This window comes from Lithobates pipiens, unplaced genomic scaffold (genome assembly GCF_037356315.1).
Source record: "Lithobates pipiens isolate NorthernLeopardFrog02 unplaced genomic scaffold, aLitPip1_a1.2 Scaffold_16, whole genome shotgun sequence".
Classification (NCBI taxonomy): Eukaryota; Metazoa; Chordata; class Amphibia; order Anura; family Ranidae; genus Lithobates; species Lithobates pipiens.
In genome coordinates, this window is record NW_027507748.1 from 161,523,854 (window position 1) to 161,595,942 (window position 72,089).

Here is a 72,089-nt window from a genome sequence, read left to right on the forward strand (position 1 = left end):
AAAGGGCCCACCTCTCTCTCCCACCGGGGCCTGAGAGTATGTGCCAGTTTGGTGGAAGCAGGGGTAGTGAGCATGTCATAGAAGGACGAAGTTAATTTGCGGGGGTCAGTACTCTTGATTATGGCCATTAGTGCATTGGTGGCTGACTGCGGGATGGATTCTGAAAACTGAGCCCGGGCCGCATGTCTCACCTGTAAAAATCGGAAGAGCATGTAGCTGGGGAGTGAGAATTCTTCTCTGAGCGTGGCAAAGGTTTTAAGGGTTCCGTCAACAAACAATTGATGCATATAGAGAATACCATGAGTAGACCAAAGGTCTGCATCGGGAAGTTGTAAGAATTCTGACAGAGTTTTATTATGCCATAATGGAGTGTAATCATTATAGAGTGGTATCCCCAGCTTGACAGAAGCCAAGTCCCATATGCGTCTGTAATGGTATAACAAAGTCTGTCTGTTGTCCCCCAGGCCCGCCTCACCAAGGCCCATCGCCAGCGGGTAAATTTAATCTTCGGTGCGTCGAGCCCACCCCGGGCATAGCAGTTGGAGAAACCGCCCTCTGTCCGTTTTGTCTATATGGTACAGTTGGGATAATTGTGCCGCAATGTAATAAAGATTAAAATCGGGAAGGGCCATGCCCCCCAGGTCCGTGGGGTTTTTAAGCACCTGCCAAGCTAATTTATGTCTGTTGTTACCCCATACAAAGGGTTTAAGAAGGGCCTCAAGGGATTTAAAATGCTTCAAGGGTAAGTAAGTCGGGGAGTGCCAGAGAACATAGAGGATCTTGGGTAGCAGAACCATTTTTATGAGGTTTACCCGGCCCCAAACCCCCAGTGGTAGACGGGCCCAGGCCCGTAGTTTGGATTTAACGTGGGAAATTAGAGGGCTTAAATTTAAATGTATATAATCCGTTGGTGATCTGGATACGTATATCCCTAGGTACTTGATAATGCTGACTCGTTGTAATGGCAAACTGCCCTGAAATTCGGTCGGTGGGAAGCTGTCAAGTGGAAGAATTTGGGATTTCCCCCAGTTGATCTTTAGCCCGGAGAAAGTCCCGAACCGTTCAATTGTTTGGAGAGCCGCATGTAGAGAGGTGTGTCATCAGCATACATGCTGATCTTTTCAGTTAGGGCGCCATGGCTCAATTCCCTGATCTCTGGGTCAGCTCGGATGGACAGCACTTGCTATTCTATTTAAAGATCGACACCCCCATTAGGGGTGTCTGGTTCCCCCATGGGTCCTTTTTGTCCTTTTTCTGCTCCAGCAGTGGGCAGGTCCTAGAATGGTGCCACGTAAAATGAGCCCACAACAGCGTGGTGATATACTGTCAGATGATGGGTACTTGATGCACTGGACTTACATGGAGTAGGTTCAATAACAATGGACATCATTCAGCCCAGAAAAGCTCTGACCTGGGACACTATAGAGGATGACACATAGGACAGCGCTGTAAAATGGAGAGGGTGGGCAGAGCCTTTCAAACTTTTTTCTATCAATTTCAGGAGTGGAGGGGCAGAAAAAAGGTCAGAATTTGGAGATGGGCTTTAAAACCTCTCTTATTGATTTGAATTATTAATGTCACCAGCAACACATTTCAACCTGCAACCTGTGTAATCTCTTCTACCATGTGACTGCTCTGATCCCCAGGACTAGGAGTTATAGGCATCATGGTATTCCACCCAACGCTGTATCCTGGCCTAGGCTGAAAGAACCCAGGCCTAGGGCAGCACGGAAAGAGTCCCAGCTGGCTTGCGCTACACTGTTAGTGTAGCTCCAGTCTTATGGGGCATAATGGGCTGAGAGGCAAATTAGTCTAGCTCCCCCATAAAGCGGCCACATTACTTCTGGTATGTGGGCAGCCGGCATTTCGCAACTGTGGGGGGGGGTCCGCTTCTAATTTTGACTGTCCTATCATCCTGGACCACAAACCTTCCTCACTGTGCTATGTTTTCTGCTGCACTATTGGCATGGTTATATCTTCTAGTCCTCTCCATAAAATTATTAGAAATGTATGCTTAAAGTAGAACTATAGGCAAGACTTTTTTTTCATTTTGGATAGAGTAATGGAGGGTTATAACCCTTGTCAGTTTATTTTTTTACCATCCCTGTCCCATTGCAGAGATTTCCCTTCACTTCCTGCCCCATAGCCAAACAGGAAGTGAGAGGAAATAAATGCAAATTAAGGGAATCCATTGCCCCCCCCCAGGCCCTCAGAACTAGTGTTCCCACCTGAAAATTTCAGGGCAGGTCTTAAACAGCAAGGAATGTGATCTTGACAGGAAGGGGTGGGTCATATTTAAATTAGGGGTACACAAGTTTAATCAGGCCTAGGGCAGCACAAAACCTAAATACACTACTGAATTTCCACCCACTGACAGCTACACAGCCAGGCCCTTCCCAGTTTGCTAATCAACTATTTATTTAGCTGTGTTCAGGCCATCCGCCATTGCCTTAAGATATAGGTTAACATCCTATCCCAACACTCCAGTTTATTTTAGTCTCTGCTGTCCTGCATTCCTACTTCTCTGGTTGCCGAACTTCGGCTTTTATTCAGCTTTTATTCAAATACTACATTTGTTTGCTGCCCATTCTGACTGAATAAGTCATTCAACTTTGTACCACGTTCTGGTTTCGTTCTCCTTTCCAGTTGCCATATGCACGGGGGGCCTGAGGTCTGCAACCTGGTGCACTCTCCAGTAAATGTATCACCCTTAGCAATTTGTTCTGGTGAAGATCTGGTGGTGTGTACTGCAACTCTGTGCTTTGGCCTTTCTAAGGGCTCACAAAGAGGGTTCATCCTTTATTGCCCATGCAGAGTATGTCTGAAGACGACATTAACCCTTTCATGACTAAGCCTATTTTTGGCATTTGGTGTTTACAAGTTAAAATCCATATTTTTTGCTAGAAAATTACTTAGAACCCTAAACATTATATATATATATATATATATATATATATATATATATATTTTAGCAGAGACTCTAGAGAATAAAATGGCGATTTTTGCAATATTTTATGTCACATGGTATTTGCGCAGCGATGTTTTAAACGCAACTTTTTGGGGAAAGGGACACTTTCATGAATTTAAAAAAAAGAAACAGTAAAATTAGCCCAATTTTTTTGCATAATGTGAAAGATAATGTTACGCCGAGTATGTAGATACCAAACATGTCACACTTTATAATCGCACGCACTCATGGAATGATGACAAAGTATGGTACCTAAAAATCTCAATAGGCGACAATTTAATTTTTTTTTTACAGTTACCAGGTTAGCGATACAGAGGAGGTCTAGTGCTAGAATTATTGCTCTTGCTCTGACGATGGCGGTGATACCTCACATGTGTGATTTGAACATATGCGGACGCGACTTCCATATGCGGTTTCTTTGCTTTGCGAGCTCGCGGGGACGGCGGGTGCTTTAAACATTTTTTTATTTTATTTATTTTAAAATGTATAAATTGTTTTAAAAAAATAAATAAAATTTGATCACTTTTATTGCTGTCACAAGAAATGTACACATCCCTTGTGAGAGTAATAGGTGGTGACAGGTACTCTTTATGGAGGGATGGGGGGTCTAAAAGACCCCCCATCCCTCCTTTACACTTCAATGTATTCAGATCGCCAAAAACGGCGATTCTGAATATTGTATTTTTTTTAAAACCGGTGCCATTGGCAGCCGAGTAAATGGGAAGTGACGTCATGACGTCGCTTCCGTGTTTACTATTAGGAGACTGGAATGATGCCAATTACGGCATCATTCCAGTTCCTTCCCAGCAGCCGGAGGCATCCGATCGTGATTTGGTGCTCCCAATCAAGCGGGAGCACCGGTAACAGCGGCGGGAGGGGGGAACATCCCCTCCCGCTCCTCCGACATAACAGCTGAGCGGCTTTTAGCCGCTTCGGTTGTTATGCCTGGATAGCCAATCGTCCGCTGTAAAAAACGGTACCGGGATGATTCCTGCAGGTGCGGGCATCATCCCGGTATAACCCCCGGAAGCCGAGTATGCTCGGCGGGAAGGGGTTAAATAGCCTAACATGAGAGAGAACAATGCAATAATATAGCTCAAAGACTGGAGCTCCCTCCAAACTCTGAAAGTCTAGAGCTCCATCTAATGGTACACAATACTCAGTCTTACTGACAATTAGCAGCAGGGGGCAGGACTAACGATGACATGTAAGCTCTAACGAGCAAGGCCCTCTGATTCCTCCTATATTGGATTGTATTGTAACTGTACTGTCTGCCCAAATGTTGTAAAGTTCTGCTCAAACAGTTGGAGCTATATAAATCCTTTATAATAATATACAGGGAATTGTCTATAACTGCTTATATCTCTGGATTTACTGATTGTGTTGGCATGTAGGTTTCCCTGACAATAGCTCATGTTTCTGCATTTTTTTCTTCAACTATTCAGCATGGAATGCCACTGTGTGTAAAAGGTTAAAGCTGAAATTAGAAGCGGATTGGCTTCTATGCACAGCTGCACCAGATTTTGCACTTTCCAGTTTTAGTAAATCAGCCTCAAAGTCTTGAAATGGCTAAAAGTATTCATAAAATAATTTTGTCTATATTCATGAATACATGGCATAATCTGGTTCTTTATTGCATACAATATAATTACCTGAATTCGAATTGGTCTCAGCCTCTTGCAATAGCTGTACAGCAGAGCTCACAATGGGAGAGGGAGAAGCAGCACAGGGAGTCAGTTGGGCTTCAGTGCTCATGTTCTAACAAGGTAAATGCTGATAGGAAGAGAGAGCAGAGTGACATAGAACTAAGCCCATCGATAATCTGCTTCTCCTTGCAATGTACAGTCACAGGCACGAGAAGGGACAAGGCCTGTAAATGTTTCTTAGCTGCATCAGAAAAAAAACAGTAATATGATCAAATGATTACATCTTACTTGTATGGCTAGCATAAAAGTACTATGCTCCAAAAAATCCAATTTAAATTTAAGGAGTGAATTGAAATCAAAAGCAAACCAAAAATACCTGAGTAGACTAGTCCTAAACTTACAGTGGTTAAGTGTTATCAGGGCCGAGACAAGGATGGGCAGAAGGGTCACTTGCCCTGGGGGCCGAGGCGCTATGTAGATAAGAGGCACTAAGAGCAGTGAACACTCAGCTTTCCCTGAATGATAGGAGTGACGCTGCCATCACTCACAGTACAGTGCAGGCTGCAATAGCTACTGGAGGGAGGATTTTGCTCCCTCCTCCCTCTAGCAGCAGGACTGGAACCTCCCCCCCCACACTCCTCCAGCAGCTTTGTCTGTCTGGTGTAGGACAACCCTGATGCAGTTTGTTGTGTGGGCAGGATAGGGATAGCCAGATTCAGAGATCCAGCCCTCCCAACTGACTGCCTGGAAGAGGGAGATGTGAGCTGAGCAGGAGCGAGTATGCTGGTGGTATTTAAAGCCATTGCTCCTGCTCTCTGAACAAGGCCAGAGCACAGAAAGTAGGACAATGGGACTGGAGCAGTCTAGAATCGAGGAGTTAATATTGCCATGACCACCAATGCAGGTGGGGAATGGGGATTTAACTTTCTCTGCCACTGACTACACCCCTTTCATTGGTGGTCAGTGGCAGTGAATGTTAACCCTCCATTCCCCCCACCTTGCATTGGTCTTCATGGCAGTGACATTTTAACCCACCACTCCCTTGTATTTGTGGTAATGTCAGTGAAAGTTAACCGCCTCCTCCCACATTGGTGGTCATGGGAGGGGTTACATTTCAATGCCACTGACCACTAATGTGGGGGAGGGGGTTAATATTACTGACATACTGACACCTGTCCTAGGGGTTATTAATCCGGTCACTGAAATCAATGCTGGGCGTTATTAATGTGTCCTTTGATATCTGTGTTGGGGATGATTATGGCATCCACAGTCACCAGTGCTGGGGGTTATTATTGCGTCCACTAACACCAATTCTGGGGGTTATTAATGTGTCCGCTGACATCAATAATGGGGGCAACTCTTGCGCCTGGGTGGGGGGGGGGGGCACTAATTGACCTTGTCCCGCCACTGAGTGTTATAATGCTATATACACTGTGAATAACATATATACAGGTTTTATCTGCTGCAATGCAATACGTTGAAAGTGTTTTTAAATGTGCTGCTATCAACATCTATACCAATAATATGACGAAGAAAACAGGAATATGTAGGTAGCAAGATGTTAGTATATTTATTTGCAATAGAAGAACATTGATATTATAATGAGAATATTAGACTGTGGTAATATATGAATATTGATTGCAACACGTAGGAGTTATTCATCTGATCGCTATTCCCCTACAGACCTTTTATTCTTCTTTTTCATGTTTTCTTCTTTAGGCAAAGCAATGCATTAAATGACAGCACACTGATACAAGTTGGAAGTATGAAGGATTACTGCAGAGGAAATGCATTAAGCGTACGTTGAGAATCTCCAAGTACTAAAATTCACATTCTACCCAAAAGAAGTACATCAAATGATGAACTATTTCTTTATTTTTTAGTTTCCGATGAAGCTACCTAGTATTACTGACAAGATACCTACTGCAAGTCGTCTGTTAAGTCTTTAGTTTTCATGTTGACTGTATATTGGTGTGTTAGGCTCAAATCAGAACAACATCAAAGAGAAAAAAAAATACCAGAAATGTAGAGTTATGATTTAGATTACATCTTAACATAATTTTTATTTGAATCACAGTTCCTTGTCTCAGTCTGGGAAGAAAAGCCTGTCCCCTGCCAGCATGCTGCAGAGAAGGACCCTTGTAGGAAGCGGTGGTCTTTCTACAGAAGTCCAAAAGCTAAAGCCCTTCAATCAGCAGGGGGCAAGGATTGCAGTGCTATGAGCCTGATTCAGCAGGGGTGTAAAATTTATAGAAAAATATGATTATGGCTGTGAAAGTCAGCACCACATCCCTTAATAGACTGAAAACAATATACCATACAGGATGAGACTTTAGAGGTGCTTTTCAGAATAAAAGGCCAATACACTGTTATAGGTAAAAAGTATTTATTACAAAAATAGTAAAAAAGACACACTAGACATATTGGGGTCTAACTTGTCTATGCTTCCTGGTGTTTGCTTTCTGATTTTTGGGGTTGGTGTCTGCAGCCCTGAGGTAGGGCCGGTTTTGACCTTTCCCACGTGTCTGTTTCATTTTTCAGCATCTCTGACCGGCGTCGGAGTGAGGGGTACATGCACCTTTCTTGAAATCGCTAAATGTTCTGTTTCTAGATAAACTGTAAGTCAGTGGACAATCAATAAAGTAAATTAAAATTGAGAGCATGTGGTGGGACTTTATATGAAGCACACAGCAGCACAAAAGGAAGTCAAGTGACTGGGAAATACTATTTATTCATGTTGTATAATCTAACATACAACGAAATGGGTATATAACCTCCAAAAGCATTTGATCATTTACAACATAAGTTACATAGTAGTCGGCAATCATTGAAACAGTTATAGAACAGACAATATATCCATACAACATGAATAAACAGTATTTCCCAGTCACTGAACTTCCTTTTGTGCTGCTGTGTGCTTCATACAACGTCCCACCACTTGCTCTCAATTTTAATCAATGATAGGGATGGAGGCAGTTACCCCTTTGGTTCCTGCCTCATTTAAAGTCCCAAAATTAATATTCTTCTCATAATAAAGCAAATTAGAAATGCTCTTTGTTTATGGAATGTATATTATGTACCGTATTTATCGGCGTATAACACGCACTTTTTTCCCCTTAAAATCAGGGGAAAATCGTGGGTGTGTGTTATACGCCGATCCCCCGAAATTCTGAGCATCTGGGCGGCTTTCAGCTGCCTTCGGCTCTTCAAGGCGACTTTCGGCCATTATCGGCAGCTTTCGGCCACCTTCGGCTCTTCTCTGCAGCTTTCGGCCATTCTCGGCAGCTTTCAGCCGCCTTCGGCTCTTCTCGGCGGCCCGCCGAGAACTACCGCACGCTGCCGAGATACACATCCGGCTCTGTATCTCGGCAGCGGCATTTTTAAAAAATAAAATACAAATAGCAAATAAAATGGACACAGCTGCAATGGGGGACAAGACTGCATAAGGCTGCAATGAGGGACAAGACTGCATAAGGCTGCAATGGGGGACAAGACTGCAATGGTGGACAAGGCTGCATAAGGCTGCAATGGTGGACAAGGCTGCATAAGGCTGCAATGGTGGACAAGGCTGCAGATGACACTGATGGGCATATAAATGTAAGTTTTTTTTTTCCCCTTAAACTTCCCTCCTAAAAGTTTTTTTCCTTAAAATTCCGTCCTAAACTTGGGGTGCGTGTTATACGCCTGCGCGTGTTATACGCCGATAAATACGGTATATATTTTTGTTTTTTCAGTTGTTCCAAACCACACATGTCCCCTGAACCCTTTGATGAAGCCACTAAAGGCAAAGCGCGTCGGTACAGAGCAAGTTATCATTCCCTGCTGTAACTTATATTGGAATTATAGTTCACTATCATTACTTACTATAAACATTAACTTTATATGCGGGAAGGAAACTCTACCTTCAGGGGTGTTTGTTATGGTTTTGATATTATGTGTAGGAACAACCACTGTGTTTTTAAGGGGTTAGACCCCTAGTATGTCTATTGTGTCTTTTTTTACTATTTTTCAATAAATACTTTTAACACCTTTAACAATGTATTGACTTTTATTCTGAGAGTGGGTTTTCAGCACCTCTAAAGTCCCATCCTGTATGGTATATTGTTTTCAGCAGGGGGTAAGCCAGACCTCTGTAGAGAGACCACTGCTACCACATGGATAGCAAACTTAATTAAAGTTGAATTGAGTTTTAAAATAACATTAGTATATAGCACAGTATTGGTTTTACAAAGTACTATGCTAGCATGCTAAAACAACCAATTAATTTATTTTGATCATGAAATTGCATAGGTTTTTGAAACAGGCATGCACTGTTAACAAAAATCAATTTAGAATACATCATGCAAATTAACTGCTGGCTTCATTGCAGAAATAAGTCTGTCGCCTTCAAGCTCCAACTCTGATCTTGGAAAACTATGCAACACGGTCTTGTGTTTGTATTCTATTTCTGTATCTGTGAGCTATGATGATATCATTCACACAAGACCTGAGATACACTTGCCAAACTATAGCAGCGACTAAACAGGATATTTACTATAGTCTTCTAAATTTGGTAAGTCCAGCTCTAATCCGCGGCTGTTGATTTGATCTTTAAACAAATGCTTTCAATGGTAGTGACAAAGCGTCCTCTGCAAAGGTTTTTACAAACAGAAGCTGCTTTGATTTTATCCGATGGTGCGAGCGTGAAGTAGTTGTCAGACCATGATGTCTGTGTTACAAGACCTCTGCCTTAAGGGGGAAAGGAAAGTTGCTTTATGGATAATTAAGGACTGTACACCACAGGGGGAGCCCAGAAGATACCTACAAAAGGAGACTTTATAGCAGATCAAGCATAAAAACACTTGATGTACTTCACTGGAAAAATGACAACGGTATAGCACGGTTGAGAAACGTTTTAAACTGCTTTGGGACTTTCTAGTACTATCTACATACAGTGAGTAACTGTTGCTCATATTTTTAGTTTATTTGTAATCATTATGCATCATGAGTTATTTCTTGGCTTTCTGCAAGTCTCATCGTGGCTTGGTGTTTACTCAGTATCAGGTGCTCCGATCTCACAGACACTTGTGTGATGTTTCTTTAGTTGTAGATGGCCATGAGTTCCCTGCACATAAGTCATTGCTGGCTTGCTCTAGTGACTACTTCAACGCAATGTTTAAAGATTACACAAAAGAGTCCAGAGCCTCCGTTATTCACCTAAAAGTTATTACAGCAGCAGGTCTACAAAACATTCTGGATTTCATATACACATCATGGCTATCTCTTTCCTTGAATACTTTGGAAGATACTTTGGAAGCTGCAAATTATCTGCAAGTGGTAGATGCAATACCGTTGTGTAGTAAGTTCCTAATCAATAGCTGTGACTTGAAAAACTGTTGCTTTGCTGCCAATATTGCTTTAAAATATTACCTTGTAGATGCTTTAGAAGAAGCAGAACAGTTTATCAAAAATAATTTATGGAATCTGTTACAAGAAGATATAGAAGGAACAGAATTGGTGGAATTAAATGTAAAGTCAATGATAAACTTAATTAAATCAGATAATATCCCTAAAGTCAATGAACAATGTTTATTACATTTAGTTCTTAAGTGGTTACAATATGATAGAACCAGACTTCTACATGCTAAAGTGTTTTTTGAAAATGTCAGATTTGGTCTGTTGTCACTGGATACCCTCAGGAAACTTTACAAACAATCAGAGGTTCCTTTAACATCATCTATCAAAAATCTAATCATAAAAGCAATAAACTATCATTCCTTCCCCTCAAAGCAACCTATTTTACAAGATAAATACAGCACTCTGCGGAACCAAAAGGGATGGATACTTCTTGTTGGAGGAACAGCCAATGGGGAATTAGTTGAGAATGTTCTAGGATTTGATGTCTACTCTCATAAGTGGAGAATGGTAACAAATCTAAAAGTGAAAGTTCAGCATCACTGCACTTGTGTGATTGGTAACTTCCTCTATGTGATTGGAGGAGAAACTACTGAGAGTACAAAGAGCAGCTCAAGCAGCACTTGTTTATTGGCTACAAATGCTGTCTACCGCTTTGACCCAAGGTTCAATCAGTGGATCCAAGTCAGCTCCATGTTGGAACAAAGAGCACAGTTTTCCTGTTGTGTTGTAGACAATCACATCTTTGTTATTGGTGGAAGGGGCAATCAACAAGTCACATATTCATCAGTAGAAGTCTATGACATAAACAGAGATGCTTGGACAAGATCTAAAGACTTGCCTTGCAAAATACATGGTCAAGCAAATGCAGTGCATAATAACATCATTTATATCTCAGGAGGCAAATTTGATGGCCGAGTCAACAGCTCTAAGGATGTGTATTCTTTTAATAGACTGGAAGGACAGTGGAAAAAACAAGCACCTATGACAATTGCAAGGTTTGGTCACCAGATGGCCACTGTAAAGGATGCAATATTCACATTCTTGGGAATTTATGAACCATTTTCTGATATAGAAAGATATGATCCAATGCACAATCAATGGACTCGTTTGAGACCAATGACCTTCGACCGGTTTTGCTATGGTTTAGTGGTGGTGGAGCAAACTGTGCTTTTTCTAGGTGGCAAAAAATGGCAGGATTCTCGGGAGGTTGCAACACATAACATTGTTGGGTATGATGCAGAAAATGATTGCTGGGAAGAGATTTGCAGTCTGGCTTTTCCATTTTGTGGACTAAAATGTGAAATTCTCCAGATGTCAGATATAAATGAAGCCAATGACATAAATGGCAAAGTGCATTCACAGATGAAGTGAGGGGAACATTTTTCCTTTTGCAGGTTCAGAGTAGCATACAAACAATGACTCATAGATGGTAATGAATGTGCAGTTAAAAAGGCAGTAATTTACAAATATGATGGTGGAAAAATACATTTAGTAGCTAATATATATATATATTTTTTTATACATGGTTGTCCAATTGGCGGTTGACCATATGCACAAGTAAAAGCACAACTTCAGTCTCCACAGGAGGTTATGTTTATTCAATGTTAGAATTTCTCTAATCAGCAGACAGCCATGAATGTAGCAAGGTGTAACTGACTAAGCAAAGCCATTGTGTTGCAACATCCCTGGAGGGCCGGAATTGTGCACCCTGGTATTCATAGTTCAAGAGATGTAAATTTAACTGGTCTTGCTATAGCTCCTGAAAAAGAGGAAGAGTAAAGTTACATCTTATTGCATTCAAGGAATATCTAATATTTTTCTGGCACATTTAGCATCAAGGGACATAACCTTTATGATTCCATATGATGGTATTTAATGGCATTCTTTTGTTTCACTTTAATGTTATATTAAAGATTTACTTAATTATGGTCACTGATATCAATAACAAATGCAAATACACATGGCAAAAAGTTTACGGATGCCTGAGCATCACACCTACAGTATAAAAGCTTGTTGGACATCCTATTACATGGGTATTAGCTGTTTCAGAAAGGCTTTGCAGACAATTTTGTAATGTGTCTTGTGGGATTAGACATTGGAAGTCTTAGCTCACAATCTACAGAGAAGTTTTATTGTATCTGTCACACTCCTTACAGGCTTGCCCACAGTTCATGTAGAGGATAGGAATCTTTACCAGCATACCTTGGTATAGTGATAATATTGTCCTTTATTCACATAAAGGTATCACGGGCTGACGTTTTGGAACCTTTCTGTATCCCCTTTTAAAGAAGAGTCAGCATACTCACGATCTGCCTTCCAACTTATCCCAAAAGTGTTCAATGTGGTTGCGGCCAGGGCTCTCTGCAGGATAATCAAGTTCCACCACATCAAATTTGTCAAATCCTGTCTTTATGGAGCACAGGGCACAGTCATGCTAGAACGGACAAAGAGACTTCCCCAAACTATTGTCACAAGGTTGGAAACACACAATTTTCCAAAATGTTTGTAGGCTCAGTTCACAAGGTTAGTGATATTAGGTATGTGACTAATTTTCAAAAGTTATTGGACTCAGCTGTTGAGAACTGTCACTATTTTTAAAGTAAGTACCTTTATCCTGGTCTTTTAGCCTTTTGAATTGAGCCCTTTGTATGCTATTGCATTAATAGTACTCATTACTAAAAACATGTAAACTCAATAGGTAGATGTGTCCACACAAACTTTTAGCCATATAGGTACAGTAAGTGTTATGGCCAGGTGTCCTCTTTGAGTTAAGTGAGTTTGCCTTTATTTGTGCTGGGGGTGCTGCACTCACCTGTAGAATGGTTGTGATGAGGATCGGACATCATATAAGTTTATTCTTGTAATAGCTTTTACATTGTTTGCATTACATTAGCAGTAAATCTCCCAATAATTCATTGATTATTTAGGATGCGTTTGGCATGCAGTCAATGTATGCAGGTGGCAGCCAACTAAAATAATCTGAATATCATGGAGGTCTCATTACAAGCAGCCTGTGGATGACATGTATGTCCTGTAGCCCTTTTAAACAGAATCAAATGTGGCGAATGTGCTCATGTGTATATGGCATGGATATGCAATTAGCGGACCTCCAGCTGTTGCAAAACTACAACTCCCATCATGCCTCGGCCTCTGGGTGTCATGCTTGTGGCTGTCAGTCTTGCTATGCCTCATGTGATTTGTAGTTCTGCGACAGCTGGAGGTCCGTTAATTGCATATCCCTGGTATATGGGGTCGAACTATATTTTGGCATGTTTACTACTGTGATAAGTATAGATAGTATCTTGTAATGCTCACTAAGTATACTAATATGCTTACAGTCAATGAAGTATGTAGAGTCAAGCTGAGACAGAAATGCCATCCATTAGTACAGATAATGTGACACTATTTCACTCAAGTCTGTGTATGAAACTAGAAGGTCGGACTCAGTCTGTACAGTGTGCAAATGATTTTTGCATCAACTAATGTACCTCTTTGTTCAGTTCTTACTTTCCCTGCCCTGTTACCATCTTGGTCTTCCACAGCTTCCATTGCTGCTACTAGACCATATCCATTTTATTTTTATCATCCCTAATCAATAGTGTCCCATTGGTCCAGTACTGCACAGGTGGGTCTAATTCAGGAGATGTTGGCCTCCCACAGGTCATGAGAAACTCCAGGTATAAGGCAAAGAGTATGAACAGGCCTACATCCTATCTACTGAAATTGCACAAAAAGATACGTATACCACTCAAGGTGGGCATCTCTTAATGGGCTTGGGGTGCTGGTTTGACTAATTGCACCCCAGCAAATTAGTCAGGTAAGAATGTGAATTAATGCAATCTGAACTGCAACAGCCATTTTCATGTATTGAATAGTAGCAGGGGTCACCTCTGAAATGCTTTGTGCTGCAAAAGTGCTTTTCAGTGTGGAACATGTCAGAGGTCACCCCCTGTTACTATTTAATTAATAAGGAAAGTTGCTGCAGCCTGGAGTACTTTGATTAATTTCCTTTACTGACAGATGTGATTGTACTTTCTCTTCTAACTGCCCTCCTGGGGAAGGCAGTGCACACCTGACAACATGAATTAGAGGCAGAAAGTTAAAATAAAAATGAAAAATAAAGACTAAGGACATGAAGATTTAAAAAGTAAAGTAGAAATCCTTTTTTTTTCCCTAGGTGGCTGGTTCGCAGCTATGCATTGCAGATTAGAGTGAAACGTTGAGGGAAATTATATGGTCCCATTTACATCTATGCATATGCATTACAACTGTAAAAAAAGCATGGAACAGTGTCAATCTAGACAGCCATTACATAATAGAAAGAAACTGCAGAAACACTAAGGGTTTTGTATTCATAAAAAGAGCTGTGGGTCCTGTGAAATTGAATGTGCATTTGTTCTGTGCGAATCAGCACAAAAAAGGAATGTTATTAGGCTATTTTCTCTCCCGGCCAAATGTTTTTCATTCATAAGGAGTAGAATGAATCAGGAGATACCACATTATGGCCACTAGCTGGAGCTGAAGATAGTAGGAAATAAATACTTATTTTCTATGATCATTAGCTGCCTCTAGTGACCCAAATGTAGGATTGTCCCGATTCACTCTATTTTGTATGAGCAAAAAACATTCAATTTGGAGAGAAAATAGACTAATATTCTTTTTTACCCCCATTTGCACAGAATGCATGTACACACAGTTTCGCAGAATTAATATCTCTAGAAATTTTTAATAAATACACACCAAAGAGTTAATGCTATTGCTTTAATGTTAGTCCAGCATGAGCTGAATAAATTAATAATTTTGCAGAGTAACTGAAATTTAAAAAGATCACTATTGGGTGTCTTGCATATTCAGACTTCTAGTTAAAATAAAATATACCATTATCCTCAATGCTGTCCTTAAAATGTACTCTACAGATTTTCTATTAAAGAACACACCTAGCAGTTGTTACTTTTGGTTTTGCTATAGAATAAATGTGTCAGTAATTCACTGGGGAAATAAAACTGACCATCTTACTTAGAGTGTTAATACAATTCTATGAACAGCAGTGGTAGCAAGCTATATTATAAATGCTGCAGCAAAATTCTACATGTGCCAATGCAGACAGACATCCCATAGACTGATATGTCCCCTCTATCAACATCACTAAAGTGTCTGCAGCTTCATAGCATATGCAAAAGATTGAAAGGCAGAACTAATGATAAAAATATAAAGGCAATAGAAAATAGAGTACGTAATGGAAAGGGGCAGGTCAGGAGCTTCCACACCGTATAGTCCCGACAGGCTTGCAGAACAATCTGATTAACCAACATTACTATACAAAGTAGCAGACATCATTGCATTTTCTTATCTCCGGTTTGCAGTCATATCCAGGCATGTTTATTTTTCCATAGTGTAGGAATATTTTGGTATTATCTTTGTGAAACTGTCTGGAAAAAATGTGCACATGACTGGGAAAATATATTATATAGAGCAGATATGGGTAGACTGCATGGAGTGCTCTAGTTTACTTCTATAACTCAAAAACATATCGGTAGGTTAGTTGGCTTCGTTGGCTTCAACCCCAACTGACCCTAATGTATGAAACTTGTAGGAACATTAAAGGCCAAGTTCACCATTAGGACCATGTTACCCACTCATACTTAGGGTGTAGCATGTAATATGGTGCAAAGCGCCCCTTCCTATCTTCAAACAATCATTTTGGGGGTGACGGTGGCCTACACAGCCACATCATTTATTCACAGAGTTAGCCACCATGGCAGATGGACATGTAGTTTTCATTAGAACACATGCCCAGTAACCATCACACTTGTAGCCTATTAATACATCCTGCAGCTCTCTAATTGAAATAGGCAAAGAGCTGGAGGAAGTGTCTGCAGAAGCCTGACATTGCACCCATGCTCCACTGACTGTAAGTGCAATGCTCACGTCCACAAAAAAAAAAAAAAAAAAATGCAATTTTTTTCTGCAAATATATGTGCATTTATTTTTTGCAAAAGGTGAACTTAAAGTGAAAGTTTAGGCAAAAACAAACTAACTCTAATCCTACTCTATGCTATATTCTAAGACTAATCTATATAGCTATGTAAAACAAAAATCGCTGTACTTACCTGTTCTGCAGCCGATCCAGTCTGATCTCCAGCAGCGGATGCTGTGTACAGGAGAGAACATCTAGGAGATGCCTGGGAAGTGACATTACCCATAGACTTACTATGGGGCTTCTGCTGTTGGCTGCCTCTCCTGCACATGCCTACACAGTGAAGCTGGCACTGACAGCTCAGCATGGGACCGGACTGGAGTGGCCACAGAACAGGTACAGTTGTGTTCAAAATAATAGCAGTACAACATCACTAACACAATGACTATTTTTGGTATATATTATATTTATACATGGAAAATAATTTATTAGTAGGTCTAGTAGAGTAATAGAAAACTGACAGTGCCAACAGTCATGACGTGTGCTGCTGATTCTGTGTAATTGAATCATTAATCGAAAGGGGCATGTTCAAAATAATAGTGTGGCGTTTAATTAGTGAGGTCATTCAGTCTGTGAAAAAACAGGTGTCAAACAGGCGGCTCTTATTTAAGAATAAAGACAGCAAATGTTGTACATGCTGCGCATTGTGCATTTCGCTCTGAAAATCTGAGTAAAATGGGTTGTTCAAGACATTGTTCAGAAGAACAGCGTACTTTGATTAAAAAGTTGATTGGAGAGGGAACAGCATATAAAGATGTGCAGAAACTGATAGGCTGCTGAGCTAAAATTATCTCAAATGGCAACCAAAACCAGAAAGACATGGAAGAAAATGCAAAACTACCATTCCAGTAGATCGAAGAATAGCCAAAATGGCAAAGACTTAGCCAATGATCAGCACCAGGGTGAGGAAAGAAGGTCTAACGTTACCTGTGATTACTGTATCAACTGGAAGATGTGAAGCCAAGCTATCAGCAAGAAGCCCCCACAAAGTCCCATTGTTGATAAAATGGCATGCTGAAGAGGTTATAATTTGCCAAAGAACGCATTGACTAGCCTAAAGAGAAATGGCGCAACATTTTGTGGACTGATGAAAACAAGATTGTTCTCTTTGGGTCTAGGAGCTGCAGACAGTTTGTCAGATGACCCCCAAACACTGAATTCAAGCCACAGTACACTGTGAAGACAGTGAAGCATGGTGGTGCAAGCATCATGATATGGGGATGTTTCTCATACTATGGTATTGGGCCTGTTTATTACATACCAGCAGGGATTATGGCTCAGTTTGAATACATCCAAATACTTGAAGAGGTTGCCTTATGCCGAAGAGGAAATGTCGTTGAAAAGGGTGTTTAAACAAGACAACGACCCCGAACACACCAGATTAATGTTACGTAGTGGCCAGTCCAATCCTCAGACCTTATTCCAATAGAAAACTTGTGACGTGATATCAAAAATGCGGTTTGAGGTAAGACCAAGAAATGCAGAGGAATTGTAGAATGCAATCGTCATGGGCTGGAATACGTGTTCACAGGTGCCAGAAGTTGGTCAATTCCATGCAACACAGATGTGAAGCAGTTCTCATAAACAATAGTTATACACGCAAATATAAGTTCAGTGATTCACAGAAAAGCTAAATCTTCGAGCATTTTTCATTTTATATAGTAAATGTTTGAGTTTGTAAAGTAAAATGCAGACACTGCTATTTTTTGTGGAAAAGCTTAATATTCATTCTTCGCTTTCTGTAAAGTAATAACAAATTTGAAACATTTTTCTTCATACTTTGATTTGGAATAGACTGTACAGTGTTCCCAATGCATTTGCGTGTATGGAAATAAAAGCTATTCCAAGGATTTTGAGCTTTACTCACTTTTTTAAATACACTGCTATTAATTTTAACACAACTAAGTACAGAGATTTGTGCTTTACAGGACTATATAGATTCGTTTTAGAATGTGGCATAGAGTAGGATTAGAGTTAGTTAGTTTTTGCCTAAACCTCCACTCTAAGCTTTTTATGCAGAGATTGACAAACGATCAGTGAATTTGGCATTAGTTCTAGCCCAACTCTAGTAAAACATTCATTTTTAACTTTGAATAGAATGTAGAAGAAATGTATTTCTGTTAGTAGTCCCAATTGGGGGACTTGTCCTTACTTCTTGTTCCTTTTAAATCCGAGCAAGTAATAGGGTGAGAGGATGTTGCTGGGACAGAAAAGCACAAACTGTAATAAAAACAGTGGCACTCCAGTCGTTTTTGTGTTTATTAACCACTTCGGCACCGGAAGGATTTATCTCCTTAACCACTATGACGGCTACAGCGCGGACCTCCTTTGCCAGGACTACGTCTATTGACGTTGTCCCGTGCACGAGCGGCCTGCGCTGCTGATGGGCAGCACTGATGAGGTGCTGACTGGTGTTACTGCTGGGCACCGATTGGCACTGTGGTGGGCACTGACCAGTATTCCTGATGGGGCACTGACTGGTAGCAGATGGGCACTGATTGGCAGCTGATGAGCATGTTATCCTGTTGGATGGCATATGACATCCAGTCAGGATAACAGAACCACAGCCCGGCCATCAATCTGCTATAGGCAGTGGTTAAAGTGGAACTTCCCCTTTTGAATGGAGCTCCGCTTTAACTCAAAAGATTTGGTATTTTATAGGGAACATCTAAAAGCGTTCAAGCACACTTCCTGGTTTGTTAAAGGCAGCCTTGGCATAGCAACGTGTTTTCTCTGCAGTGCGAGATCATCTAGGGCACTGTGCCTGCTAGCTCCATGAGATATAGCGTGAGATTTGGATGTTACTACTGATCTGCTTGCTGGAAAGGAATCTGATATGAATGTTTCTTCCTGCTTTTGCTCCATTTATTCTGTGGACCTTTACTTTGTGAACCTCTATTGGTGCTTGTTGAATATTCCCCCACCAGTCACCAGGGGGCTTTGAAATGAGATAGGCAATCGCTATTTATCGCTACCTACCAAGATGGCCACCTCCATAAAGATACTCAGTGTAAAACAAGGCATGGTATGGGTAAAAATTCAGCTGCATAGAGACCAATACTGGTAACTAGTTCTTTAGTCTTTGCTTACCTGTTCTGGGCATCCCAATTCCAGGCCCTCTTAACGCTCATGTCTAAAAGCTAAAAAATGCACATCTTTTTGACATTGTACAGTGATAGAAGAATGTTTAAAAATGACTTCATGTGCAGTTTCGTGATTTGATCACAATAGTTGTGCTCACATGATGCAAAGCAGCAACATTTAAAACAAGATTGTGTGGCAGTGTATTTCAAGGAAGCAAATAGTTCCCATTTGTGATGTCACAACATTGACTGGGGTACTTATCTCACCCACTAACTAGACATTGTACAGCTTTTGAATAAAGATTATAAAGATAAAAATGCGAGTGCTTATTCAATTCATTACTAAGAGAGCATTTAGTGGGAGGAACCATTAAATAAAAACCCACTACAAAATGTAAACATTTCAACTTTCTAGGTAAGAGGGACATCACTTAGTACCCAATTTTTAATTCTGCATGCAAATAGGGAAGTGCGACAACCCCCCCCAAAAAAAATGGGGTTAAACAGGTGGTGAGGAGGTGTCAAATCACTTCCTCGCCACCGGTCAGTAGTCTCTGGAGCACAATCTGAAAGCCGATCAGGCTTCAGAGGAAAGGGAGATTTAGACGCACATCTAAAACTACCCTGTACAATTAAATTATTGGTTATATGTTTTATAATTAAAGTGCCTCTGCATGAAAAATAACCTAAAAAAATGCCTCAGTGTAGAAAAAATTGTCTCAATATCAACTTATCTCACTGCTCATGATGTTGATCTTTGCTCTTTTGCAGAGGTACAGTGACTACAGAATTTTCAGCATTCAGCAGCACTCTTGCAAGTTGTGTTGGATGCCTGGTCCTCCACTGAGCACTGTGGTTTTAACTACTGACCCCTAAATGACTAATGTGTTCTGCTGGTTGGTTGAACTATAAAGTGCAGTGGGGTCCAGGCGTCCAACACTCCTGCAAACGTGTGATCCTGCAGATTTTCTTTTTTAGTAGAATAGAGAGCTTCTTAAACATTGGCTAAAAGCCACGTAGGCCAAAGAAATGGAAACCTCTCTCTAAAGTCAAGGAGACAACCAAAGACAATATTGCCAGCTATAGTACTTTCCTAGTCGGTTCCTTAAATTTCTATAATTGAATAAGAGGGAGCCACAGGGGGTATGGAAACCACAAGAAAGGTGGGTATGGGCTGGGGAAGGAGAGGAAAAAAAGGAGGAGGAAAAAAAAGGGGGGTAAAGATGCTATGCTGATGTGTGTTAGTTTGAAGGTCAGAAAGATGTGAATCCTCAGAAGAGCCTTGCCCTCTTCAGAATAGACAAAAATGTTCCAATATGTCCATGTTTTTGTGTATTGTTCTTGCCTGTTTTGGGCGGTAAGTACTAAATCACGTTGATGCTCCCAACTTTGTTGAGCCCCATTAAGATGGAAGGAGGGTTTGGATCCATCCAACTTAAAGTGACACAGGCTTTGGCAGCATTAAGCATGTGATTGATGACTGGTTTCTAGGTCTTGACAGGGATTTGTGCACAATGGAGCAGGAAAAAGGGAAGATCATCCGGGACCAGAAAGTCTGTGAGTCACTGGATGAGTCTTCGCTCCTCTGTCCAGAAATGGTAAAATTTCAGGCAAAACCAAAAAATGTGCAGTAGCATCCCCTATTTCGCTCGGCATCTACATCACCTATACGAGGCCCCAGGAAATGAATTATGCAAAACTAATACCAGTGCGTGAGCAACTTGTTGTTAGTTTCCTGAATATGAGTACATGTGGAGGACTTCAGAGCAGTGTATGATATTCTGTTTCTGGTTGGTGTGAAGGTCCTATTAAGTTCCAGTTCCCATTTATTGAGGCTGGGCCTTGGGGGGGGGGGGGGATTAGTAGCAGATATATCTTTGGGAGGGTATGAGGAAGGGGACCATGGTCTATGCAGTGAGACTTAAACATCAATGGATGTCAAAACCTTGCTGGAATGCCTAAAGTACAAAAAAAAATTAAAAAATAGGAGGGAGCTGTAGCGCCTGCCAAAAATCTAACCCTGAGAACCCTTGAACATTAAACTATATTTAGTGACCTAGATAGCAGAACATGGCTTTTCCTCACCCAATTCCATGTCACCTACACAGCTGATTCCATTTGATTCAATGACTATTTTGACCTATATGTTATTTTGTCAATCATTAGCATGATTTATTCATACACTAGACCATATACTTGCAAAATTCATAAAGTATAAGTTCACCATTTGTGACATGCCACACCCATATTCAGGGTGTTACAGGTTACAAATGCTAGTGCATTTGTAACCTGTAACATGTTATAAATGCGCCAGCCCCCGCTCTTTAGTTTTTGGCAGTGAGCGAGGGATCTTCTTTCCCTCCCCCCGCTAGCTGTCACAATCTAAAAAAAGTGTTCCATGAATGGGAAAACTAAAAGTACCTTTAGGAATGTAAGTAAAGTAACCTTTGTGACTGTCAGTTGGTAGTTCTCAATAAACTACCAGGACGCTGTTGATTGCTCTAGGTCAGTGATGGCAAACCTTAGCACTCCAGGTGTTTTGGAACTACATTTCCCAACTACACAGCAGAGTGCATGAGCAACATGGGAAATGTAGTTCCAAAAATTCTGGGGTGCCAAGGTTTGCCATCACTGCTCTAGGTAGTTCATTGAGTGTAACTGCCTGCCCGTTTTGGAGATACAGGAACTTTAAATGCATGCAAGTGTACCTAGGATAAAGGATACGGTTTTTCAAAAAAGCAAAGGGTGGACACACCAAACATTCATTAGATTCAGTTTTCTGCTTATGCACTTTTTATGTGGTTTGACATTTGAGATATAAAAATGATTCATTATATCTTAAGGCATCCTCAATTTACAGCATTTACTTTTACAAATGCCTAAAAAGGGTTGTACAGTACTATATATATTACACACACAAACACCAAGCGGTGTTAGGGAATTTCAAGGGAAGGAAGTATTGTTTTAAAAATTAAGAATCAAGAGACAAATATAGCCATGCAATAAAACATTTGCACATAATTACTTTTTGCTTATCAGCTTCTTTTATATTGTTTTGTTTTTATCCAATAAAACAATAGATGTTAATGCATTTTACATGAGCACAAACAATTTCAATAAACTTTTTTTTCTGGGTAAATACAAAACAGATACTAGTATAATGTTCAAGTCTGTATTCATGCAGAAAGGAAATGCCTGTTTTATACAAGCTGTTCTTTAAATTTACAAACAGTACCCTCGAGCATGTTTCCAATGGAAATTGCACATCTAGGATTCATTTTTTGTAGACACTTCAGAAAGGCCACTTGTTTCCTGTGCAAGTTTGCAATGTTTATAAATCAATAACCATGAATCAACATAAAATTAACAGTAAATAATCATTGCATTTCCTAATATTCTACAACGCATAATTAGTGGTAAATTCTGAGATTAAGTACATTCAGTAAGCTGCACAGGCAAGTGTATAAAGATGATGAACACCTTTATTAAACTATAGATGAAATATGTTTAATTATATAGACAGTGAGTTACATGGCTCTAGTCTAAAGAGTATGGGGTTTCTTTGTGCCAAGAACTAAGACTGTACAGTAAAAGCATATATAAGCAGAAAGCCTCACACTAAAGGCTTTGCCTACCCCAAGGCTTAAATGGCAACTCTAAGCAACAGGTAAAATCAATTGCGAATGCAATCCAGTAAACACTGCAAATGTGTTTAAGTCTGGAAGGCCACACCCTCAAATAATCTTGAAAACCACCACTAGGCAACACATGAAATCAGTCAGTAAATTGCCAATGTTAGGTTTTGTAGCTATGATAATATCAGAAGTTCCTTCATCCTAACCTGGACATTATTTACTCCAGTGCAACTAGAATACAGGGCAAAATGATATGTTCCTATGTGGGTCTGTTACTTTGGGTCATATGATTGTGCTTGTAACTTACTATCTGGGTATGTGGAGCTTCCCGTGGGCTGGCCAGAAAATATCTGGTCTGCTATTAAACTTGTTCAACAACTGATGTTCACAGAATACCAGAGGATCCAGAAGATTTTAACAAAAATCAGCTTGGGCTGCAATACTCACCTTTAACCTTAAGCTATCCACCACAGTACAATTTTTTTGCCACACAATGTCACTCTTCTAAGTTGAATGGCAGTGAGCATCACTTAACCTGGAAGACTAAGGAAAGAGGGTGTCATTGTCCCATCCCCTGAGCACAGCATATTCACAGTATATTGATGCAGAAAACGGCACTGATGTCACCACATCTGCACCATTTTCCACATCATTTAGGACCACTCACTTCTGGGGAGGAAGAGGACACAGCAAATCACCTGACTGGCCAGACTACACCAGAAAAATGTAATGTAAAAATAATAAAATATATTAAAAAAAACACACTGAGGAGAACATAAATGGGGCTCTTGGATAGGGAGGGCCTGGCGTTTGGCATCAAGCAGTAAGTGCTTGGTTTACTAAAGCTATGTCTGCATGAAAAGCAGAATTACTGGTCATGATTGGGTAAGGATGTGTGCTACAAATGCATGTAAATTCTTACATTTATATTTTACTAGAGTGTACCTTAGCTGAGTTTTTGTATTAATTTTTCATTGCTTCCATTGCTTCATCATTTCACACTATTTGGTGCTAAGCAGAGCTACTGCTTCTGCAGCATGATTTAGAGCATTGCACATTCCCTGTGTGTCTCCAAGTGGAAGGCATCAAGGATCTTACAGTGGGTAATTACAAAATAGGAAGTCTGTATATTTATAAAAGGCCATCAATTTGTGTTCCCAGAATGCCAGATTACTAGCTTGCAAGGAGGATTTATGTGGTGGCCTTGTGCATAATATCAGTGAAATAATGTTTGGATGAAGAGACAAGTGTAGAAGTTTAAAGTGTTAGGCTTTATCCTCTGCATGCATTGTAAGAATTCATCTTTAATTTTAATTACATTGCACCTCCAAATATTATTAGTAGTTCATTTAAGCAGCCATTCTAAAGAGTCAGACTCTTAAAGCTCTTTGCTCGCATTTCCCTTCTATTCAATTATTTTACATTGCATGGAATGCTAAAAGAAGAATTTGAGCTTTTTGCTTAGTGTAGCCCATAGCCAGTGTTTGAACTCCAACTAGTGGAACTCCACCATGGAATTCTTAATATATAGACAAATTACATGGGTTATTTAACCTACCAGCGTCTAACAAACACTAACATGTACAGTAAGCCATTGGTCCATGTACCCTCACATAATTTACCTTAGGTTTGCAAATACATTGCCTAAAATAAATAAGTTCATCTATTGAAACTACATTTTTATTCAGAATTTTATGTAGTAATTACCCTTCCCTGCTACTTCCAGATCTGTGCAGCCTGGGTAGATTATCCGACCACAGGGATGACAACTCAGCCTATGCTTATACTGATGTTTGGTATCATTCTTTCAGACAAACATTGATGTGTTGCTGAATATTACTCCTTTCTATGTGTTTATATTGCAATTTTTTACAACGCCAAGTTAGAGTCTTGCTGTTTGGCAAGCATGAAGACAATGGCATCTCCATTATACATCATGTATATTTCTGCATAAACCATTATAAAAACTGTTATACAAGCAATAGGTAGGTGGACAGTGCTGATTTTTGGACACTTTATCTGGGAAAAAGTAGAGAAAATGTACATATTAAAGCCTTGTTAAAACAATCTAATAACTGGAGTGAAAACAAGGCTAGCAATGTCATAAAAAATGGTTAAATAGCACTAAACACTTGACATTCAAGGGTTTTGGCTCATATCTATAAGCCACGGTTATGAGTTTCTGGAGTTTCCCCCTTGTTTTCAACATATGGTGAATTTAACTATTTGAGCACTGCTAGGGTCTCCATTTTTATGGAGATTTGTGGTTTTAGAATATACATAAATCATATCACCTTAAGGTAAACATGTGCCCAGATCATGCACATTACAGTTTCCAAACAAACACTAAAAGAGCTTTAAAAAAAAATATCACTAATCTTTATATGTATAAGCATTGTGAAGTAATTGATTTCCAAATTTCACAACAAAAGCACTTGGTCTTTTTATTATGACAACATAATCTTAGCAGCTTGCCACTGCCAGATCTTTACTCTAAATAACCAGTAGGGGCTTCTAAGCTTTTTTTAAAAACAAGAAAACGTATTAACCACTTGCTTACTGGGCACTTAAACACCATTCTGCCCAGACCAATTTTCAGCTTTCGGTGCTCTCACAATTTGAATGACAATTACTCAGTCATGCAACACTGTACCCAAATGAATTTTTTGTCCTTTTTTTCCCACAAATAGAGCTTTCTTTTGGTGGTATTTGATCACCTCTGGGGTTTTTATTTTTTGCGCTATAAATGAAAAAAGACCGAAAATTTTGAAAAAAACGCATATTTCTTTGTTTCTGTGACAAAATTATGCAAATTATTAATTTTTCTTCATAAATTTTGGTCACAATTTATACTGCTACATATCTTTGGTAAAAATAACCCAAATTAGTGGATATTATTTGGTCTTTGTGAAAGTTAGAGCGTCTACAAGCTGTGGTGCGAATCGCACAAAATTGATCACATCTGATGTACTGGTGGCCTATCTCGCTTCTTGTGACCCGAACAAGTCAGAAAAGTACAAATACCCCCCAAATGACCCCTTTTTGGAAAGTAGATATTCCAAGGTATTTAGTAAGAGGCATGGTGAGCTTTTTGATGTTGTCATTTTTTTCCCACAATTCTTTGCAAAATGAAGATTTTTCATTTTTTTTATTTTTCTCCACAAAATTGTCATTGTAATAGGTTATTTCTCTCACGTGGCATGTGTATACCACAAATGACACCCCCAAAAAATTCTGCTACTCCTCCTGAATATTACAATACCACATGTGTGGGACTTTTTCACAGCCTGGCCACATAGAGAGGCCCAACATGCAGGGAGCGCCATCACGTGTTCTAGAAGCATAAATTACACATCTAACTTGTTGACTATTTATTACACTTTTGAAATACCAGGACAATGACACGTGACACTGATGACAGATGGCACTGATACGTGGCAATGATGACACTTATACGTGGCACTGATGACAGATGGCACTAATATGTGGCACTGATGACAGATGACACTAATATGTGGCACTGATGACACGTGGCACTAATACGTGGCACTGATGACACGTGGCACTAATACGTGGCACTGATGGCACGTGGCACTAATACGTGGCACTGATGACACGTGGCACTAATACGTGGCACTAATACGTGCCACCGGTGACAGATGGCACTAATACGTGGCACCAATGACGCGTGACACTGATGACAGATGGCACTGATAAGTGGCATTGATGACACGTGACACTGACAACAGATGGCACGTGACACTGACAGGTGGCACTGATGACAAATGGCACTGATACATGGCACTGATGACAGATGGCACTATGTGGCACTGACACGTGGCACTGACGACACGTGGCACTGACGACACGTGGCACTGGGGGCAGGTGGCACTGGGGTGGATGGCACTGGGGGCAGGTAGCACTGGGGTGGATGGCACTGGGGGCAGGTAGCACTGGGGTGGATGGCACTGGGGGCAGGTAGCACTGGGGTGGATGGCACTGGGGGCAGGTAGCACTGGGGTGGATGGCACTGGGGGCAGGTAGCACTGGGGTGGATGGCACTGGGGTGGATGGCACTGGGGGCAGGTGGCACTGGGGTGGATGGCACTGGGGCGGATGGCACTGCTGGGGGTGGATGGCACTGCTAGGGGAGGATGGCACTGCTAGGGGAGGATGGCACTTTATTTTATTTTTTTTACTTTTTTTTCTTTCACAGTCAGAACGGCTGCCGCTGCAGCCGTTCATCTCTCCCCTCTCGCACTGTCTGTGCGAGGAAGGAGAGCGGCGCTGAGAGATGATCTCATATGTAAACATATGAGATCATCTCCCATTGGATACGCCGATCACGCTGTAAACGGCCGCTGTGATTGGCCGTTTACAGCGATCTGTGTTTGCCTGTCCCCGGGGGACACGGCGAACACAGAACTTCCGCGATGCGCGCCCGCGGCGGCGCACATTGCGGAAGTAAACATCACGCCGTCCAGGGACGACAACCCGGACGAAGGCGCCTGCTCTACTGCCGTCATTCGGCCATAGGGCGGGCGCGAGGAGGTTAATCCTGTACTTGTTGTTAAGCCTTTGTTGTAATTTTGGAGAATCTTGCAGAAATAATTACTTTACATTAAAAGAAACTAGAGCGATCAAGAACTGCTTATTTTTAAGCCCTTCCCTGCTCATTAAGAATATGTAGTTTAAAGTATATAGTCTGGGCACAGATGCACTTTTTTTAAATGTTGTTCACCCTCTCCAAAACAGTTACATAGTTAGTAAGGTTGAATAAAGACACCAGTCCATCCAGTTCAATCTGAGTGAGCGTCTACAATTGTCCCTATTCCTGTACATTGCATCAGTCCCTACCCATAGGGAGCCCACGATCCAAGGTCCCCATTCATATACTAGGGTCAATTTTGAACAGAAGCCAATTAACCTACCTGCATGTCTTTGGATTGTGGGAGGAAGCTGGAGTACCTAGAGGAAACCCACGCAGGCACAGAGAGAACATGCAAACTCCAGGCAGGCGGTGTCGTGGCTGGGATCCGAACCAGCAACCCTTGTTACTTCCAGGTGAGAGTGCTAACCACTACACCACTGTGCCGCAGTATTTGGGTAATCCCACAAGTGGGCAAGGTGGGCAATCCCACCTTGGGGGAAATCAACTAAGGGAAATACATCAGTGGTGTACTGTATAATGGTGTCTTTTTTCATGTGCCAAATTAACAATGGTTTAAGACAATTTCAACATAGTGATGCATCAGCTAAACCCAATCACATTAAAAGTGCTATGAGTTTCTATAAATGTCCAATCACGTACACAAAAATAACAAAACATTACACCATTACCAGAGAGGCACAAATACTGTTGCAAAGATAACTCAGTTTTTCACCAAAGTGTTGGTGTGTGCCAATTTTATTTGTCACAGGTAGTGCTAGTTAAGCAAGCATGTAGAAAGTGGCTCATATTACGGCACGTGCCAGTCATTGTTAATCGCCTCCACTCTACTCTAGCTTCCTTCACATTTTGTTTTCACAATACTATAATGTGTAAATAATTCTAATCATAATTATTAATATTGTTATGAGCAAATATTAGAAATAAACTGACCATTGTGTTTTACTTCAAAGCTTGTTAAAAATGTGTAATTTTGTGGTTAGTCTATATAGATTTAAAGGGTACACTTAAATTAATACTTAGTAGCCTGCTAATACAGGCTAGATCAGGTAAATTGCTCACATGCTCGAACCGGCATACGAAAAACATGGTATAAAACAGTTTCCCGTATTGTGACATTTAGGCAATGTGCTAAAATATTTCTCTGTTATTTCTTGGATAAAATATTCTCTGCTTGACATTTGGTCCAAATAGACCATGCTTAAATTTGCATTTGTATGCCAACCTAATATATTTAATGAACACATTTTTAGTTTGTACTGAGGAGCTTCACTATATGAGAGAGCAATGTATAAAGCACTTTCCTATGAAGAATTTGTGAAGCGTTCAGCAAGCTTCAATCAGTGGGTTGGTTGTCCTGTATTTCTGGAGCACTGTTCAAAATTGGCACCCTCTGTTACTTCGGCATGTGACTCAGCTCATGCAACAAGAAGCATATGTAGCCAACATTCACGCAGGTGTTCATGATGTGCAGCCACTGGTAAGAAACAGGAGATTCTTGCTGGCAGATGTAAATGCTGTGGCACACATGGAGTGCAAACAGCTGTAGACGTCAGCATTGACTGTAAGGTATGTACTCTGTGCAAATCAATGGCAAGCACCACTGCTGTTTATATATAACTGCTCATCCAAGCAGTTGCATGTGAAAACCAACACTGGATGCAGCCAGTGTGCATCCAGGGTTAGCATTTCTGTGGAGTTTTGGCCACACACAAATTGGCCGCAGGTAATTAGCCAGTTTGTATGTGGTCATAGCAGAGGCCATTGCTGCATCCAGAGGGGGCGTTAAGCAAAGTATCTGCACGCAAACGCCCATTTGAATGTAGCCTATCCAGGAGGAGAAAGAGTGAGATAAATGAGCTCATCACTCTGCTACTACTCTTTTCACTGTCCAGTCACTGTCCACTAGGTTCAGTCTAGTATGACCTGGGCCAAGATGAAATGTGGCTACTCTTGTTCACATGGCAGGCCCTCCGTTTTAATAATAATGTCTTATACAGACATTGTACTGTCATTTTACTGATGTATGCACGTCAGCAACTACTATGATCCATTTATTCTTGGTCTTCAATGAAAACTATAAAATATCTGGTGTAAAGCTGATTGATGCTTGCTGAAATCTTCCAGATACAAAAAAATAGCTGTACACACTGATGTAATAAGAAGAATTTAGGGAAGTTTTTTTAAAGACAATACATACAAGTTCAACTTGTACTTGGAAACCCCTTCAAGTCACAAAGGGTGACCTCCAAAAAATACTATCAAATAACACCAAATGGCACAGGCACTTAAAAAAAAAAAAAAAGAAAAAGTGTCTTGCACAACTCTTTAAGCAGCTTCCACACTGGAGACACAAGACTTGCTGACATGAAAAGGGTTACAAAAGGCACTGACCTCCTAGTTTTATAGGAATTTATGGCAATCATTATAGCTCTGTTTATTTGTAGCAAGCAGGTTAATTGGTCATTGCAATTGGAATGCACAGAGCTTGGTAAAGCTTAAACTTCAAAACTTCGAGTGGTTGCACAATTAGTTTTTCTTTGTAAGTGATGCAGCTAATATTTGTAGTGCTAGTGCTAAGTTTGTAGTGCTAGTTTAGTACCTTCCATCCAATCGCATAAAGCACCCAACACCCTAATATATCTATAGTAAACCAATTTGAATTAGCTGTGAAACTTTAAAAATAGCTTTAGAGTTACACGTTTATAGCCTGGGTGAAAAAATGCTACATTATTTTTTCTAGAAGTACAGAAAATCAGTGCATGAGTACCATGATATGACATCATAGTATATGGTACCATATCACTTCAATGAAGCAAAGTAGCAAAATATGTGTCTTGGATTTAGCTTGTTCAACCAGAGTAAGAAAAATCCACTAGGGTACATAGGAACTTAATGTTTCATAGAAACAGATTGCCCATTTTTAAAATCTTTGAACATTTGTTTTTAGAAATCCATTTAAAAATTAAACTGGTATTATAGGTATTAGAATACATAAGTAAACTTTGCTGCAAATAATAATTCATATTTCATGTAATATAACACTATCACTAAACAATATTTTTTTTTTTATAAAGTTGGGATAATCGATGGGGAGGTAGATTTCTGGCCATTTGAAAATTCTGGCACTGTCATAGTATATATGTATGTATACGTGATATGGCTAATAATATATTAACAGGTCCATTTCCCAGAGTACATTCACATTAAAAGAACTCTTTATTTAACAGTAATTGGATTATTAAAAGTCTCATTAATTTTATTTCCTAATTTACATTTAATATGTATGTCCTTTTTGAGAACCTCCAATACACATCTGCAGCATTTAACACATCGTAGATGCATGAGCACAATAGAACTATGATTATAAAAATGTTACTCTGTTTTTCTGCCAAATAGTATATGGTTACCCAGAGATAATTTCTGTATAAATAGAAAATAAATCTATTTCAAATATAAATCCTTAACCTTGACCGACATATTAAATACATATTTAATTCATCTTTGTAACCACAAATATAACACAAAGCAGAACACTAATAGCATAAAAATAGACAGATTGCAAAAATAAGACAAAGGCATTATAGCCATACAATGCCTACTCCACATAGATTAGCAACATTAAAATATATTTTACCAGACTTTCCATTGATTCATAATAATTTCCTTTAAAAAATGGTGATTCTTCAGGGCATAGGTCTGACAGTACAACAATTATACATGCGTTTCAATATAAGAATGTGTATGAGAAAGAGACTGAATGAGGGCATCTACTTCAGAAGAAGCACTTTCACAGTCCTTTGTTTCACTTTTCTGACAGATGTCCAAAAAAAGATCAAGGTATAACTGCTTCCATTCTTGAAAGTCTCTAGATGTCAAACTGGGATTTTCCAGAAGTTTATCAATAGTAGCTACTTCTCCTTCTTTGGCCTGAAAAAATAAAATCAATGTTTTAGAAAGCAAGCATACTATAATAATAAAAATAACAAATAAAAAAACAAAACAAAAAAAAAAAAATGTAAAATGCGTTTTCTATTACTTCATATTTTTTTAAAGAAATCATTGTATCTCAGAGGTCTAGTTTTTTGAATGCATTAATTATTTAATCACCACAAGTCTATTTCACATCAATAACTTATTTATCAGATGCATAGGGATGACAAAATATAAGTTTTAATTTTTAGTCAGGTACATTTTTATATTCAAAACTTGTAGCAAGCAGATGTTCCAAATTGACTAAGGCATTCCAGTTGACAGCAATGAGACTGCCTACCCAGAAATACAAGGAACACCTGTTCATCCCCTTGTGGGTACATATGGCCCTCCATGGGGGTGCACTCATGTATGGCCCATGTGAATGAGGCTTTATGGTTATGCTGTGTGTAGCCTATGTTGTGAAGAGGTCAGAATAGCAGAATAATAAATAAAATGTACACCGAATTAGAAGACCACTAGACCTTTTTCTCAGATTTTCTAGGAAGAATGACATATCAGATACAGACCTAGGATGCTTTTCTATTAGACACAAGTAGGCAAGAAATGAAAATGAAGGGAAGGAAAGAAAGCACCAAACTGGCAAAGCGTAGCACAATTTATTAAGTAAAATACCATATAAAACAAATAGAGCTCACACGCGGTCGAGGGGGAGAGAGAGAAGATGACAGTCTGGACTGGATAGTAATGAGCTGTGAGCTGTGTGGTAGTCCTTGGTGGAGAATAAAGCTGGCTGTTGCGGGTAGCAAGATGAGCCAAGAGTCCATGCAGGGAGACCAGTGTCAGGCTGCCCTGTGTGGCCATGATGGCAGGGCTCAAAATTTCAAGACCTGAGCTACTAGCCAGGCCTCAAGGGTTACTACAGTAAGCAGATCCCCCGATAAAATTTTATCGGAGATACATTGACGATCTCATTATATTATGGAATGGTAATGCTGCATCCTTTGAATATTTTCTTAACAACTTGAACAAGAATAGCTATGGTATTTCATTTACAGGCAAATAGGACCTCCAAAAATTAGACTATTTGGATCTAGAGATCTTCAAAGAAGGTGACCGGTTATTTACTAGAACATTTTTCAAAGCTACGGACTGTAACAGTTATATTCCTACATCAAGCTGCCACCACCCTAGGTGAAAAGGGAATATCCCTAAGGGTCAATTATTACGATTACATAGAAATTGTTATCGGCTATAAGATTTTGAAATACAATCCAACATCGTGATGAAAAGATTTATAGAGAAAGGTTACCTACAGGAGAATCTAGATAAAATAGAATCTGAAATATTAATGATGGATAGGGAGAATCTCTTTCATAAAAAACATAGCAAAAAAGAGAATCGAAATGATGTGGCCTTCATTACTACATTCAATAATCAATATAACATTTTTGAGAAGATCATGAAGAAATATTGACCTATCTTGAAGAAGGACCGGGTCCTGTCAGAAATTTTGCCCCCTAAACAGAGTTTCATATATAGAAGAGCACCTACCTTACGGAACCATCTTGTTCATAATGTGATTGATCCCCCAAAATCAATATATGTCCGGAACTGAAAGGTTTCAAAAATGCTTACCTTGCAAAGTCAGTAAAAAACCAAGCAAGGAAAAGAGAAAAATTTAAATCTAGGACTGACCACAAAGAGTACAAGATAAAAGAGTTAATTACATGCCGCAGCACGCATTTGGCCTATGTGATCAAATGCCCATGCCACCGCCAATATGTGGGTAGAACCACTCGCCCCCTATATGTTTCAATTAGGGAGCATATTAATAATATCAAAAAAGGATTTCCAAAACACAATATTTCCCGACATTTCGATCAAGTGCACCATAGAGACCCTTCTGGTCTTATATTTTATGGGATTGATATCATTAAAGATCATTGGAGGGGTGGCAATAAAACGAACCTTATTTCACAGAATAAAACCAGCTGGATCTATCGTTGAATTTAGATATAGATCTTAACTGCTTTCTGGCTAATCCCTGACAAGACTATTTCATGGGGAATATATACGACTTCAACATCAACATGTAGCTACTATCCTCTATTGGCTAATGACAATCTGAAGGTGGGGATACACTGGAGTGAGTAATAGTACACTTGCAATTTGTTCTCTAATTTTTCCATTCGTTGTTCACCAATTCCACTTACCCCCTTGTCCATGCAATTGGTTTATTCTGATATTAAGTTTACATGAGGGTATACCATCTGGTATGTATAGACATGTACACTTTTTCTACCCTTCTTAGGAACAGTGGTAGGTTTTACAAGGTAATATCTGATTCTAACTCATTCTCGTTATTTTTTTCCCCTCCCCACTACTAGGGGGAGCAGGATTTTAATTCTAAATCTTATTTATAATTGTTAATGTGTATTCATGCTGGGCTCTATAATATCCAGGTAACTTCTTATTAGGGATGATGAGGCTGCTTTTGCAGCTTATCGGATCCTCCTGGATGTAGTATGTTATCAAGTATGCATTATTACCTTTATTTATTTTATGTATGAAGTGTTATGTGCATTGTATGTTGAATCTTAAGCACTTTTCCTCTATGTGGGCCAGTGGAGAGGCAGTCCCTTTATTTGATGGATTTCCCCTCATGTGTTTGTGTTTGCATCATTAATCTGCTTTTCAGTATTTGATGGGTGGATCTTGCCTAGCGCTGGCCTATATATGACTTACACATCAGATGCCTGGTACTGCCTCAGAAGACATTCACGAACAAAAACGTAGGTAAGGCGCTACCACGTACTGACATCACTTCCAGGTACGATAGCGGCTGTGGGTGTTTGTGGAGCGCAGCTGAAATGCACGCTGTTGGCATTACTCCACAACCCTAGAAGCCACCTACGCTTGTCCCGTAGATGTAGATCAGGTTTTTGAGGACTTTTTATCTTATTTGTCGTAAACCTGCTTTTTACCAGTTTTTTTCATGGATTTTTTATGATTTTTGTTAGCGCTTTTTATATAATATATACTTTTTATAAATACATATTTTTTCCAAAAACCTTTTACTACACTATGGGAGCCCTTATTTTTTCTCGTATGCATACACTTGGCTGCATCGGAGAATGGTGAGAGCAAGGAGTTGGATACTACTACAGCTGGGAGATCTGCCCCCTGAGCACATCAGCTGTATCCATTCCTTATGGATCCAGGAGCGAGATATCCTTGGATGATCTATAACAGCTGAATATCAGATGCTTAGGTTTAGAACGTCACCTGGGCTCCAACCCTCCTTACATGCGTAATACCCCTGCAGGGGTTACTGCAGTCGGTGAGTGGAGAACCACAAGGGGAGCACCGAAAGTCACCTGGATATTTTCCTGTATTCACTGCAATAGGAAGTCACTGAGCACTTTATAATCACCAAAGACTTTGGTTTGGTGTTTGCTAGCATTGCATGCTTTTGGACATTATAATCTGGACTTTGTTCATTTATTTATCTCACATTTGCATATATTTTATACTTTATATACTCATTTTTTATGCGATTTATTGGTGTTACTTCTGGCACTGTATGAATATCACAGCTTAATATCACATTAATATTTGGCCACATGTCACATGGTACACTTATGACACATGTACATTGTAGCAACTAAGCAGTTTAGCACTCTGTAAGGCGACAGTATTTTCTTTGTCGCTTTTCAGACTTTGTCTATCACATTTATTTGGCTTAGCCACATCACCATTTACTATATTTAATTGATAGGACGGTCGTTTCTCATTATATAGGGAGTGTCGGATTACTCTTTTTTTATATATTTTTTTTCTCAAGGGTTACTCGCCACCAGTTGCCCCAGCCTTCCCCGCCCCTAATTCTGCCCCTAATCACGCCCTCATAAATTCTCATGAAATCACACTTAAATGTTTTATGCAGAATAAAGTTCTAAAGATAAATCTTAATAACTTTATCTGTGCTCACCAATGCAGGCTGCCTGTGCCCACCAATGCAGCCGTGTGCCCACCAATGCAGACTTGCATCCACCAATGTAGCCTTGCACCCACCAATGCAGCCGCGTGCCCACCAATGCAGCCGCGTGCCCACCATTCAGCCTACCTGTGCAGGGGAGGGGAGGAACATTAGAGCTACCCAGGTGATCAGAGCGCAGCGCAGGGTACACAGCGATAACAGTTTTAATTTCAAATGCCGTGTTCCCGCAGTTCAATGTCATATACAGCCCACCCCCTGGCCAGGGAACTCTGACAGATCACCCCTCACTCGGATTGGATGAGTGAACGGTCTATCAAAGTCCCGGGGACCAGAAGGAGGGGCTGTATCTGACAGCGAGCTGTAGGGAACATGGCAATTGAAATGAAAACTGTTATCGATGCATTCCCTGCACGGCTCTCACTCTTCCCCTTCATGATTGCTGGGAGAAGGACTCCCATTCCCCTCAGGCTGCAGGCGGTGCTCATCCCCCACTCCCAGGAGGCCATATAGCTCACCAGCCCCCACAATCCACTCGCAAAATGCGAGCAGGCATGTGGCTTTTTTGAGGGCTGGTGATGGTATAGCCAGAAATTGGGTGTCCACCCAAAGATGATGTGTCCATCTGGAGTAGTGAGAGGAGCTGTCAGTCCAACCGCTATGTGATAAGTGTAGTGAGGGGCAATGAAATAAATATACATTACTGCTACTCAGTGATAAATATCCACTGTGACTGAAATTATTAACAAATGACAAAATTAGTTATGAAGTTGAAAATAAATTAGAATCACCCAAGTATCTCCAAACACCAAACATGTAATAGTGCTTATAACAATAAATAGAGTCCAATCAAAGATTTAATAAGTCCTAGACATGAACTTTGTGCAATCCTAAAAAAAAAGAAGGTTCTCTGTACAAATTCAAATCCAGAGTGTAAACGAACATATGCAAAAATGTTGCTTCCACTGTGCGAATGGACCACCTCCACCAGCTGCACTGGACACCCAAATGTGCTCTAAAATGGATGTTTCCTTAACAGAAATTAACAATGTGGGGAATGGCCAACTCCTCTCCACCAATGACAACAGTCAGAATGTTATGAAAAAAAAAAGATGCAAACATCAAAATAGTGTAATCCCATTTTAATACACATAAATTAGATAAAAACAAAAAGTAAAAATGGCTGCTTACATTCCGTAGTGCCTATGCCCTGCACTGGGGCTAGTGAGCTCGTAATTGTGATGGGAAATCTGCTCTGTATGTGGTAGTTCCTGGGCGTGCATTCCACCGCTGACCACCGACAACCAGAGGGACCGGATGTGAGGTAGGATTGAGTAACCAGGCACGCCTCTTCAACCGCTATGTGAGCCAATCGGGACACGTTTCGAAAGCTCAACCATGCCTCCATCAGCCTTGAGGCGGAAGAAGGCATGGTTAAGCTTCCGAAACACATCCCCATTGGTTCACATAGTGGGTTGGACTGACAGCTCCTCTGGGCGGACATTCAATTTCTGGATATACCATCACGGCCACACAGGGCAGCCTGGCTCATCTTGCTCCCCACCACTGCCAGCTTTCTTCTCCACCATGGACTATCACACAGCTCCCAGTTCATTAAAATCCACTGAAAACTGTCATCCTCTCTCTCTCCTCAACCACTTGTGAGTTCTATTTGTTTTATATGGTATTTTACTTAATAAATTGTGCTACTCTGTGCCGATTTGGTGCCTTCTTCCCTTCCCTTCCTATTTTACAGATTGTGGATTTCCAGCCCACAGATGAAAGCAGCCTTGTCAGCACCACAGTGTCAGCCACTTTCCACTAATTGACATATTTATTCCTATACCTCCAGGATCTTTCAATACTTTTTACCTGGTATATTACATTTTATCACTATAGGATGGGCACATGGTTAGCACTGTAGTTTTTTGGTTGTGTTAAGACATTAAAATGGGCACACTCGTTGGGCTTTCTTATAAATCCTAGCTTATTTTGTAATGACAATTGTATTTGATTTTTTTCTGTGTAAAGTAAAGATTTTTAACAAATAGTGAAACAATACAGTGCCTTGAAAAAGTGTTCATACCCCTTGAAACTTTCCACATTTTGTCATGTTACAACCAAAACATAAGTGTATTTTATTGGGATTTTATGTGGTAGACAAACACAAAGTGGCACATAATTGATAAATGATTTCCAATTTTTTTTACAAAGTAATATATGAAAAGTGTAGCGTGCATTTGTATTTAGCCCCTCAATACTTTGTAGAACCACTTTTAGCTGTAATTACAGCTGCAAGTCTTTTTGGGTATGTCTCTACCAGCTTTGCGCATCTAGAGAGTAAAATTTTTGCCCATTCTTCTTTGCAAAATAACTCAAGCTCTGTCAGATTGGACGGAGAGCGTCTGTGAACAGCAATTTTCAAGTCTTGCTACAGATTCTCAATTGGATTTAGGTCTGGACTGTAATTAGAAGATTCTAACACATGAATAGGCTTTGCTCTAAACCATTCCATTGTAGCTCTGGCTGTATGTTTAGTGTACTGTTCTGCTGAAAAGAGATCACCTGCCCCAGCCACAAGTCTTTCCTTAACAGGTTTTCGTCTAAGATTGCCCAATAATTGGCTCCATCCATCTTCCTATCAACTCTGACCAGCTGGCCTGTCCCTGCTGAAGAAAAGAATCCCCACAACATAATGCTACCACCACCATGTTTCATGGTGGGGATGGTGTGTTCTGGGTGATGTGCAGCGATAGTTTTCCACCACACATAGCATTTTGCTTTTAGGCTTAAAAGTTCAATTTTGGTCTCATCTGACCAGAGCATCTTCTTATACATGTTTGCCATGTCCCCCACATGGCTTCTCACAAACTGCAAATGGGACTTCTTATGGCTTTGTTTCAACAATGGCTTTCTTCTTGCTGCTCTTCCATAAAGGCCAGATTTGTGGGGTGCATGACTAATCGTTGTCCTGTGGACAGATTCTCTCCCCTGAGCTGTGGATCTCTGCAGCTCTTCCAGAGTTACCATGGGCCTTTTGGTTGCTTCTCTGATGAATGCTCTACTTGCCTGGCCTGTCGGTTTAGGTAGACGGCCATGTCTTAATAGGTTTGCAGTTGTGCCACACTCTTTCTATTTTTGGATGATGGGTTGAACAGTGCTCCACGAGATGTTCAAAGCTTGGGATATTGCTTTGATGATTTTTTTGATTGAGCATAATCTCTATATGGGTCTTTTCCTATTTTTTCATATGAGTGATGACATGAGTCATATGATGTCATATGTGAATTTCTGTATCTAATTTACTGATAAGTAAATTAGATACATAAATTCATTTGTATTCATTTGTATTGTATGGTTATATTGGGCATGATTTATGTAAATTTTAATGCTTTCTTAAATAAAATTTTGATATTTTTATAAACTTTTTTAGTGTTTTTGCACCTTAAAAATCCCAATTCCTTGGTTTTTGATTTACTATGTATATACAAGGGATATGGTGCAAATAACTCTCAGATTCCCAGCATAATTTTATCTACTCCTTTAGTAAATTAACACCCTTCCAATCCAAAACCCAATCAGAGTCATGCAAACACACAAGTCTCATTTTAGACAAGCTTGTTGATGTCCTAGAATGTTTCTAGATTATGAGTCAAAATCATCCCTCATATGAATTAAATTCAGATCTTCAAGGCCAACAAACTCACCATTACCTGGTCAATACAGATTCAAGCAAAAGCCACATAATGACCAAAGGATATTTCTTTGTACATATTTTACGTTCTTACCGCTGTTTGAGAGAGCTAGGAATAGCATGTCCCCTTACTAAAAGTGCACTTTCTGCAAACTGTAACCCCTTCCAGTCCGTCATATGACGACCCTTGACTTTGTACGGGTATATCTGAATGATGCCTGCAGCTCCATTGTCTTTCAGCTGGTGATTTCCTACATAAGAACGATCATAGTGGCTGGTCAGCCAATTGATCATTCTTACGGGTGGCAAGAGAGGACATTCCCCCCTCCCGTCGTCCTGTGGTGCTTCTACCGACTCACCGCTGCCATCGGTGAGTCAGAGAACGGATCCGCTGGCCCCGGATGTTTACTATAGAGATTTTTCTCTATGATCGTTCAGAGGCCAGGCGCGATGTTATGTCATCAAGCCCAGCCTCTGCGTTCAAACGGCGCTGCTTTGTAATAGGAATAAAAGTGATCCCATTTTTTTTTTAAGTATCAAACTAAAAAAATTGAAAGTAAAATTAACAATACATTATTTTATTTATTTTTTTAACGTGCCCCTGTCCCCAAACGCAGAAGAAAGTGCATACGCAAGTCCTGTCCACATATGAAAATGGCGTTCAAACCACACATGTAAGGCGTTGCGGCGAATGTTAGAGCGAGAGCAATAATTCTACCCCTAGACCTTCTCTGTAACTTAAAACGTTATCAGTAAAAACATTTAAAGTGTCGCCTATGGGGATTTTTAAGTACCGAAGTTGGCGCTATTCCACGAGCGTGTGCAATTTTGAAGCGTGACATGTTAGGTATCTATTTATTTGTAATATCTTTCACATTATGCAAAAAAATTGGGCTAACTTTACTGTTTTTTTTAAAGCATGTAACAGTTTTGTTCCAAAAAAAAAATACACTTTTGAAAAATTGCTGCGCAAAAAAGTTGCAATGACTGCCATTGTATTCTCTAGGGTCTCCGCTAAAAAAAAAAACATAAATCATGTTTGGGGGTTCTATGTAATTTTTGAGCAAAACATTATGATCTTTACATGTAGGAGAGAAATGTCAGACTTGGCCCTTGGGGGCAAGTGGTTAAAAACCAGAGCAAGTTGCAAGTTGCAAATCTCTAATGTTGAAATAGTTTTTAATTTTCTGTAGTGCTGATTATGCTCAGCAATGTTCACATAATGATCTGCTTTCTAGTTTAATTTCTAAACAACAGCTGATGATTAATTTAGAATTAGAATTGTAAATAGCAGGATTGCAAACATATAGCATTTATAGTTTTCTACTGAAAAAAAAATAAAGAGCAATAACAAATTAAAGCGGGCATAGCTAATACATTTGTGAATGCTTGCATCCATAACCAACCCTGCGACACTAAAATGTACTGGTGGCAACAGAAAACATAATTAATGCTACATAATGAACAACATTAATTCAGGTACATGTATCGAAGTGTGCCCTGGAGCTCTGAAAACCAGGAAGAGCTAGTATAGAAATTATACTCACATCTCCATCCTCACTAATAGCCAATCACTGTGATAAGCAGCCTCACTAACCAATAGTAAAAGTGCTGAAGGTGGGAGAGGTGGTTATACTGTACCAGGAAGTATCTCAGAGCATCCTGATTTTCAGGTTCCCGACCAGACCTACAAGCACTGTGCCTGCTCCACAAGGTTAATTGCAATTTCTTTATGACTTCTATTGCTGTAACAGTTAGACACAAAACCAGCCTAAATTATGATCATATCCATTATAATCCTTTGACTTAACATTTCTGAAAAGAAAACATGGGAACTAATAAGACAAAAGAAAATTAAAACATACTTCAAGTTTTTATTATTTACTATATTATACAATTCCTTAGTCTTACTTCATCAAAAAATAAATAAGACAAATACAAAAGAAAAAAAACCGGACAATCCCTTACTTGATAGTGTCACCTTATGTTCAGCCACTCACATTTACACAGTTTTGGTTTGGAGGAAGTAACTTCCAAATTTTAAATTGTAAATTGCTGTTGAGTCTCTGGTACAGGAGGTGAGGGGAAATCTCAAAAATAGGGGTACAGATTTCAACCAAAAGCTAAGAAGAGATTGTGTTGGCTGGAGATCTGCTTTAAATACAATCGCTATATGTTTATAGTGATACAGTTATACGTTACACATAAAAGTGAGTACACTCCTCATTTTTGTAAATATTGTATTTATTATATCTTTTCATGCGACAACACTGAAGAAATTACACTTTGCTACAAGGTAAAGTAGTGAGTATACAGTGTAAATTTGCAATCCCCTCAAAATAACTCAACACACAGCCATTAATGTCTAAACCATTGGCAACAAAAGTGAGTATCACCCTAAGTAAAAATGCCCAAATTGGGCCCAATTAGCCATTTTCCCTCCTTGGTGTCATGTGACTCAGTGTTACAAGGTATCAGGTATGAATGGGGAGCAGGTGTGTTAAATGTGGTGTCCTTACTCTCGTTCTCTCATACTGGTCACTGCAAGTTCAACATGGCACCTCATGGCAAAGAACATTCTGAGGATCTGAAAAAAAGAATTGTTGCTCTACATAAAGATGGCCTAGGCTATAAGAAGATTGCCAAGACCCTGAAACTGAGCTGCAGCATGGTGGCCAAGACCATACAGCGGTTTAACAGGACAGATTCCACTCACAACAGGCCTCGCCATGGTTGACCAAAAAAGTTAAGTGCATGTGCTCAGCATCATATCCAGAGGTTGTCTTTGGGAAATAGAAGTATGAGTGCTGCCAGTATTGCTGCAGAGGTTGAAGGGGTGGGGGGGGGGCTCAGCCTGTCAGTCCTCAGACCATACTCCACACACTGCATCAAATTGGTCTGCATGGCTGCCACCCCAGAAGGAAGCCTCTTCTAAAGATGATGCACAAGAAAGCCTGCAGTTTGCTGAAGACAAGCAGACTAAGGAAATGGATTACTGGAACCATGTCCTGTGGTCTGATGAGACCAAGATAAGCTTATTTGGTTGAGATGGTGTCAAGCGTGTGTGGTGGCAATCAGGTGAGGAGTACAAAAACAAGCGTGTCTTGCCCACAGTCAAGCATGGTGGTGCGAGTGTCATGGTCTGGGGCTGCATGAGTGCTGTGGGCACTGGGGGGCTACAGTTCATTGAGGGAACCATGAGCGTCAACATGTACTGTGAAATACTGAAGCAGAGCATGATCCCCTCCCTTCAGAGACTGGGCCACAGGCCAGAATTCCAACAAGGTAAGGACCCCAAACACCTCCAAGACGACCACTGCCTTGCTAAAGAAGCTGAGGGTAAAGGTGATGGACTGGCCAAGCATGCCTCCAGACCTAAACCCTATTGAGCATCTGTGGGACATCCTCAAATGGAAGGTGGGGGAGCGCAAGGTCTCTAACATCCACCAGCTCCGTGATGTCATCATGGAGGAGTGGAAGAGGACTCCAGTGGCAACCTATGAAGCTCTGCTGAACTCAATGCCCAAGAGGGTTAAGGCAGTGCTGGAAAAAAGTGGTGGCCACACAAAATATTGACAGTTTGAGACCAATTTGGATATTTTCACTTAGGGGTGTATTCACTTTTGTTGCCAGCGGTTTAGACATTAATGGCTGTTTGTTGAGTTATTTTGAGGGGACAGTAAATTGACACTGTTATACAAGCTGTACACTCTACTTTACATTGTAGCAAAGTGTCATTTCTTCAGTGTTGTCACATGAATAGATATAATAAAATATTTACAAAAATGTGAGGTGTGTACTCACTTTTGTGAGATACTCTATCTATAATACCATCATATTTTACTATCGTTTGCCATCGACTGGTAACTAAAGAAAGCCATGACAGAACACGTTCAAGTAGATCTAGAGACAATTTTTTTTTCAATTTTGAGTAAGAGGGTTATAACCCTTGTCAGTTTTTTTTTTTTTCCCATTTGTAACACATTGGGGAGATTTCCTTTCACTTTCTGTCTCATAGTCAAAACAGGATGTGAGAAGAAATTCATCCAAACTGAGGGAAAACCTGGTTGTAACTAGGGTCACCAGAACTGATGTGCCTATTGGAAAACATTTTTTTTCTATTCCTCTTCCGGTAAGAACCCAAGATTTTAGATTTTCCTTCATTTTCACTCTCAGAGATAACGGTAAATAGAACATAAGAGGATTGAATTCACCAATAAAGACAATGACAGCAATAAAAACCAGACAGGTGTTCTAATCCTTCTCCACTCTATCCAAAAAAATAAAAAATAAATAAAAAAAAAATAAAAAAAGATTTGCCTTTAATTACATCTCAATGCCCATTTTTATAGGTTGACATTCATTGTAGTTAAACCAAAAACCCATAACTCATTCAAATATACTGCTCATTAGCCATAAAGAACAAAGTCAAATTGTGCACCAAATGCTTTTGCAGACTCAAACATTACTTTGTAAAATTAGTGGTCACATCACTACTGTGCAAGAATAAAAACTGAAGGAAGGACTCAGCAAGTCTTTCAACTACAGGCTGCCCAGAGAAAGGATTGGGGGTGATACAAGTCAAATCACCACGCACAAGGACAATAGACAGAAAAGCTCTAGCACAGAAACAACGTACAGGTGGTTATATGTTTAGATCTGGAATATACAAAGGAACCAGGATTCAATTAATAATACACATGGCTCTTGCATTAAATAACTGCTTAGCATAGATAGATAGCTGTAAACACAAATATGGCAGTACAGTAGCTCTTGGGTATTGGTCATATAATCTCAGAGTTAAATCAGTTTGAGCAATGCTCATAATTCTCTTTAATTATTAACTAAAAGGAAAATAGAGAGCAATATAGGTATCTTTAATAGGTCAAGATGAAGTATTGTACGAAAACAATGAGATAGACATGCTAAAATGTGTCTTTCTTTCAGTTGATAATTAACCCTTATTAAAATGCATAGAGTTCAGCTACCTTCATGGTAATCATTTTGTGGAGTGAGAAAAACTTAAATCAAGGCAAAAATCCCAAATTACTTTATATATTCTTAGGTTAAGTCCACCAGTTATTTTATTTAAATGTGAACTCCAGGCGTCGGTTTATAGAATGTTAAAATCTCAGCCCCACCTGTACTACAAGGTTACCACGGTTCTAGATGTGCTCTGAAACCTTAAAATGGATTTGTGTTTTGCTAATGCAAGGGGCCTATCTTAGCTGCTTATATTCAACTGCCATTTACAAATGTTGATACCTGATACTCCCAAGTATGACAGAGTGGCCAATATCCAGGTAAGAAAACATGTGGACAAAGCACAGGTTCCCTGGTGACAAAACAGGTCTTGGAGCTACGATATAGTCTTCGCTCCTCTGATTTTCTATCAAATGCTTTATTTAACCCCTTCAGATCCATGCTATAGCCGAATGATGGCTACAGCGCGGACCTACTTTTCAGGGAGGCCGTCAATAGACGTCCTCCCCTTTGCACGCTCTTAGTTGTCCTCCCAATGAGACTCGGGTGATCACAGATCGGCGTAAGGGGCAGCTGATCACGTGATGTAAACAGAAGATTGGTAATAGTTTTTTCTTCTCATGGAGAAAAAAACAAAAACGATCACCAGCTTCTGTGCAAGGTACATCGGTCCCGAAGAGGAATATGCACAGCCATCTTAACTATGCCCACAAGTGCCGCCTTCCAGTGCCCACAGTGCCATGAATCAGTGCCCACCAGTGTATAACAGTGCCAGCAATCAGTGCCACCTATCAATGTCCACCAGTGGTGCCAATCAGTGCCTTATCAGTGCCACCTAGCAGTGCTGCCTATCTGTGTCACCTACCAGTGCCCACCACTGCCACCCATCAGTGCCATCTATCAGTGCCACCTATCAATGCCCTTCAGTGCTGCCTATCAGTGCCACCAATCTGTGCCAACTCTGTGCCCAACAATGCCATCAGTGCCCACCAGTGCCACCTATCAGTGCCCAGTGGTGCCTAGCAATGCCCATCAATTCAGCCCATCAGTGCAGCATCATCAGCGTACATCAATGAAGGAGAAAAATTACCTGTTTGCAAAATATAACAACAAAATATAAACGTTTGGATTTTTTTTTTAAACATTTCGGTCTTAAAAAAAAAAAAAAAAAAAAAAACAGAGGTGATCAAATACCACCAAAAGAAAGCTATATTTGTGGGAATTTTTTAAATTTGATTACAATGTTGTATGACCACGCAATTGTCCTTCAAAGAGTGACAGCGTTAAAAGCTGAAAATTGGTCTGGGCAGGAGCAGAGCCCAGGCAGCAAGTGGTTAAGAACAATACACTGTACACGCACATAGGCTGTATTTTTGTGCCTTAATACTGAATGTCATGTTTTACCTGTAGTTCTGCTTTGACTTATTTAAGGATTAACTGTTCGCCTTGGGAACGAAATCCACATTAACAGTAAATTTTGATTTACACACTTAAAATTGTAAAAGCTTAGTACTTTAATGCCCCAAGGTCCAGTTAGAACTTCTTTCTAATGTCCTACCTTTAAAGTGCTTTTCAAAATGCGCAGTCTGTGTAGTTTTTCATTGACTACGGGATCACTACATCTTTTAATAAAAGACTTCTTGTACTCCATTTTGGTTGAAAGCCGCTGTTCTCCAAGTGGGGATAAACTGGCTTTTTCCAGGGCCCTGTAGAGATCTTGTAATGAGTCTGCTGGCTTCTCGTTACCAGTTTCTGTCATCATGGAAACAGAAGGAATGGAGCAACATTAACTGGACAATAACTGCAAGCCAGCATTTTTTTCCCTACTTTTAAGATTGACAAGCTCCATCATTGTTTGTGACATTTTAGTTTATATAAGACACTTAGACAACCATAACATTTTGCTCACTAAAAGTTCTCAGTTTCTAGTAAATGGAGGGAGGGTATAGAGCTAAATCCAAATCAACAAACAAACCTGTGATGTACCGTGAACAAAATTGAAGTATAACTCAATGAAAGCTAAAAGGCAACATATTTTGCATTAAAGGGCTTTAGTCTTCTAATGCTTTTGTGAAAATATTTATACTCACTGGGGTTGATTTACTAAAGATAATCACGCAAATTTTCCCTAGGGATTAGTGAATGAGGTGAAGTTTTGCTGAAGCACATCTTCCAATTATGTAAAAATAAAACAACGTTTTTATTTTTCATGTGGTTGGGTATTCTTGTACTATGCAACTCCCTATACAAAGTGAGCAGCTTATTTGCCTTTAGTAAATCAACAACGGTTTCCTATATGGCCTCTTTTTTGGATACAGTTACAGTACCTGAATATTTTTAAGACTTTTTTCCCCCATTGAGTATGAACTTATTTTTAGCTACAGTGAGGGTGATGTGAATGAAGAACAACATTTTAAAGATTTGCCTGTTTCATGTAAGTTTCTAGTTTTTTGTATATTTTTACTCAAAAGTTTAATCTCAGGCATGAACAGGCTTCTCTGTAAGGTATGCATGTGCTGTGGTTCCTTGGAATCCTGGAACTGATTTTGTTAAATCTACTATGCCATTGACAGAGTCCTGAGAGATACCTGAAGATGCATTACTACATATGTATAACTTATAGACTGGCTGGTCATTCACTGTCCACCATGGCACTTTTGAAAAGGAGCCCTGAAATAGCCTTCAAAGTCCAAACATACTTATTATGGGATGTTTGAAGGTGCACCAAAACCGAGATTAAAGCTTTTGAATAGAAGACAGTTTGCTATCAGCAGTACACCCCTTTGATAAAAACAGGCTAATTGTGTCCAGCTATGTCACCATCACTATAGATGAAAAGTTCATACTAAATGAAGAAAAAAAAAAACTTTTTTGTAGCAGTGGGTCTTTAATGTTTAAAGTTGCACCTTAGCCACCGGGAAAATCCCATATGATGCCTCTAGGCTCTTTTTCCTCAACTAATCCCTATGCAGAATATTTAACCATTACGGTTTTCAATTTGTAGACTTGGCCCATACCAACCTGGGTGCAGAGTAGTAATAAAGGCACAGGTCTAGAGGAGAGATCTTGGAGCAGGCACTGGTCTAGGGGAGAGAATCCCGAACACATGATTTACACTCACTATATGCCCTGCAAATGTAATTAGAGATGGAGGTGCGATGGTCCCCTCACTGTTCTCTCTCACATGAGCTGTTGCATAGAGTGGGCACAAACATTCCCATGCTGCTTTGAGCTCTCAATAGTTTGTTAATTTGCAAATTCCCAGAATTGTAACTTTTTCATCCTAGGTGTACTAAAACAGGGCCATATGATTCAACTGGATAGTTCTCAGCAAGTTACTTTATCAGTTATCCGAATCCTGTGTAGTTAACTGTATAATGAGAGAAGCAGGTTGGGATGTGCACTAGACACCCACTAGATATACACTATATTACTGAAAGTATTGGGATGCCTGCCTTTACACGCACATGAACTTTAATGGCATCCCATTCCTTAGTCCATAGGATTCAATATTGAGTTGGCTCCCCCTTTGCAGCCATACCAGCTTCAACTCTTCTGGGATTGCTGTCCACAAGCTTTAGTAATGTGTCTATGGGGATGTTTAACCATTTTTCTAGAAGGGCATTTGTGAGGTCAGGCACTGATGTGGACATTTTTTATCTATATTATTGTAGTCTTTGTACCAATTTATCCCAAAGGTGTTCTATTGGGTTGGAGTCCAGACTCTGTGTAAGCCAGTCAAGTTCCTCCACCCCAAACTTGCTCATCCATTTCTTTATGGACCTTGCTTTGTGCACTGGTCCAAATCATTTGGGGGAGGGGGCATTATGGTGTGAGGTTGTTTTTCAGGGGTTGGGCTTGGCCCCTTAGTTCCAGTGAAGGGAACTCTTAAGGTGTCAGCATACCAAGCAATTTTGGACAATTTTATGCTCACAACTTTGTGTCAACAGTTTGGGGATGGCCCCTTCTTGTTCCAGCATAATTGCGCACCAGTGCACAAACAAGATCCATAAAGACATGGATGAGCGAGTTTGGGGTGGAGGAACTTGACTAGCCTACACAGAGTCTGGACCCCAACCCAATAGAACACCTTTGGGATAAATTGGTACAAAGACTGCGATAATATAGATAAAAAATGTCCACATCGACTGCCCTACACAGAGTCTGGACCCCAACCCGATAAAACACCTTTGGGATGAATTAGAGTAGAGATGGAGAGCCAGACCTTCTTGTCCAACAGCAGTGCCTGTCCTAACAAATGTGATTCTGGAAGAATGGTCAAACATCCCCATAGACACACTATATATACTAATATTTAAATTAACTTCTAATTATAAAAGTAAGGCTCTACTGGAATTTCTATGATGCAACATTTCTATAAATTAGTGTGCAGGATTAGTGTTTTGTAAACTGAGCTCCAAATTTCTATAGTTTTCAGATAAATTGTTTTCCCAGGAAGCAATCATCTCTACCTTAATTGTTTGCATAGTGCAAATGCACATCATCATTTTGTTGCTTTACTAAAGGACATCTCCACTGTCAGACAACTGAGACAATTAACGGCAAAAGAGCATAGAGGTTTGGTTGGCACCAAGATGGCTTCCCAAAGACAATCACCACTTTCAATTAAAACATTTCTAAAAACAAGATGAATTTTCAGTGTAGATACCCTCCACATTGTAAAAGTTTTAATGTAAGTATGAATAAATGTTTATTAGGATTAAATTTAATAAATGATCTGAGAAATAACCCCAGTATTTAAGAAAAGGATATAGATATTAATTCTAGCTTTTGAAACATGAACTGAACAGTTGGCTAATAAACATAAAAGTGGTTAGATCTGTTTGTAAAACCTCAAAGTTTATTCAGATTTCAACATAACTCAAAGCCTAAAATAGTTTTACGTGAGAGCTACTTCTTTAAATTACCATTCCTTAAAACTAGATTATTTTCAGGCCATAATGTAATGTGGCACTGATACTGTGGGTGATTTAGGGTTCTTTTAATGGAATGCGTTATATGTGCTGGCAGTGTTGACTAATAAGTAGGAAAAAAATGCTAGGAGTCCGCCAGCAGTAGATTCTGCTGTCAACTCCTAACAGCCTACATTGTTTATTTTTTTGAACTAATTGGTTTATGCTTTAAATCTTATTAGTTATAATGAATTACTGCGCCTAAACTTCAACTTTGATCTGGCACCTCTGTGCTGATCATCAAAAATGTTTATTGTTCTATTTTCTCAATGAAAAGTATATGACATGTCATGTTGGTATATGACATGTCATGTTGGTCATGTTGGTCTAAACCAACATGACATGTCATGTTGGTTTAGAGGCAGTATCAAGAGAAGTGTTTAATTAATGAGCAAACATGGGGACTGCCAGTGCTAACCTCCTTTTGAAAATACTAGTTACCCGGTTTTGGTAACTCTTTGGCTTCAATAACAAAAATCACTGACCTGGATTAAGTGTACAGATATGGAAGCCACTGTCCAAACTGGATAAGTGACTTTTAACATAGAAACTGAAAAAATAGGGTCAGCATGACAACCTGAGAACAAGATTTTTCCAAAGGATAGATCAGAATTGCCCCATATTTCTCTCTTGACAGGTAATGTTAAAGTGGAATGACATATATGATGCAGTCTGTCATTAGTTTTAAATTTTCACTGTCATTCTGAGTCTAACCTGTTGATCCTGCCAATTGATCCATTATTTTTTCACTTCCTATAATCAGGCGACAATGCTTAGCATTGTCACTCTGTGGACATGAAAGTCTTAGATGTTTTTTTTTTTCCATTTTGGATAGATGGTTTTAGTCCCCTTTTTCCTTTTCTTTTTTTTTTTCATTGGTGTATCATTAAGGGATTTCCCTTCACTTCCTGTCCCATAGTCAAAACAGGAAGAGAGGAAGAGGAAATGCCTTCAACAAGAGGGAATTCCTGGTAGTCCCCAGGACTACCAGTACAAAAAAAGGGTGGTGAACAGTGGCGATAGAGTGATGTCATTAAGGTAAAATTATATGACAACTGGAATAACCAAAAGTGCACAAATATAGACACACACATATAAACATATGCACATACATACATACACATATATGAATGAACACACACTAAATTATATAGCAACTGTAAAAAAATCAGGAACAGAGGGGCGCCAGACTAAGTTCAGCATTAACTCGTAGGTTTATAGGTGTTTTAGGTGTATATACTGTGGCAAAAGGGCACGTACAGGAAGATTAATGTTAACCCCTTCACTGCCAGTCACATTTACACAGTAATCAATGCATTTTTAACTGCACTGATCGCTGTATAAATGTAAATGGTCTCAAAATCACCCCAAAAGTGTCCGATGTGTCTGCCATAATGTCGCAGTCCCAAAAAAATTGCTGATCGCTGCAATTACTAGTAAAATAAATAAATAAAAATGCCATAAAACTATCCCCTATTTTGTAGACACTATAACTTTTGCGCAAACCAATAAACACTTATTACGATTTTTTTTACCAAGAACATGTAGAAGAATACGTATCGGCCTAAACTGAGGAAATTTTTTTTTTTATATATACTTTGGGGGGGTTTTTATTATAGCAAAAAGTAAAATTATGGTCTTAAGAAGCAGTAGCTTCAAAATGCATTACCGCGCCCCTTCACGAGTGAACGGCAATCATCTTATTCCTGTGACATCACATCCAACCCAACGCCATTCTGCGGTTAATGCTGATCGCGGTCATGATCAGTTGCTTCCTGGTTCCTGGCTGCATTACAAACACCAATTGTGATCGAAGCTGCCACGGCTAGGAGAGACTCCAAGACTAGCATTTTCAGTACACATGTCATTTTATCTATCTTGTGAGTTTCTATTTGTTTTTAACAGTAAGCCTACGATTTAATTCTGCGCTTAGTTTGGCACCCCTCTGTTCCGGATTTTCCTACCAGAACTAGTGTCTTCATCAAAAGATATCCACTCTTTTCTTGTTCTGATGACTATCCAAAATTGGGGAGTCTTCCCTCGCTTTTACACTTTGTAATAATGGTAAAGAGGAGAAATAAACATTGGGAAGCTTCCTAATGGGGATACAGACAGCAATAAAAAAACAGAAAGGCGTTCTAATCCCTTTCCACTCTATTCAATACAAAAAAAAAAAAAAAACATTGTGGCCCTTTGGTATACTTTAAATTTAGTTTAAGAGCAAAGACAATCAAATTCAATTCTAAATTTAGCTAACACTATAATCAGTTATAGCAAATAATTTTTTTGTCTTTTAGAAAAAAAGGTTTAAGGCATAGAAATATTTCAAGCACTTCTACCCATATATTATGGTTTTCACAACCCATGGAACTGCCACTTTTGTTGGACAGTTTGCTCTGTTACAGGAAATGGAAAAACAATAGATCTACAGGCAAGATCAACCAGTAATAAAAATAAGTTATGAAAGGGACTCAAAGTCAAAAGCGGCTTTGGTATTTTCAGTGACAGTCTGCATCATTTATGTCATTTTTGATTTGCCCATAATTACCATTAATCGGGATGTTTAGTTCAGGTATTTTAAGGCAAACTGAGAGACATGGCAAGTGGGAAAAACACATTATATACACAGTAGTTTATAGTTAATGGTTTTTTTTATGTTCTGTAATATATACTAACAAGGACAATAAAATTGAATTATTCAGTCTAAGATGTACAACTTTCTTCATTTTTGATAGACCAACAGACCGACTGCAGAGGCATGTTTTTTATTTATTTATTTATTTTTTTTAAGTATAGGCTTGCTATTGTACCGAGGGGGTCGTTTTGCAATAATTGCTGAAATGCTCCTATTCTCCCAGAAAACAGCTGATCAGTTCTCCATCAATAGAATAAATCTTCTGTATAGAGTTTCATTTCGAAAACACAAAGAGACTGCATATATAACCAAAAGGCTTCAGCAACACAAAACAAGAACCACATTTCTTAGACAAAATATATGATATATTTAAAGACAAAAAGCTACGATAACAATTTTGTACACACAAGATAAATGATGAGATTACACAATGAACTCTTGACAGATACAACAGTTTTGTATGCCTAAGGATATCAAACCAACAAAAATTCCACTTATATGTCTATACTACAGCAGAATCTGAATTGTATATCTGGTCAAAGTAAAATAAAAAATAAACAAAACCTCCCAAAAAGTAAGTACCCTTTGTAAACTCCAATGGAAACCAAATCAAAATTTCAAGGAACAGGGACCAATGACTGGCTGATGATAATTATAAAAAAACATTAAATATATTGCCCTCAATTACATAATTTAGAGCCTGATTCAAGATTTATTCAGTTGCTAACTTTAAGATCACGTTTTATTTGGCTACAGCCACTAAACTTGCACTTTATATGCAATGAAAATGAACCAAGCTGTCTGCACTTAGGCTGGATTCACACCTATGCAATTTTAGTGCTTTTTGCATTTTGAAGATTTACACTACAATCCATTTGCCATGGTTTCCTATGGAACACGTTCTGTAGTGCAAATCTGCAAAATGCAAAAAGCATTAAAAACGTATAGGTGTGAATCCAGCCTTAAACAGAATTATAAAGAAACCATCATCATGCTTCCCGAGTCAAATAGCAAAATGCCCCTATCAACTGCTATACTTAACAGTCAATGAGAGGAAAAACAATTCATAACCCATGTGTCAGTGGAAAGAAAAAATGCTCCGGTATCAGTGGTCAATAAAATAAAACGTCTCAATTTTGGTGGTCAGTAAGAGGAAAAAATGCCCCAGCATTGGTTGGTGGTCAGTAAGAGAAAAAAAAATATTCTGGAATCAGTGGTGAATGGAAGGAAAAATGTCCTTGTTTCTGTGGTCAGCAGAAGGAAGAATACCCTGGAGACTGGTGGCCAAGAAAAGAAAAAATACTCTGGAATTAATGCTGGTAGAGGAGAAAATGCCTCAAATTTGATGCCAGTGGGAGAAACATATGGGGGCTATGAGGTGCACTAAGGCCTCTGGATGGGGATAGGGGGTTTATGCTGGGTGGAGGAGCTAGGAGATCTCTGAGGGGCTGGATGACTCTATAGGATAGGTGGCAATGTGTGTAGATAGAGGTTCTGAAGAGGGCTATGGAATTCTGTATCAGGATAAGTGGCACTATCGGTATAGGGATCCTGAAGGCACTGTGGGGGATGTGAGCTCTGGAGGGGGTCTATGAAGAAGGGGGAATAAGAGACTTGGCAGGAAGGGGGGCACAGTGGGAGGTTAGCAGATCTTCAGAGATTATGGGTATTACAAGAGGCTAGTGGGCACACTGTTGGAGCTGGGGTCCTGAAGAAGGCTGACAGTGGCACTTTCAAGGTGCTGATTGCACTGGAAATTTCACTTTACCCTCTCCAACAATTTTTTTAGACTTCTTTTTTGCTCTGTAGTTGCTCTGCATTAAGGAAAATATTGATCTATGCCTCACCATGGTGCCAGCGGGAGCATTGACTGGTGTTGGTACAGGACCTCGATTGTTTTTTGTGTGTGCTACTATGTGCAATATCACAAAAAATATAAAATGATAAAAAAATATATAGGCAAAAACAGTGAAAAATTACTGAACTGCTGCCACCACTAATATGGTAATCTCCAACCACTAAATCAAGTGTATATAAAATGAAAATGGTGTACTGTCCAGGATACACAAACCTAAAAAAAATCTACCATCACTAAATAAGTGTCATATATAGATTTTCCATGAAACAACAATGCTACCATACATATGAGATCCTAGATAGTCTTCCAAAATATCTTGTGCTATAATAGTGAAAAAATGAAAACATTTTAAATTGGAAGGGTGAGGAAGTCAAATGAGGCAATGCGTCGGACAGAGTCAGTGACGTCACTTCCGGTGTCTCTGATAATATACAAAAGGCGAAATATAACCTGTAATGGGTTCAAATCCAAGGTGAGCAGGCAATGCACATGGAGGTGTTTGGTGATGGTTTCCTGACACGCAGTTGCCGTTTTACAGATGGGCTCTATATTTTTTACGTACCATATGCATTGATTTGAATATTAAGGAGTTGATTCATTTAATTTTTTCACTAATATACAACAAGCTTTTTTGGAAGATTATGTAGGATCTAAGTTATGTGTATGGTAGCACTATTATTTCACGGAAAATCTATATATCTATATCCAGCATTCAACGTCCTCCCCTACCCAACACATCAGGTCCAACACCACATTCATTACTCTCCTCCTTCTGCCCAGTTACCACCGATGAAGTTGATAAACTCCTCTCCATGGCCCAGCTCCTCACCTGTCCCTGGATCTTGTCCCCTCACAATTACTGCGACCACCTTCCCACTCTATCCTTAAAGAGGGATTCCACCTACAAAAAAAACATTAAAAGCCAGCAGCTATAAATACTACAGCTGCTGACTTTTAATAAATGGACACTCACCTGTCCCGGGTTCCAGCGATGCCGGCAGCCGAGGCCGATTGATCGCTCGGCTCTCGGCTGCTGCCGCCACCATTCTAGGTGAGGGAATCAGGAAGTGAAGTGAATCGGCTTCACTTCCCGGTTCCCTACTGCGCATGCGCGAGTCGCGCAGCGCAATAGGAATTGTCCGCACTGTCTCTGAGACCCGTGTGTGTCCCAGCAGACAGCGTGGCAGGACAGGAAATGGCGTAGACTCCCACGGGAGTCTATGCCCGGAAGTGGGTGTAAATACCTGTCTTTGACAGGTATCTGCACCCCCCTCCCCCCTGAAAGGTGCCAATTGTGACACCGGAGGGGGGGAGGGTTCCGATCAGTGGAAGTTCCACTTTAGGGTGGAACCCCGCTTTAACGCCCTAACCCACATCTTCAACCTCTCCCTCTCCTTTGGCACCTTTCCTTCCCTGCTCAAACATGCACTGGTTACCCCCATACATAAAAAACCTTAAAAACCTCCTATTTTCACTCTATAACTCTTCCCTGGGCCAGTTGATAACCTCCCATGGCTTCCAATACCACCTCTACACTGACGACACCCAGATCTATCTCTGCACTCCTCAACTCACCCCCTTGATCTCCTCACGGCTCTCAAACTTACTGAATGACATCTCGGTATGGATGTCACACCACTTTCTCAAACTCAATATTTCTAAAACTGAGCTTGTAATATTTCCTCCTTCCTGCCCCCCCCCCCCCCCATGACATTACCATTAAGATCAACAGCACAACAATTGGTCCCTCCACACATACCAGAGTGCTTGGTGTAATCCTCGACTCTGACCTCTCTTTCAGCCCCCACATCCAATCACTGGCTAAATCCTGTCGCCTTAACTTCTGCAACATCTCCAGAATTCGACCCTTCCTGACTAATGACACCACAAAGCAACTTATTCACTCCTTGATTATTTCCTGCCTTGACTACTGCAACTCTCTCCTTAATGGCCTACCCTTACGCAGGCTACCCCCTCTTCAGTCTATTATGAGTGCTGCTGCTAGACTAATACACCTCACTAATCAATCTGCGACTGCTGCCTCTCTCTGCCAATCCTTTCACTGGCTTCCCCTACCCCACCTTATAAAATTCAAAATGCTAACCACAACATACAAGGCCATCCACAACATCGCCCCCAGCTACATCACCAACCTCATCTGCAGATATCGCCCAAATTGTCCCCTCCACTCCTCCCAGGAGCTCCTGCTCTCTAGCACCCTTGTTACCTTCTCTCATGCTCGTCTTCAGGACTTCTCCAGAGCCTCTCCCATCCTCTGGAATTCCCTGCCCCAGTATATACGATCAGCCCCTAACCTGTCCACCTTTAGGAGATCCCTGAAAACTCACTTATTCAGGGCAGCCTATCCCACACCTACCTAACAACTCCATCAAATCATTCCCTGCATCTATTACCCTTTGTGCCACCATTCCCTCCCTTTAGAATGTAAGCTCTACGAGCAGGGCTCTCCTGTCCCTTCTGTATTTTACTGTAATTGTGCTGTCCCCCCTCTATATTGTAAAGCGCTGCGTAAACTGTTGGCGCTATATAAATCGTGAATAATAATAATAATATTATATATATATATATATATATATATATATATATATATATATATATATATATATAAAACACTTGTTTGTAGAAGTTTTTTTTTTAGGTTTGTATAGATTCAAGGCTTGTGCTAAATGTCCTGGATCCTGTGAAGATTCAGGCCAAACCGTTTTGCACTGATAGGGTGCCAACTAGGTATGCCTTGTCTGTAGTCCAGCAGCATAGAACTCATGAAGGGCTAACAATTCTCCTTTGGATTTCAATACAGCAGAAGCAACATTGTCAGCTCACTACAGGAAGTAAAGAGCTCAACTCATTGCTGGCATGATCAGATTTTTTTTACTGGAAACATTTTTAAACTGACCAAACACGTGGAAATGTGTCCAGTCATAGATTTGATTTTAAACTTAAAAAAATTAGTTGTGCAACACAGGGCTCCTGTCCATTCAATCCATTTACAATAAACATCTAATATTTTATCTATGCCTTAAACATGTTATGGTTTAAGAAAGAAAGAACATACTACGGGGCGCTCTGGTTCGGCACATCACGGGTCTGGTAGACGGATTACTGGGAGGGGCTGGGGAAGACCGGGCTGTCTTGGCGCACGTTGGCACCAATGACAAAGTCAGAGGCAGATGGAGTTTCCTCAAGAACGAATTTAGTGACTTAGGAGCTACATTGAGGAAAAGGACCTCCAAGGTAGTATTCTCAAAAATACTACCGTTACCTAGAACCACCTCAGAAAGGCAGAGGGAGATTGGGGAAGTAAACAAGTGGCTGAGGAGCTGGTGTAGTAAGGAGGGGTTTGGGTTCCTTGAGAACTGAGCTGACTTCTTAGTCAGTCACCAGTTCTATAGAGGGGACAGACTGTACCTAAATGAGGAGGGTGCAGATCTGCTGGGAGTGAAGATGGCCGAAAAGTTAGAGGGGCTTTTAAACTAGGGCACGTGGGGAGGGTCCAGAGGTTGAGATAGTCAGTGTGGAGCATATTCCAGAGGGTAGTATTGGGGGCATTAGTGGTAGGTTGACTAAAGCACATAAACCCAAGGTAAGTATAGTAACCAGTCCTATTTGCAATCTCAGAACACCCAATAAGAGGACATTATGCGACCGGTCTAAAACTATATGGCATTTTCACCAATGCCAGGAGCCTGGTGGACAGAATGGGAAAACTAGGGATACTGTTGTATGAGGAGGATTTAGATTTTGTGGGAATTTCAGAGACTTGGTATACCTGTATATCAAGAATAATGTACAAGTGAATGCGAGAGAACATCACTAAGGGAGCTAAGGAGGAGGTGGAATCCTTATGGGTAGAGCGCCAAAGGGATGAAACTAAGGGGAAAATAATGCTGGGAGTACGCTATAGACCCTCTAACCTGAGGGAAGAGGGGGAGACGGACCACCTATCACAATTTGGATTAGCAGCATGGATGGGAAGTGTCATCATAATGGGGGATTTTAGTTATCCAGACAGACTGGGCGGAAGAACCTGCACAGTGGTCTAAGGTTCACCAGTTCCTAAATGTCTTTCAGGACAATTTCATGGGTCAGATGGTAAAACGCACCAACTACAAAGCGTTACTAGACCTACTGATTACCAACAATACAGACCTGATCACGGATGTGGACATGAGGGGAAATTTAGGAAACAGTGATCACAGGTCAATTAGCTTCAGTATAAATCACACAAATAGGAAACATAAGGGGAATACAAAGACATTGAATTTCAAAAGCGCAAACTTCCCCAAACCACGAACCTTGCTAGAAGATAGAAATTGGGATAAAATCTTCGCAACAAAGAACAAGGAGGAGAGATTTGTTTACTTTAAGAGCATATTAAACTGGATGGCTTAACTTCAATGTAAAAATGCATATAAAAGCAAAAGAGAAGGCCTTCAAAAAATACCAGGCTGAAGGATCTACATCAGCATTCAGACTTTACAAAGAATGCAACAAGAAATGTAAGGGTGCAATTATGGTGGCTAAGATAGAACACGAAAGACACATAGCGGAGGAGAGCAAAAAAAAAAAAAAACCCAAGAATTTAAGTATATAAACCGTAAAAAAGGGAGAACAGACCATATTAGCCCCATAAAGAATGAGGAAGGAAATCTGGTTACAAAGGATGGAGAGATGGCAAAGGTATTGAATTTATTCTTCTTAGTCATCACAAGGGAATCGGGGCTTCAGTAACCAAAACTGCTGTGTTTATCCGCATGGCATATCACAAGAAGCACCCACATGGCTAAAAGAGGACAGAAATAGAAATAGACTTGGAAAACTCAACATTAATAAGTCACCGAGACCAGATGGCTTGCACCTGAGGATCCTTAGGGAACTCAAGTAATTGCCAGACCATTGTTCCTAAATTGTACTGACAATCTGTCTACTGACTGGAATGGTACCAGCTGATTGGAGAAAAGCCAATGTAGCTCCAATATTTAAAAAAGGGCCAAAATGCATCCCTAGGAATTACAGACCAGTTAGCCTAACATCAATAGTATGCAAGCTCTTGGAGGGGATGATAAGGGACTATATACAAGATTTTAGTAATGAAAACTGTATCATTAGCAGTACTCAGCATGAATTCATGAAGAATCATTCTTGCCAAACTAATCTATTAACATTCTATGAGGCGGTGAACTGCTATCTAGATAAAGAAAGACCTGTTGACGTGGTGTATCTGGATTTTGCAAAAGCATATGACACAGTTCCCTATAAATGTTTACTGTTCAAAGTAAGGTCCATTGGCATGGACCATAGGGTAAGTACATGGATTGAAAACTGGCTACAAGGGTGAGTTCAGAGGGTGGTGATAAATGGAGAGTACTCAGAATGGTCAGGGGGTGGAAAGTGGGGTCCCTCAGGGTTCTGTGCTGGGACCAATCCCATTTAATTTGTTCATAAATGACCGGAGGGTGTGGTAAACAGTTCAATCTCTTTATCTGTGGACAATACTAAGCTAATCAGGGCAATAACTTCTGCGCAAGATGTATAAACGTTGCAAGACGATCTGAACAAATTAATGGGGTCAGCAACTACATGAGGTTTAATGTGGAAAAATGTAAAATAATGCATTTGGGTGGCAAAAATATAAATGCAATCTACTCACTTGGGGGAGAACCTCTGGGGGTTTCAAGAATGGAAAAGGACCTGGGGGTCCTAGTAGATGATAGGCTTAGCAATGGCATGCAATTCCAAGCTGCTGCTAACAAAGCAAATTGAAAATCAGCATGCATTAAAAAAAGGGATTAACGCAAGCGATAAAGCGATAATTCTCCCACTCTACAAGACTCTGGTCCGGCCTCACCTGGAGTATGCTGTCTAGTTCTGGGCACCAGTCCTCAGGAAGGATGTACTGGAAATGGAGCAAGTACAGAGAAGGGCAACAACGCTAATAAAAGGACTGGAGGATATTAGTTATGAAGAAAGGTTACGTCAGTGAATAATTAACTTACTCTCTCTGGAGAAGAGACGCTTGAGAAGGAATATGATTTTAATTTACAAATACCATACTGGTGACCGACCCCACGATAGGGATAAAACACTTCCATGGAAGGGAGTTTAATAAAGACACGTGGCCACCCATTAAGATTAGAAGAAAAGAGGTTTAACCTTAGACTGCGTAGAGGGTTCTTTATTGTAAGAGTGGCAAGGATGTGCAATTCCCTTCCACAGGCAATGGTTTCAGTGGGGAGCATTGATAGTTTCAAAAAACTTACTAAATACTATATATTCAAAAACTGTACTCAAGCAGGTGGGCTTAACAGACCAATTACTGAAGTTTGAAGTTATACTTTCAAACCAGTAATACATTATGTTATAACATATAGCATAATAATATATGATTTAGCTTGATTAAAACAGTACCTTTTCAGCAGGCAGCAGAGTCTCATGTTCCCTCTTAACTGCATGGAAAAACATGGGATTAAGGGTAAAAATAAACCCATGCTTTTTCCTTGTAGTTAAGAGGGCTGGGCAGAAAGGGAGCATTTGTCTTTTAAATACATGCCCCCTTCTTTGACACTGCAGTGAGAGGACAGCCTCCACTACAGCATTTTTATTGGACAGCTTGTTTCAATGGTGCTTTACCATTGAGCAAAGGCTCCAAGCTGTCAATTAAGCTCAGTGCTTCTGACAAGTAGTGAGAGGCACTGTGAGCTCATCCTCTCAGTCTGCTGCAAACACAGTGTGCCAGCTTGTATTTAAACTGGCCACTCTATATGTAGCTTCTGACAGGCTGCACAAGAAGCCCCATACCTCCAGAACTATAGGTGCCAGGGGAGCTACAACCCTTGACTGTTTTTTTTGCTATTTTTTTATGTTAATGGCAAGTGAGGCTCTGCCTCACCTGCCTCTCCTGACTGCACGTCTCTGGTAGAAACCAGTGTATTTTTTTAATTGCATTTCATTGGGGATATTCTCCATAACTTCTAGATAAAAAGTAGTGGGGCAAAACCCCTACAAAGTGAGCAAAAATCCTATCTTAGAAATAGTATATATATATATATATATATATATATATACACATACATACATACACGCTAAATATACAAACTCACACTGATGGCATGACAAAAAAGGTAAAATCAGTAAAGTGAAAAAGTTGCAGCTGCTACCGGTATACACAAAGTGCTAATCGCTTGGAAACTATAAAACATAAATACAGCGCTCGCAAACATACTAAATAAAAGTGAAGCAATATGATGAACCAACACAGAGTCCAAAAACAAGTAACTCAAGGTGCTCCAATCCAAAATGAACAAAAGAAAGATGCTTGAAAAACTTCAGGTACACAACACCCCCTTATGTGTCCCCACTCACCAGATCCAAATGACCCCCAGTTTTTCAGTCTGGTGGGTGAGTTTAGGCTTGGTATGGATGTCTTTAGGATGGTGTGTAGAAAGTCAGGTCAGCAGATACAGGGTTCCTTGGTGAAGAGTTTGAGCAAGCGCTGTATTTATATGTTTTATAATTGGAAAATTTCCCCTTACATCCCCACCTTAGGAACAGCCACCTTAGGACACTGGTCACCAGAACAAAAAGAGGAAGATTCTCCCCAGTGAGGAGACTGCAATAAAAATCTTTTTTTTTTTTTTTTTTTTTTTTACAAAACTCTTAATGAAGTTATGTCTCCTCCCAATCTATCCAAAAGTGCTGAATGCTGGCTTTTCAAGGCCGCAGCTCTGTGATAAAGGAGACGTAGAAGAAATGGTTCTGCAGAGGCGAGTATATGGTATCTTCTATAGTAGGGAATTGCTGCATTTACACCTTTAGAGACCTTACAGGGTCTTTTTAGGCAACACCTATGTAAATTGTTCCAGGTCTAATAAACTGCCAAAATAGGAATCAGATTTATATAAGTTATCTTTGCTTTGCTTTATTAGCCGCTGTGCTATGTTTTAGCACTATGGAAAATGCATAAAAAAAACAAAAAAAAACAAAACAAAAAAACCTGTAGAATGCTTACCCATTCCCATTTCTGGATCTTTTTAAATGTCATCATTCCATTCTGAATTAGGACTGAATTTCTCAGGCTCTTTTACTATGAAACACAATAAAGCTGAACTATACTTCCTCATCCTTCACAAAAAAGCAGTATTCTTTAATTATTTTTTAGGGATCTAAGTCCAGTTCTATTAATTTCTATGGGCACATGCACACAGTGCGTAAACATCAGAAAACTTGCGATGGGTTCTGACCCGTATTCAAAATAGAAAAATCTGCAACCAAGGCCAGTAATTTACACATATAAACATGTGTATGTGCATAATTGTGTATACGAGTGTAAATTTAATAGAATGGAAACATAGTTTTATGCAGCTAAGCACTATACAGATATTTATGTGCCTATGCGCGTATTAACAAGAACTTTTATGGACCCTTTCATGCATTTTTTTAAGCAGGATCTTTTTGCCAATCTCTGCCTGCAAGAGTCTCTGTACATAATCAGTAATCTGATTATGACCGTGGGCATGTACCCTATTTTAGATTGCAGTCCATGCTAGAACGCCTAAAGAAAATTCTAACATTTACACAATTTCATGCTTGATATTTCTGTATAGTTTTGGCCTTTTTGCAAATGTGCATTCATCTTTTTTACTTTTAACATGTTATATTTTTATGATGGCTACATTTTCAATATTTTAATGCACGTGAATTAAAAGCACAATTAGATAAGCAACATCTAATACACATATTGGAAAATTCTACTTTTCTATAGTGTTTCCCTGCTTTTTTTTTTTTGACATACAGACCATTATTATATGGATAATAGTTACCACAAGTAAACATATATTAACCTCCCTGGCGGTATAATTATTTCGGATTTTAGGTGCTAAAAGCGGTACAATTATTTTGCATGGAAATTTGGCATTTTATATTGTAGTCCTGTAATTCTTAGGAATAACTCACTTAAATCTGTCCAAACCAGAGTCTAACAGACATCCCGGGTATGATAAAGTTTGAAAAATGAAATCATAAATTATAATATAATAAATAACTATAAATAATTATACCAAATAATAATATAACAATAATAAAAATTATTCAATAATGTAATCAAATCAAAAACACTGAAATTTGCTCAGTTGCAGAATTGTCACGGTCATTACTTTTCAATATTTGATGACGGATCTCCCCACAAATCGCCATCCCTCAATTCTGCAAGTGATTCTAATTTATTATTGCTGTTTTATAGCTGGTCTAAAACCATTTTTGATGTAAAGGGACAGTTTTGGTTGCTATGGACAATCTCCAGTTTCCAGGCAAAAAGAACAGTATTTATAATATAAAACTGCATGCAGGACACTGGGCAGACCACTAGTGACAAAGGGGATGTGAAATTATTACATACAGCAATGTAATCTGTAAGATTACATTATACTGTATGTATACTGTGTGTTTCACTTTTTTAATTGGGTGCCAATCTCCGTCCCCGTGCGTCGCAACGCTCGCAGGGAACGGAGATCGGCTCTGTGATTAATCAAGCAGAGGACGGGCCACTCTTACAGCTCGGGGACATCGCTGGATCCAAGGCAGAAGGTAAGTAACCTCCTCCTGCATACAGCGATGTGGTTCAGAGTCTGGCTCGGGGTTACCACTTTTGGTGTAAAACTTCCACCCGAGCCAGACTGCGGTATTCCTGAGTCTGGCTCGGGGTGGAAGTTTTACACCAAAAGCGGTAACCCTGAGCCAGACTCGGGAATACCGCCAGGGGGGTTAATGTTTTAAAATAGACTCAATGGACAACATGGCAGGTTCCCTTGTACTGCAAGTAAAAAAAAAAACAGCCTCTGATACTTGCCCTAAGCATCCTCTCTGCTTTATTCATCTGTCAGTGTCAAACCTAGTGTGATCTCTACGCTGGATGGTGTTTACTTCCTCCCCATGTGACAACCTTCAATACTGGTCATTGCCCACTGAAGCAAGAACAATACATTAATGGAGAAAGTATGCTGTTCCATACTTGAAGAACTGGGTATTTACAGAGAACTCTCAATAGAGAGGTGGGGGGGGGGGGGCACTATGCATGTGAAGTTTCACTTTGCAAGTGAATTTTCCCCAGAGCTTAGTGAATGTGGTGGACATTCACTTTGGAAAGAATACCCAATCATTTGCAAGGAAACTAGACGACAAAGTTGTTAGTTGCACATGATTGGATGAAGGCTCTGGGAAAAATGTCCTTCCCTTCCAAAGTGAACAGCCACCTTGCCTTTATTCAAGTTGTTATATGCAATTACCCATTATCCCATCAGACATTTACCAGGAATAATGAATACGTTCCCTATACATAGATAGCTAAAAGTACTCTATAGTTGGTGAGATTGAATAAAGACATCAGTCCATCCAGTTCAACCTGTGTAGGTGTGTGTGTAGAAAAATCATTTGCTATATCCCCTTAAATTGTTTACGTTAAGATGCACATCCAAGAGTCTTTAAAAACGGTGCATATTTCCTACCGACGCCACCGATTGTGGAAGAGTTCCAAATCCTTACCACCCTGACAGTGAAAAACCCCCTACGCAGCTTAAGGTTAAACCACTTCTCATCCAGTCTTATTGTGTGGCCCCGTGCCCTTTTACACTCCCAGGGACTGAAAAGTTTCATACTTATGCTGGGATCACCATTTAGATATCTGTACATTGCAATCCTATCCCTTCTCAAGTGCCTCTTCTCCAGTGAGAATAAGTTTAGCACTTGTAGTCATTCCTCATAATTGGGGTCCTCCAGTCCCCATATTAATTTAGTTGCCTTTCTCCGGTCTCTCTCCAGCACATCTTTTCGGAGGATTGGTTACCAGAATTGGATGTGTAGCAATTACCCCCGAAGGAGCTGCTGGTTTTACTGGGCTTACCGTTACCTTCTTGACCTCGCGTGTGTCTAGGGCTTTCCTGAGGTAGATGGCCCAAAGAATTGTAGAAACTGACACTGGATCCTCTTTTTGGAATATTTATTTGGAAAAAATAGGTAAAACCATTTTCAATGAAGGGCAGCGGGTTAGGAAGGAAGTTCAGGTAATCTTGGAACTGCAAAAGATAGGAAGTCTCTCACTATAGAAATCCAGAGAATTACCATGCACAACTGGATTCTCACACCCACCTATTGAGACCTCCTCTCACTAGGCCTAGCAGCCGATAGAGTGTTTAAGTAAAGCAAAGTCTCTGCCACAGACTTGGATGTAACTGAGGGATATAGACAAATTTAGAGAACTATCATATGGCACCAGTATCTTGCAGCCAGTCCGGTGATACCGTATGAGTGTAGATCCATTTAGTGTCCTTCAATTGAGCCTCCAGGCTCTTTCTGAGAAGCCAGCCTTATGCATGGCCTTCTCCCAAAGAGTCCTCCCCTGGGTGATTCTCCAGTTGCTGGGCCTCTCCACAGATGAGACAGCACCGGACCACCTTTGAATCCTCCTCTCAGTTACTTTGCATCGGGCTATCCAGCCCTGAGACTTGGAATTGGATGTATCCACACCCCAGGCCATGAGGGCCACGGGGGCTGGTCAGGAGGACCAGGACCAAACAGACAGAAAGATCTTCTGCACCAGAACCACATGATTTCAGTACCTTAAATACCCTTTCCCAGAATACACAGCAGGATGACACACCCACTGGGCTGTTTCCGAGAAAGAGTGGCACTCAATACGCCTAGCTAAACTGCTTTCTCACACTTGCCAGGAGTGACAGCAACACCTGTGGCCAAGGGGAACCCAGTGCAATCCAGCCAGATTGGTACTGAAACCATAATTTGATATAATTAACCTTAAAACCCAACTGTAGTTTTAGGAACATTAAATTGAAAAAAAAAACACATAGAATGTGCTCGTCAGGAGCCGGCGCTACAGATGGAATACTCCAAATGCGGCCAAACCAGAGTTTTCAATGTAAATGTCAATGGCTGTCACATTGGCATCTGTACTCTCACCAAATTGGAATTTGTACACAATTCAGACTTCACTCCGATTTTCCTAATCAACATAGTTATATAAGGGCAGTGTTCCAGAAATACTGAGGACATAGACAGGCAGGCAACTAGCATATTCCAAATAAGTGAGCCATTGCAGCCCTCTTGTTTCTCTCAGTACAGTCCATTTAAATGTCAGTTGAAATCAGAATCTGATTGTTTTTTTAGCAAGCAGCAGCAAAGTAGAAAAACAAGTCCACTGCTAGCAAACTGTAGTGCAAAAACCTTGCTCTCTATGTGGAAGCAATATCATCTCTGCTGAGGTCCCCCTGGTGCGTTGAAGCTAGAGCTCTACAATAACCAGTGAGCCTTGTGGATTGGAGAGCTATAGGTCTGACTCAGTAGGGGTGTTATCAGAGCTCTGCAGAGAGACCACGTCATCCTTCTCTACAGGAGGCTGGGGGACAGGACAGGGGACAGGCTTTTCTAAATCTGTAGCTGCTTTTTAACCACTTGCCGACCGCCGCACGACGATATACGTCGACAGAATGGCACGGGCAGGCATATGGGCGTACCTGTACGTCCCTGCCTTCCCGCGGGTGGGGGGCCCCCTCGCGATCGCTCCCGACGAATGGAAATGCTCCGTGACATCACTTCCTCTCCTGTAATGTAAACACAGGAGAGGAAGTGATGTAATCTCTCCTCCGTGTCGGTATTTTTCGTTCCGGCACCGAGGAGAGAGGATCGGTGAGTTGCACCAACACGACACTACACAGTAGAACATGCCAGGCACACTCACACCCCCCCTTCACCCCCCGATCACCCCCCCAATTACCCCTGCCCCCCCAGTCACAGTGACACCAACTGCATTTTTTATTTTTTTTTGCATTGGTGTCATTTGTGACTGTAATAACTGTTAGGGCAGTTAGGGTTAGCCCCCTTTAGTTCTAATGTACCCCCCTAACCCCCCCAATAAAGGTTTAACCCCGTGATCACCCCCCGTCGCCAGTGTCACTAAGGCTGGGTTCACATTGCAGCGGTTTATGAGAACGGATGTGATTCGCACCGCACTGCAGTGCAAATCACATCCGATCTCTGTGCGATTCGAGTTCAGCCATACAGATAGTATGACTGAATTCGCGCCGCACCCGTCGCAAATTCGCACGGGACCCTTTTTTTGGTCCGCAGCAGAATCGGATCGCATGGGTGTTCACACCATGCGATCCGAGTTTGCAGATCGCACTGCGATATGCAAACTGATCTGGGGGTGTCATTAACATTTCACTGACACTCCCAGCAGTTCGCATAGGGCAGTGTGAACTGCCGCCGGGAGGCATGCGATGCGGGAACCCGCCGCGGATTCGTGGCGCTCCTGCATCGCTCCAGTGTGAACCCAGCCTAATAAGCGATAATTTTTCTGATCGCTGTATTAGTGTCACAGGTGACGCTAGTTAGGCAGGTAGGTATTTAGGTTTGCCGCAGCTTTTTATAGCGCCAGGGACCCCCATATACTACCGCATAAAGCCCCCTGATTGCCCCCTAGTTAACCCTTTCACCAGTGATCACCATATAACTGTTACAGGTGACGCTGGTTGGTTAGTTATTTTTTTATAGTTTCAGGGCACCCGCCATTTATTACCTAGTCTCACTAGTGTACCCCTAAATTTAGGGGTGTCTACTTTCCAAAATGGGGTCATTTGGGGGGGGTTTGTACCATCTTGGCATTTTATGGCCTTCAAAACTGTAACGCCCTTAGAAAGCCTGAAGGCGGTGCTTGGTTTTCAGGGCCCCGTACGCGGCTAGGCTCCCAAAAAGTCCCACATATGTGGTATCCCTGTACTCAGGAGAAGAAGCAGAATTTATTTTGGGGTGTCATTTCACATATGCCCATGGCATGCGTGAGCAATATATCATTTAGTGACAACTTTGTGAAAATAAAAAATAAAATAAAAAGTTTGTAATTTTCCCGCAACTTGTGGCAAAATATAAAATATTCCATGGACTCAACATGCCTCTCAGCAAATAGCTTGGGGTGTCTACTTTCTAAAATGGGGTCATCTGTGGGGGTTTTGTGCCATCTTGGCATTTTATGGCCTTCAAAACTGTAATAGGTAGTGAGAAGTGAAATCAAAAATTTACGCCCTTAGAAAGCCCGAAGGCGGTGCTTGGTTTCGGGGCCCCGTACGCGGCTAGGCTCCCAAAAAGTCCCACATATGTGGTATCCCCATACTCAGGAGAAGCAGCAGAATTTATTTTGGGGTGTCATTTCACATATGCCCATAGCATGTGTGAGCAATATATCATTTAGTGACAACTTTGTGTAAAAAAAAAAAAAAAAAAAATTTTTTGTCATTATTCAATCGCTTGAGGCAAAAAAATAAAATATTCAATGGGCTCAACATGCCACTTATCAATTTCCTTAGGGGGTCTACTTTCCAAAATGGGGTCATTTGGGGGGGGGTTTGTACTGTCCTGCCATTTTAGCACCTCAAGAAATGAGATAGGCAGTCGTAAACTAAAAGCTGCGTAAATTCCAGAAAACGTACCTTAGTTTGTAGATGTGACAACTTTTGCGCAAACCAATAAATATACAGTTATTGACTTTTTTTTTACCAAAGACATGTGGCTGAATACATTTTGGCCTAAATGTATGACTAAAATTGAGTTTATTGGATTTTTCTAATAACAAAAAACTAGAAAATATCCTTTTTTTTCAAAATGTGCGGTCTTTTTACATTTATATCGCAAAAAATAAAAATCGCAGAGGCAATCAAATACCATCAAAAGAAAGCTCTATTTGTGGGAAGAAAAGGACGCAAATTTTGTTTGGGTACAACATTGCATGACCGCGCAATTACCAGTTAAAGCAGCGCAGTGCCAAATTGTAAAAAGACCTCTGGTCATTGACCAGCAAAATGGTCCGGTCTGAAAGTGGTTAAAGAAAACAAACTGAAATACTTTTTGTGTATTGAACCAATTTAAACTAAACATTTACTTGAGATATAAGGCCCCATTCACACCTGCAAGTTTGGGAAACGCATGCAAAAATTCACATTTCTGCGTACCTTCCTGAAAATGTGGCAAAACACGCAACATGCTTGTGGTGCCATTGTTTCTTGACAGACGTGGCTAGCAGGCAAGTGAAAAAACACACCAAAATGTGTGGTACAAAAACACTCAAGGCTCACTGTCCAAAAAATGTGTAGGAGCTACTTTGGTGCATTTGTAGTGCATAAGTCAGCTCATTCAAGTGAAAGAGTTGCCCCCATGCTGTTGCGTGACAAACACGAAAAAACACGCATAAGTGTGTTGCTCAGGTGTGAATTGGACCTTAGGAGCAGTAGTAGAATAAGTCTGTCTGCATACAGTCCAAATCCATCTATTTTAGTTATCCTGACAGTGGAAACATTACTCTTGCGAACAAATATTGAGAATCAGGAGTGTACACAGAGCATTTGGCACCCGAGGGGGATCTTATATCTGGCGCCACAGTGGGGTGTAAAAACACCCCACTGTGCCCCCTGCATACCTCTGCATCTCCCCCCCCCCCCCCCCCTCCAGTGGTTTCCATACTTTCAGTCTATTGCCAACAAGCTACTGATTTAAGCTCCCAATTTACATATATATCACAGATATACTACATATATCTATATTGTTCTGGACACTCACTAAAAAGTTATAAGCATGACTTTCAGGCAACTAATATTTTTTTAAAGAGAGGGTCAATGGCCATACTTCCTCAGAACAGGTTTTCTGTAAAAAAAAAAAAAAAAAAAAAAAAAGTTTTTATATATATATATATTACTGAATTTTAATGTAAGGTTAGCATATACAGTATATATGCTGCAGGTACACGCTACACAGAGAATCAGACCCTCTCCGTTACAGCCCTGGCAAACTGACAACACTAGAAACCTCAAGAGACATTGCTGTGCTCTTGGAAGGACTGTGGCATAAAACCAAATGCCTGCAGGACTTCACCCTATATAAATCTGCCAAACAAGCCTACTTGGTCTATCTCATTAATACCTTGTCATCCAGTCCCTGTCAGCTCTTCTCAATCTTTAACTCTCTGCTTCATCCCCCATCCCCCTCTACCCACTAACTCACTCACTGCCCAAGAGATTGACAATCACTTCAAAGACCAGGTTGATGCAATACATGAAGACACCTCCACTGTGTGTATATCTTCCCCACGGAACATACGTTGCCTAAAAGCACAGTCAATACTCTACTCTTTTGAGTCGGCTACTACTGAAAAAAGTTACAAAACATTTCTCAGATGCCCACCTAGCCAACTGAAACCTGGATCCTGTTCCCTCACAACTTCTACGGTCACCCTCTTATTCTATAATATGCTCCCTCATTCACATCTTCATCTTCTCTCCTTCTCTAGTGGCACCTGCCCCTCCCCACTAAAACATGCATAGATCACTCCCATACTTAAAAAGCCCTCACTGGACCCCACCAACCTGAACAGTTTAAGACCCAGTTCATTGCTCCCATTCACCTCTAAACTTCTAGAATGTTTAGTCTACAACCGTCTTAGCTCCTACCTCAGTGAAAATAACCTTCTTGACCCCTTACAGACTGGCTTTTGCTCGCAGCACTCTTCAGAGACTGCCTTACTAAAACTCACTAACGATTTACTAACTGCTAAAACCAATGGGCACACTGTTATACAAGCTGTACACCCACTTCTTTGCATTGTAGCAAAGCGCCATTTCTTCTGTGTTGTCACATGAAAAGATATAATAAAATATTTACAAAAATGTGAGGGGTGCACTCATTTTTGTGAGATAGTGTGTATAATATATATATATATATATATATATATATATATATATATATATATATATATATATATATATATATATATACATATATTTTACACACATAAAAAACGTGCCTTGCAAAAGTATTCACCCCCCCTTAGCAATTTTCGTGTTTTATTGCCTTGGAACCTGGAATTAACATGCATAGTTTGAGGATTTACATCATTTACTTTACAAAACATGCCCATAACTTTGAAGAGGGGACAGCAAATTTACACTGTTAGGCCGGGTTCACACCGCTGCGATGCAGGAACGCCGCGAATCCGCGGCGTTTTCCCGCATCGCATTACTCCCGCCGGCAGTTCACACTGCCCTATGCGGACGGCTGGGAGTGTCAATGATATGTTAATGACACCCCCAGATCCGTCCGCATATCGCAGTGCGATCTGCCGACTCGCACAGGAATCGGATTGCATGGTGTGAACCCCCATGCGATCCGATTCTGTTGCGGACCAAAAAAAGGGTCCCGTGCGAGTTTGCTGCGGGAGCAATGCGAATTCAGCCATACTATCTGTATGGCTGTACTCGCATCGCTACGGAGATCGGATGTGATTTGCGGTGCGAATCACATCCGGATCTCCCCCCGCAGCAGTGTGAACCCAGCCTTATACAAGCTGTACACTCACTACTTTACATTGTAGCAGTGTAATTTCTTCAGTGTTGTCACATGAAGAGATATAGTAAAATATTACAAAACTGTGAGGAGTGTAGTCACCTTTGTGAGATAATGTGTGTGTATATAAAAAAAAAAATATATATAAATACACACACACACATACACACATACATATACACACACACACACACACACACATACTGTATATATACTGTTTTGTTCGGGGGTATTTTAGTGAAAATTTTGTTGAAAGATGCTAGGAAAGCCAAGCACTAGATCAGGGGTCTCAAACTGGTGGCCCTCCAGCTGTTGTAAAACTACAAGTCCCGTAAGGCATTGCAAGGTTGACAGTTACAAGCATGACTCTCACAGGCAGAGGCATGATGGAACTTGTAGTTTCGCAACAGCTGGAGGGCCACCCGTTTGAGACCCCTGCACTAGATCCTCATGTTTTGATTGTCTGTTTTGATTGTCTAAGCCACATGTGTCAAACACGAGGCCTGTGGGCCAAAACCCTCCAGGCCATTTCATGTGGTCCCCCGCATCTCTTCTGCAGCTGGGGTATCCCCCTTACACAGCTGTGGAGAGACTCGTGTCTGCCCACCCATCCTGAGGACAGAAATCCTCCTACAGATCTTGTGAGTCTGTGCAGCTGCATCACCTCCTAGTCTCTGCCTCCCCTGGTCTCAGCATTCAGTAGACTCCAGTAGCTGACCCCAGCCCTCCTCTGGTCCTTCTCCAGACCCTGCACTTTCTGCTCTGAACTGGATAACAGGAGATCAAATTACAAGTTTTTCACAGCTTAGATGTAAAAGGAGTCACAGAACAGTAAAATTATGTCTCAATATTCCATCTCTGGGTGCCAAATATGAAATATTCCTGTGCAGCATTTCATATTTAGATAACGAAAAAAAAAAGTCATACCGGTTTCTTTAAATGGCATATTCCCTAAAATGTATATTTTTTCATGATGTATACACACACACACATATATATATATACAATGCTCAAAAAAAATTAAAGGAACACTTTGGTGAAAAATCGAAAAATCTCATGCTGGATATCTACACTGATATGGACTGGATATGTCAGGAGCGAAAGGATGCCACATCGTTTGATGGAAATTAAAATGATCAACCTACAGTGGGCTAAATTCCAAAACACCCTGAAAATCAGAGTGAAAAAATGATGACGCATAATAGTCCATTTCACCAAAATTT

At 40.3% G+C, this 72,089-nt stretch overlaps 2 protein-coding genes across 6 annotated transcripts in view; one reads left to right on the forward strand and one right to left on the reverse strand.

Annotated features, from left to right (window-relative positions):
- Positions 1-8,999: 8,999 nt before the first annotated feature.
- KLHL34 (kelch like family member 34) lies at positions 9,000-17,838 on the forward strand. Its single transcript, XM_077480714.1, has one exon. The coding sequence runs from the start codon at positions 9,598-9,600 to the stop codon at positions 11,380-11,382; it is 1,785 nt and encodes a 594-aa protein (XP_077336840.1). The 5' UTR covers positions 9,000-9,597; the 3' UTR covers positions 11,383-17,838.
- A 12,723-nt stretch (positions 17,839-30,561) lies between these two features.
- The window catches only part of CNKSR2 (connector enhancer of kinase suppressor of Ras 2), a 468,233-nt gene continuing 426,705 nt past the window's right edge, over positions 30,562-72,089 (reverse strand). For 4 of the 5 annotated variants that reach the window (XM_077480716.1, XM_077480715.1, XM_077480718.1 and 1 more), the window contains 2 exons: positions 45,544-45,737; positions 30,562-31,305 (listed from right to left, as the gene is read on the reverse strand). In XM_077480716.1, coding sequence (XP_077336842.1) covers positions 31,090-31,305; positions 45,544-45,737 — 410 coding nt within the window. In that variant the 3' untranslated portion in view covers positions 30,562-31,089. The remainder of the gene's footprint in view (positions 31,306-45,543; positions 45,738-72,089) is intronic. The other variant, XM_077480719.1, reaches the window with a different exon arrangement.

Excerpts from the sequence above, each read along its gene's own strand:
- KLHL34 (XM_077480714.1), top strand. The coding sequence starts at position 9,598 with ATGAGTTATTTCTTGGCTTTCTGCAAGTCTCATCGTGGCTTGGTGTTT.